Consider the following 72089-nt stretch of genomic DNA (forward strand, 5'->3'; position numbering starts at 1 on the left):
ACGGGCGTAATTATACACATTGGTGAAAATGATGTAGATAGGAAGAGCAGGGAGGTAATACGAGAGAAATTCTGGGAGATGGATGCTAGGCTAAAAAGTAAGGCCTCCAGTGTAGCAATCTCTGGATTGCTCCTGGTGTCTAGTGCAAGTGAGGCTAGGAACAGGGAGATTCTACAGTTGAACGCATGGCTAAAGGACTGGAGCAAGAGGGAGGGTTTTAAATTAATTTATAACTGGGAAGTTTTCAAGTCAGGATGGCAACTGTACAGAAAGGACGGGTTACACCATAACTGGAAGGGAGCAAATATCCTGGCTGGGAGTTTTGCTAGAGTGCTTCGGCAGGATTTAAACTAGTGCGGCAGCGGGGGTGGGGAACAAAGCAGTAGGTCAGTAAGTACTGAGGCTGGGGTTGAGCTGGGGGCCAGGGCAATGCTAGCTAAGAAGAGGAGCACTCTGGAGGAGGATGACCTGAGTGAGTCTGGAGGTCTGGAGTGCATCTGCTTCAGTGCGAGGAGCATAACGGGAAAGACAGACGAACTTAGGGCCTCAATGCTTACGCGGAATTTAGATGTGGTTGCGGTGATGGAGACTTGGTTAAAAGAAGGACAGGACTGGCAGCTGAATATTCCGCGGTATAAGTGTTTTAGGCGAGACAGAGGAGGGGCTAAAAAGGAGGGGGGGGGTAGTGATATTAGTTAGGGAGCATATTACCGCGGTGCAGAGGGTAGACAAGTTAGTGGGGTCATGCACTGAGTCACTGTGGGTGGAACTCAGAAACAGGAAGGGTGCAGTCACTATGCTGGGGGTGTACTACAGACCACTCAACAGCCCACGGAAATTGGAGGAAAGGATATGTCAGGAGATTCTGGATATGCACAGAAAAAATAGGGTTGTTGTAGTGGGGGACTTTAATTTCCCTGGTATAGACTGGAAAGTGCTTTGAGCTGGGGTTCTGGACGGGGAGGAATTTGTAAAATGCATACTGGAAAGTTCTTTGTAACAGTAAGTAGATCGCCCGACGAGAGAGGGGGCTATCCTGGACCTAGTTCTGGGAAATGAGTCCGGTCAGTTCGTCAATGTTTCGGTAGGGGAACATGTGGCAAATAGTGACCACAACTCTGTTAACTTGAGGATAGTAAAGTTAGCAGAGTTGTGGTCACTATTTGCCACATGTTAGGATAGTAATGGACAAGGATCTGTGCTGTCCGACGGGCAGGGTGCTAAATTGGGGGAAGGCTAACTATAGCCGGATTCAGCAGGAATTGGTGGATGTTGATTGGGAGAGGATGTTCGAGGGTAAGTCCGCGTCTGGCATGTGGGAGTCTTTTAAGGAACTATTGATAAGGCTGCAGGATAGGCATGTGCCTGTAAAAAGGAAAGATAGGAAAAGTAGGATTCGAGAGCCGTGGAAAACCAGGGAAATTGAGGATCTGATTAAAATGAAAAGGGAGACGTACGTTAAGTCGAGGCATCTGAAAACAGGTGGAGCTCTGGAGGAATACAGAGGGAGTAGGAAAGAACAAAAACTGTGAGTTAGAAGGGCAAAGAGAAGTCACGAGATGTTTTTGGCAGGCATGATTAAGGAGAACCCTAAGGCATTCTATTCATACGTTCGGAACAAAACATTGTCAGGGAGAAAATCCCTGACGAAGGAGGAGAATTATGCTGAGAACCCAAGGGAATAGGCGAGTACCTGAATGAATACTTTGCATCGGTATTCACGAAGGAGAGGGACATGTTAACCGGGAGTATCTCGGAGGGAGGTGATGACCCGTGAAAGAAAATCTCCATTACAAGGGAGGAAGTGTTAGTTTTTTTAGGAACATTAAAACTGACAAAGTCCCAGGGCCTGATGGCATCTATCCTCGACTGCACAGGCAGACGAGAGATGAAATTGCTGGGCCACTGATGGAAATCTTTGTTTCTTCTTTGGACACAGGTGAGGTCGCATTGGATTGGAGGATAGCGAATGTGGTCCCATTGTTTAAGAAGGGGAGCAGGGATAACCCGAGAAATTATAGGCCGGTGAGCTTGACGTCCGTGGTAGAGAAGTTGTTGGAGAGGATTCCTTGAGACAGGATGAATGTGCGTTTAGAACGGAACAATCCCATTAGTGACAGACAGCATGGTTTTGTAAGAGGGAGGTCGTGCCTTACAGATTTGCTGGAGTTTTTTGAGGAAGTGACAAAAACAGTTGACGAAGGAAGGGCCGTGGATGTCGTCTATATGGATTTCATTAAGGCATTTGACAAAGTCCCACATGGCCGGTTGGTTAAGAAGGTTAAGGCTCATGGGATACAAGGAGAAGTGGCTTGATGGGTGGACAACTGGCTTGGCCATAGGAGACAGAGGGTAGCGGTCGAAAGGTCCTTTTCCAGCTGGAGGTCTGTGACCAGTGGTGTTCCGCAGGGCTCTGTACTGGGACCTCTGCTATTTGTGATGTATATAAATGATTTGGAAGAAGGTGTAACTGGTGTTTTCAACAAGTTTGCGGATGACATGAAGATAGCTGGACTTGCGGATAGCGATGAGCATTGTCGGGCAATATAGCAGGATATAGATAGGCTGGACAATTGGGCAGAGAGGTGGCAGATGGAATTTTATCCAGATTAATGCGAAGTGATGCATTTTGGAAGAAATAATGTAGGGAGGAGTTATACAATAAATGGCAGAGCCATCAAGAATATAGAAACACAGAGGGACCTAGGTGTGCAAGTCAACAAATCCTTTAAGGTGGCAACACAGGTGGAGAAGTTGGTGAAGAAGGCATATGGTATGCTTGCCTTTCTCGGACGGGGTATAGAGTATAAAAGCTGGAGTCTGTTGATGCAGCTGTACAGAACGCTGGTTCGGCCACGTTTGGAATACTGCGTCCCGTTCTGGTCGCCGCACTACCAGAAGGACGTGGCGGCGTTCGAGAGCGTGCAGAGAAGATTTACCAGGATGTTCTCTGGTGTGGAGGGTCTTAGCTATGAGGAGAAATTGGGTAAACTGGGGTTGTTCTCCCTGGAAAGACGGAGAACGAGGGGCGATCTAATAGAGGTGTACAAGATTATGAAGGGGATAGACAGGGTGAACGGTGGGAAGCTTTTTCCCAGATCAGAAGTGACGATCACGCGGGGTCACGGGCTCAAGGTGAGAGTGGCGAAGTATAACTCAGATATTAGAGGGATTTTTTTACACAGAGGGTGGTGGGGGCTTGGAATGCGCTGCCAAGTAGGGTGGTGGAGGCAGACACGCTGACATCGATTAAGACTTACCTGGATAGTCACATGAGCAGCCTGGTAATGGAGGGATACAAACGATTGGTCTAGTTGGACCAAGGAGCGGCACAGGATTGGAGGGCCGAAGCGCCTGTTTCTTGTGCTGTACTCTTCTTTTTTCTTTGGTTAAAATGCGAAGAGTCCTCCCCGTGTGGGTTACTGAAACCATTGAACAATTACTGCGTGATAGACGGTTCAGGGTTAAAACGGGTGATGAGGCAAGTACCTGGAGGAAACACTCCAACAGCCTTCCCCAAGGATCTGTTGTCTCCCCAAATCTTTTCAATCGCCATTCCAGCGATCTTCCTCCAAATCTGTCTCGGAAGTTCATCAACGCTGACAATATCTGCTGTACCTCTCAGGCTTGGGCATTTGCTAAACTAGAAGAAAAATAAACACGAGGTTGCAAAGCTGTCCAACCTTTGAAGAACAGGATGCCTTCAGCCCAGGAGCAACACGACTGTGTCCAGTATATCCCACCTTCACAATACCGGAGAACAGCACGAAGTCAACATCTCCTTGAATGGCATGAGGCTGGATCACGAAAAAATCGTGACAGAAAACTGGCATACACAAAATATCTGGCAGGGCAGCAGCAAAGGTCAAAACGTGAAACAATCCCCCTCTGCAAACTTGTTGGCTCTGTAAAACATACAAGTGCTCTAAACAAGAAGACCTCAGTTCTTGCTATCATCTACTCGGCTCAGGTAATGTGCACAAATATGGTATAACTCCTCCCATATTGGTCTTGCAGATACCCTGCTCAACACAGCAATGAACATCATCGTTGGCACCCTTCAAACAACTTAACTTCCCGAGCTCTCAGTCCTGAGCAACATCCCACTCCCTCACAGATGGAGGGAAATTGCAACTAGAACACTCTTGCACAAGGTCTGCATCAACACAAGATTGCTGCTACACAAGAATCTTACCAATCCACTGCTGCTTGCTTCCCTTTGTGCCATGCTGCATGACTAAGAAGATCGTTTCAAGGAATAACAGCAGAGATCTTATTGCAGATGCAATGGAACCAACAAACTATAATTAAAAACTACTTTCTCTTCACAAGATACATGGCATGTCTACCCGGATTCAACATGCCATGCCTACATTGGGCATGTTTGCTCACTTGCCAAGACCCTTGGAAAATCGGCACAAGTGGGGTCTTTCAGGGAGACCAGTCTGCAGCTGTGTTGCACCTCAGTCATTGTTCTCTGACAGAATTCACCAGAGGGCTCGGAGAGCTCCTTTTCGCCGGTGTGGAAGCTATTGCCTGACCTGGTGATTACGGCACATAAGAAAAGTAAAATCAAATGTTATAATTACAATGTCATAAAGCAGCTGGCTGAGGGAATCCCTCAATGTCTCTTGACAGCATCAGGGTTTGTGAAGATTGTTGGCTTCACCCGACTGTGACACTAATTATAGGTGTGAAAGGCATTGCAGTTTACTGCAGCCCAAATTCAGTAACAGTTTTGAGAAGAGTGTGAGTGAGATATTAATTCTTTTCTGTGCCATTTGTGGCTGCACCCATTCCCACAGCTTACAATGGGTTCCTGTGTAAAGTGGTCTGCGGGGTCACTGTAAAATCAGGGAATGTATGTCGTGAATCTCCCATTTTCAATTGTTTTTTCTGAGTAGCCCTGGATAGCTTGTTTCTCCCTGTGAGGAGATGTGGGTGAATAGTTTTAGGAACATTGGAACAAGATTATCCTCACCGAGCCTGTACTACCATTCAATTAGAATACGTTCATGGTTAATTATTCACCACAATGTCATTTGCCCACGCTATCTCCATATCCCTCGATATTGTTACTCTCGAGAGATCTGTCAATTCCTGTATTGAACATGCTCAGTGATTGAACTTCTGGGGTAAAGTATTGCCAAAAATTCACTACCCTCTGAGTGCTAAATTCCTTTTCATTGCTTTCCTAAATGTCCTGCCCCTTAAGATTTATAAGCCAGGGGACTCACTTCGTCTACATCAACACTGTCACGCCTGGAAGGAAATTTATAAGTTTCAATTAGATCACCTCTCAGTCTTTGAAACGCGATACAATACAGGCGCTGTCTGCTCAATGTCCCCACATAAGACAGTTCTGCCATGCCAGGGATTAGTGTGGTGAACATTGATTGCGCTCCCTCTATGGCAAGTATATCCTTTCTTACAACAGAGACTAAAATTGTACACAACGCTCTTCGTGCAGTCTCACAAATGTTCTAGAAATTGCAACAAGATATTCTTAGTTGTATGCTCAAATTTCTTGGCAATGAAAGCCAACATATAACTACCTTTCCTAACACCTGCATGCGAACTTTCAGTGACTTATGAACAAGAGCAGCCCAATTTCTTTGGACACCAACATTTTCTAACCACTCACCATTTGATGAAATATGTATTATTTCTGTCTGTTTTTCTACCAAAGCTGATAACTGCACAATCATCGCGTTATCGTCCATCCGCCATGTTCTTGCCCATTCATGCAGCCTCTCTAAGTCCACAGGAAGCGTCTTGTACCCTTCTCACAACTGACATGCCAATCTTGTTTTGTGTTATCAGAAAAAATGAAACATTGCAATCAGGCATTGATATAGACTGTGAACACATGTGACCCTAGCTTGTAATATACTCAAATAACAGCCTAGCATCCTGAGAGTGACTCATTGATTCCACATCTCCATTTTCCTTCCATTGACCAATTCACAATCAAGAATACAATATTATCCTAACCTCATGCACTCTTAGTTCGTTTATTAATCTCCTCTATGGGAGCATATTAAAGCCTCCAGAAATTCCAAATCCACTCGGTCCTCTTCACCTGACACAAGCTGAGAAACAAGCTCAGTAACAAGCTCAGAAACTCCAACAGGTTTATCAAACAACATTTCCCTTTCATAAATCCATGTTGATTCTGCCATTAGTTTCCGAGCTTCCAGTTTTCACACTTATTACAATCGATTCACAACAGGATGGGGATCGATGCAATATGCCTTGACAAGTCTTCTCACTACTCGTCCATAAAAAGAAAGGCTTTTTGAAATGTGATTCCTTCTTTATAAACGGTTATATTTTCAGTCCTCATCCTCTTTGAATAGCTTGCTCAACAAACTCGAAATGAGATTAAATGAACGGGTTGGTTTATTCCACATAGAACACACACACACACACACACACACACACACACACACACACACACACACACACACACTATGGGAAAGTGCATTGCAATGTGTGCTCCTTTTGCTATCGTATAATAAAAGTGGGTTGAGGGAAAGAAAGTGGTACAGCGCCAGACTACCATAGAAATTTAAGTTATGGTTTTACGTGAGTGCTGAATATAGAATCAAAAGTCAAATAGGCAGCTTCATCAGAGTTTGTTCATTGCCTGCGACGGGATGATTCATCTTTTCAGAAGTGCAGACATTCACAAGGTGGTGAAAGTTGAATTAGTCTTGAAGACACCGGTTTCAGTGGTTCATATTGTAAAGAAGGGCCAAGCGGTTGTGTCTGGACAGAACTCATTTTACTATGACGATGATAAGATGACAAAGACATATACATCTTGCAGTCCTGTTCTCTATGTAGGTCAAAGAGTGGCTGAAGGTATGATACAAAAGTTTATTCATTCAATGAACTCAGACAGCTTTAGTCTCAGTCATGTAAATGTTATTCCAGGTTGACTACCGAGTTCCCTGGTGTAAACCAACGTTTTTCGAGCAGGTAATGGTGGGACCATGAACATTGCATTGGTTATTAGGAGACACAATCAATTACCCTTGGCCTTGGAGACACAGTCATTCTGATGAACATATTTTATCCTCAGAAATGCAAAGACGCTTTGTGCACCACCATGAACTGGCACAGACACAGTAAAAATAGCGAGAATCTGCTTTGTTGTCTGAAGGTTAATGATTCCTCTGGCATGAGGCATGACTCATCCTGGTAATCCTTGTCCATTTTAAAAGTAATATACATATATATATAATCTTACAGGGTCGCCTGGTTAACCAAGAAATATTTTATTTTATTCATTGTCTTAACCATGACACGATTATTTTCCCGACTACTGATGTCAAACTAACAGGACTATTGTTCTATATTCTCATTCTCCCTCCATTCGTAAATGCTCGGGGTACATTTGCTACTTCTTCGTCCGAAAAAATACTTTCTGAAACCTATAGCATTTTCAAAGAAAATCACCAATGTATCCACTTTGTCATGTCATAAATGATTATCCTGAAGGTTTGAAGCCAACTTGTTTGTTCACTGACTGTATTTAATGTCAGTCTCTCAGGTCCCGAGTTCCTTCACTGGAGGGTTTTCCTGCACTACAAATAACTACTTTATTTCAGCAAGTTACCCCATACTGCAGAAGCTTCACCTAGTAGCAGCTATTCTACTGAGAGTTAAGAAATGAATTGGGATCTAGTATTTCAGATACAACATATACTTTATGATATCCAGAAGATTTACTATCCCCTGCTCCTGGTGTTCCAACAAAGACCCTATATTTAACTGTTACTTTAGTAACTGTGCTAAACTGCATTGTTGTTCTTGCCATTAAAAATGCACTGCTGTGCTTCAAGTTGTTTCCAGAATTTGGTTATACTCAGCAATTAAGTGTTACAGCATGTTGAACGATGTTGCTGGTTACTTACTCACAATCTTGACTTCATTGACATTCAAGTTCGTGCTGAGTATCTCTACCCAGCTACTGATTTTCTAAAATATATTACACTGAATTATCAAGCTGATTATTAATACACAACTTCTCCTCACAGCGGAGTTCCTGGAAAATATTCGATGCAAAAGAACATTTACTGACCTCCAATGGATGCTATGTATGGCTGAATATAATTCATGTTTTGATATTTTCAATTTCCTGATAAAATGCCAACATGTATACATGTTCTCTTCGGATCATCTGAATATACACAAGTAGTTGATTAGATATCTCACATTGACAAAGAGATCCATATAGGATTGAACATACCAGTGATAAAGAAGTATGCAATCTGTCACTGTTAAGGAAGATTTTGCTTCAGTATTTATATAAACCTTGGAGTTTATTGCGCATTTACAAATATCCTTGGGATGGTTCCACTATTTGCATAGAATCAGTGGATTGTACCTGGGAGTTTTAGTATTTAAATTGAATATTTGGAATATGTCAGTATTGAGAAATATACCGAGGCGTGCCTCAGTATTTACCAAAAATCCTTGCAATGTCTTCTCTTTGACAACTATTCTTGGGAGTGCTTCAGTCTTTGCACCGAATCATCAAGCTGCCCATATATATATATATATATATATATATATATATATATATATATATATATATATATATATAAAATTATATATATATATATAGATGTGTGGACTGAAAGGATATTCCTGAGTCAGGATCGATATTTTTTTTTTTTGCTTGAGGATCATTTGTGTTTGCCAAATGTTCCTGAGTGATGTAAGCATTATTACAATGTCTTTGTGAGTGTCATGTCATAGAATGTTTATTTGTCAGTTTCATTTCATGAAATATTTCCCTGGGCGAGTGTCTGTATCTACTATATTCTCGCATCAGCTTCAGTACATGGAGAACATTCGCATGTTTGTCAATATTGAAGGTTGTTTCTGAGAGTGCCCTTATTTACATGCTGTTCTGAATGAGGGTCAGTACAGCAGCAGATTTCTGAGAGAATGTCAGTGCTTAGAATAGGTCTACATACCCCATGTCACCTGTGTCACTGCAACCTCACTGTCATTCAATTCTGTACACATATATTCAGACTAACAACTTTCTGACTGCGAGTGTTCGACTTCAAGAGGATGAAATATTTGAAGTTTGAATTGAAGACCGTTTTGACATTTACAACCAGGAACACATTAACAAAAATCGCATGTTACACGGGCTTCTGAATATCGACCTTATGTTTATAGGAAAAAAACAGTGAACTTACTGATGATAACAAGGAGAGGTTATCAAATTTTCAAGAGATTCAGATACCGTACGTAAACTTTTCTGGAATTGGAGATGCAAAGTTTTGATAAATTCAAGGGATTGTAGAAATTGCATGAATACTTTCATGTGCATCCACAGATGAGTGTCGAGTATGTAGTATATTTATTGATGTCTGCAAGGAATTCAGATTATTACAGATTGACACAGCCTGGTTTAAAAGCTGCTTGTATGTGTAGTTGCAAATTGTAAACTGCATCAACAATCAAAGAACACTACTGGGGAATATACCTGAAGTTACAGGAGGAATCCAATGTACTATAAGCTGTTATGCTGCAAAAGCAACGCCACGAACAGAACATTAAAATTTTGCATATGCCTCTGATGAAGCTTCGACTTTTATTCAATTTTATTAAGATAATGTGGTGTTCAGATTTCCCAGTTGATTGCCAGATAAAATGATGAAAACTAGAAGAGCCCTCACTAGATATTGGGGCATCGAACACACCATGATGCGAAATTGTGTCTACTCACAGAAGTCCAGGGGATGCAGATGCCGATGTAAATAACCTGTGTGTGTGCCTTCGTGTGTAAAACATAGAGAATGTGTTTGCTTATGTGGATGTGTGTGACAGTGGGGGTGTTCTCTCTGTGTGGGTGTCTGTGTTTTCTTCTCCTCATGAGCTGTAAGATAAACCTTCCACTTCAAGCACAATCCGTGGCTATTAAATTTTGAGTTTGACTGATTTGAATGCCACAATTGGGAGATTTCTACTTCCAGGGTGAAACAATTGGTTGTGTCAAACTTAACATCTTCAAAACTGGCTCCGAATTCTCCTTGGACAACGCAAAGTGTGTGCTCTTCCCCAGACCCCTCCCACTGGGGCGGCACGGGAGCACACTGGTTAGCACTGCTGCTTCACAGCTCGAGGGGCCTGGGTTCGATTCCCAGCTTGGGTCACTGTCTGTGTGGAGTTTGCGCATTCTCCTCCTGTCTGCGTGGGTTTCCTCCGGGTGCTCTGGTGTTCTCCCACATTCCAAAGCTGTGCGGGTGAGGTTGATTGGCCATGTAAAAAATTGGCCCGTGGTGTCCTGGAATGCGTAGATTCGAGGGATTCGTGGGGAAAATATGTAGGGATATGGGGGTAGGGCCTGGGTGGGATTGTGGTCGGTGCAGACTCGATGGGCCGAATGGCCTCTTTCGGTACTGTAGGGTTTCTATGATTTATTCTATGATTTCCCTCAGTATGATCCTTAGGACACACGTTTCTTGGGTACAGCATCTTGCAACATTCCTACCGGCCCAACTTCATAACTTCCATTGATTTGGCAGCAGGAAGCAATGAAATTGTTGCAATCAGAGAAACCAGCTCTCAAATACTGAGCTTGACTTTAAAGCTTCCTGGAGTATTGTCACCTATACTAATCTGTATTCCCATCTGTGTTCTAGGTTATAATATGTTTGCCCTATATAGCAAACATATATCACTTAACACCTTGAAACATGATTTGGCACATTTTGCATCCCCAACACACACAAACATTCCTACACACACACACGTAAGAGATTAGTGTTTCCATTATAGTCACTGCTCTGAATGAAGACAGTATTCTCCTTCTCTCTGTCCTAATCCTTCTATCGGTTCATTTATTGAAACCAGAGACTCTTGTTCCAATGGTGGCATTCCCTGTCTGCCCCGTGATTAACTCAAGATCTATAAATGCTATATGATGTAACATTTCACATAATGCTGCACCGATCTGCATTCACCAGGTAATCGATGCGATTTTTCGTAAGTCATCTGAATGTATTATTTTTTACACATTCCCTGCAAAGATGAAGAAGAGATCCATCGCATCCCACAGGATTGCTGGTTTGCACAGATGATTGCAGCTGCTGATGAAACACCGATTGCACTGAAGGCAGTAAAACATAACGCTGCTTGGTTTGTCAACTGGAATGATTCAATTTTTAAATGTCATGATCGTGTGTGATGCACAAATGATAATCATCAGTGTAAAGGACAGCAACCAGAGACAAGACCATGACTGATTCGTTCTTGAGAGTTCAATGTTATATCTGACCATGACAACATCACCTGGAATTACAGGAAGGTCACTGGGTGATAAGGGAAACCCACTCATGCAGAAGGTCACTTGCCAATGGAGATGGAGGAGCTGGATGAGAGCAATATAGAGTCTGATGGAGAAGCCCGAGCTCCAGGTGATGCAAGGTCAGTTCGAGATTGCCTGGCAGTTGCTGCTTTGGACAATGAGTTGAAATAATGTTTAATTAATATGTCTAAATTATCCCCTTCCCTCCCCTCCATCCATTCTTGTCTTCAAACACTCCACCCCCCTTACCTCCTTGTCGACAAAAAGACAGGAACTGTTAAAGTAGAAAAATATTTTATTTTTATGGTGTTAAAGTTGTAAAACATATTTTCGTGCATTATTAAGTTGAGCTAGTTATGTTAGATGAAATGTGAACATGGTTAAAGTTTTCTAATTATAAAAAATGTGTCATTTATTAAATTTTTAAAATCCATTAAACTTAGCAAAATTGTGCGAATTATTTATTCAAACGTCAAAAGGCAACATTCAAATATGAGAATAGTAATTGAATAATTTAAGTAAACAAGGCAGAAGTATTAATCCTAAACAAATTGAAACAAGCAACTAAAAATGAAACATGCATCGGAGGAGAGGGTGGATAAACTGGAGGTAGCAGTGTTGGAAGAAGAAGAGAGGAACCCAAATTCTTCCTGTGTCGTCCATGGGCCCTTCCCCATCGATATACCGCATCTCCCTTCATCCCAGATGGAGCCGGGTCTTGCCCAGCTGTCTCTGAACGGGTGGCTCCTGTTCATAGAGTTCAGCAGCAGGTGTCACAACTAAGCAATGATTTGCACTACCCCACCTCGGCCCGCTTTGTTTTCATTCTATTTTTATTTACTGTTCTCTATCTCTTATTTCTTTATTGTCTTTCTTCATTTTTATTCCCACTCTACTTGACGCCCCTTCCCTTTCCTTCCCCCCATCCCCCTTGCTTCTCCTTTTCTAAATCTTGCTTCTGTTCCATCCATTTTCCTCTCCCCCCCCCCCCCCACCGCCCCCGCCCCCCACCCCACCCCCGTGCTCCCCAAACATCTTCATTTTAGCTTCTCTGCATTTGGCCATTCACACACTGCATTCTCTCTGTGGACAGCTATCAAGCGGTTTTCCTGGTTTCTGTGTTTATGATTCCTCTTTCATTCCCTAACCCTTCAGTTCAAATCTCTCGCCCTTTCTATGCCTTTTAGCTTTGACAAAGGGTCGTCTGGTCTCGAAACGTAAACTCTTTTCTCTCCTTACAGAAGCTGCCAGGCCTGCTGAGGTTTTCCAGCATTTTCAATTCAAGTGTCACAACTTCATTTCTTGTCTGCTGAGGTAACTAATTTTGTTGTCTCAGCAACTAATTCTGCTGGACTGCATTCTGTCTCAGCAGCTCATATTACTGCACCGACTCTCGTGATGATGTCTCAGCAGTTCATTTGCTCTAAGACTTCATTCAGTGTTGCAGTTTGGCTCCTTCCAGTTTCAGCAGAACCTTCAGCTAGCACCGTTACGACCTCACACAGTTTATCAATAACCACGTGTGCACTTTAATTGACTGTAAGTAGTTGAGGATCAGGAGGTCTGGAGTCTTTCTCTGCCAGTAACGAAGGCTCCTCAACTCCGGGAAGGATCTGAGTGTTCTTCCGCCATGAAAGCAATCGTGGTATCACAGGGCTCCTCCTCCCAAACCACTTGACGACCATGAACATCTGTATCAATGTCAAATAACTCATCAGGCTGCAAGGCTTCCCCTCGTCTGCTCCAGCTTCAGTGTTGTACTGCTGTGATGTACCGGCTTCCTTTAAACCACCAGCAGGTGTTCGTGGTGCAGCCTGACTCTCAGCCATATCCCGCTGTGTTATAACCATGTCGTCTGTGAAAGTTGAAGAAAACAATTGTTTTTCCATCATGGTAATTGTCTTGTATATAAATAATCAAATGGGTTTTTGTCTTGCCGAAACGAAACCAAATATCACCTCCGCCACATACTCCGGCGTTGAGAAACGTAGCAGGTCCCAAGCATGTTCCTCCTGTGCAGTGAGCTCCTTAATGGATGCCAGTCTGCTTCTAATCAGCGAACGCTACCAGGCATTATGTGCCTTTTTGCCTGCAGAAAGTAAGTGACTTGAAAAATTCTTGCTATAAACCTGTAGGTCAGCAGCAGCAAAAATCAATTGGACCTGGGACCATGTTCACAATCTCCAAGGTTAACTGCATTTTCTGACCCTCTTCAGGTTTGGAAGGAGACTACTATTTACACAGCTTCAGAGATCCCCATTGTTTTTAAAGTGTCTGACCCTTCTACAAATCTGTGAGGAGACAGAGCTATTTGCCATACTAAATGCAGACTGAAATCGTTACTTTGGGGGAGATTTTATCTCTGGTTGAACGCATCAAGTCATTGAGTTGCTTGCGACAATACTCCATGGTCCGTGGCACTTCACAATCTGCAGACACCAAGGTTTCAATTTTCTTCCAAGACAGAGTTTGCATTTTCCTTGGTGGTTTTGATTTTCCATTACCCAAAAATTGAACTTTCCTCTGTTTCACTTCATGCATTTGAGTTTCAAAATCATGGTCAGAGAAGTTTTGAGTTCTCTTTTTCCCAGCAAACTTTTCAGTGGCCATGTTCTCAATTAAAACACACAGACACCTCGAAGCATGCCAAGGATAAAAAAAGTTACATAATAAGAATGCAATGCCGATTTTGGGCGACACGGTGGCACAGTGGTTCGCACTGCTGTCTCACAGCCTCATGGGCCTGGGTTTAATTCTGGCCTTGGGTGACTGTGTGGAGTTTCCACGTTCTCCCTGTGTCTGAGTGGGTTCCCATGAGTGCTCTGGTGTTCTCTCACATTCCAAAAATGTGCGGGTTATTTAATTTGCCATGCGAAATTGTCCCTCAGTGTCACTGGATTAGCAACATGAATTCATGGGGTTATGGGGATAGGGCCTGGGTGGGATTGTTGTCGGTGCAGGCACGATGGGTCGAATGACGTCCTTCTGCACTGTAGCGCTTCTATGGACGAAATGTTACAGTTGTGTTCGCCCTGGAAATGGCAAAAGCCACCCGAGGTCAATGGACATTTGTAAAGTCTGCCCCTCATCTGCTGGAGGGGTGGATCTGGGAAATTCGCCCTGATGCTTCTATGAGTCTAAGTAGTGCTGTTACAAAATTGAGATTGTGAAGTTGCAATTTGATGTTTGTAAAGATGGAAAAAATGCAAAAATGCTCGAGGGGAAAAAAAAGCATTGCGTGGTCACTTTGAAACCTGCTGTTTGCTGTCAGTGCTTGGAGGTTTAAAATACAAATTACATACAGAGTCCAAGCTGAAACACATGTACCGAAAGGTAAGGCAGTATTTTTGAAAGGACAAGGACTTTTTAAAAAATTCCACCCAAACAATTTACAGCAGGCATTCAGCGACCAGGAACATAAAATTTGAATTTGATTGTGTTGACGACATCAGGCTAATCCTATTGTCGGAAAATTGATAGGTCATAACAGGTATAAAAGAGAGTACAGGGGGAAAAACAAGAGAGCAACAGAACTCAACAGAACTCTCAAACCTCGAGAGGGAGAGAGCAGATCTCCACTCTGCCAGCTTCAGATATCTCTTAATAGAAGGCACCATCTAACTTGCAAAATGTACCAAATAGGAAAGAACTTACAGACAGAGGAATCAACAGAGGAACTCTAAATGATTCTACAATCCACAAACCTGATTGTATTTTGGGAGTGACTGAATTCTATTATTATATATTTTTTGGTTATGAATACGTATTGTATTTATTTGATCAGCATTCCATTAGAATCTTATTTTATTCGGTACGTTACATGTTTAGTTAAAGGTCCCTGTTAGTTAAATAAATGAATTAAGTGTTTTTTTTAAGTTAGTTTCAGATATTTCTGTTAGTTAATCACTCAAGGTTAATGAAGAACAGTTCACACCTTCCCACACACGTTTAACAGATTACGAGGTGAGGTATTCCTCTTTGGGGGATTCGGCATTAGTTCTCATAAGGGGAGTCAACCTCCACATCATTACGTTACTTTCACAAATTTGAAACAAATAAAACATTTATTTATACATGTTAAATAATACTCATGTTCAATAATTAAAATGAATTTTAAAAATACAGTTTGAATGATCCAATGAATGCTTAAAAGATACCAACTGCTTAAAATAAAGAGCAAAAACAATATAATACAAATACAAATAGATACATTTATAATAGCATGGTTCCCTTTTCAATATAAATCTGCCTTTCGAAACCTGGACCTCAAGAGGTGTTCTCAGGCTTACCGCGTCAGAAGGGGCGTGGTTATCCATCACTTGTGACGCGTGGGTCTGGTCAGATTAATTCGTTGCAGGTCCGAGGCTTCCGCACACATCCGTAGTTTCGGCGGAGCTGCTAAGGAAACGTGAATGTGCATTTTAAAGAATATTTTTGGCAGACCATATATTTCGACCGGGGATCCGAATTTACGGGTGGATACTCCCTAAAACCTCATCTCAGGTATGTCTCCTGCTCGGAATGCTGAGTCTGGAATAAAACAAAATTTGCCAATGATCAGGCGTAATTCCCAAACTAACATTGTGACAGGCAGGCAAAGTTAACGCTGTTCCTTTTATTAGCATTCAGTTGCTTTAACGCAATGGTTGCAGGAAAAGACGGGATCGGAAGTTTGAATGTGGCGCGTTTTCAACGTGCGTGTCTGTGCATCACATTGTTACTTCGGTATTGTTCCATTGCACATGTGCGGCATATAATCTCCATAGGTTAGCGTTTGGTACAAAAGTTATGGCCCAAATATCAAGTTGACCATGGCATCATTCGGACATGTAGGATCACAGAAGCATAGGACAGGAACAAGAGCAGGAAATTCAGCCCTTGGAGTCCACTTTGCCTTCCGAGAAGCTTGGCCGCTGGTAAGCTCAGGTAGTTAGCTCTGAAGTCACGACTTTCATCTCAGTGCTGGTCAACAAATCTTGAACATTTGAAATAGGTTTATTCCATCTAGTTGTCATTGGTAAATGTGCCATTTCATGAGGCTTTCGACCAGTGACTCGTGCTCCAGTTGCATATTATTTCAGTGGGGAGGTTGTGATGGAGCTGGATGAAATGTTCATTGGGCCAAACACTCGATCCCAGGTTTTCTCTCTTTCTCCTCCTCAATATTTCAGTTTTCTACCCTTTGCCAATTGCTTTGTCTCTTCAGCTCACAGCAAAGTCTCCTCATTTCCACACATTAAACCAAAGTTCTGACATTTAACGTAAGTCCTTGCCCATGTTTGAAAGATTCATTTGATTCGAGTTCTGAAAGTTGATAAAGAGAAAATGTGAACATACGATAGGAAGAGAATTTGAAACCATGTCGTGGAGAAACAGGCCGAGGTACTGCTCATGTTGTAACTTAGGATCTCTTGTTTATTAGAAAGACACTTTTAATCACGATCACACGGCGTCAGTTAACAAGCGAGCATTGGAATGCACTATTTGGAATTGTATCCCACTATTTCATGTGTTACGCACTGTGCGACAGTGCAATTGAGACGGAAGGACAGCCAGGAAGTTCTGAAATATTAGAGTAGCTGCTCCTATTTCTTATTATCTTAGAGACATTACACAGAGAAATCATCAGAATTATATTGACCTTGGAGTTTTTCACCAGTGGTATTCCTGTTTGTTTGAGGTTGTATTCGGATCTCAAGTTCCGTTATGATAGAATCGTATACTCATGTATAGGTACAACATAGAAGGAGGACTGTCTGTCCAAATTCACTGTGATGGCTTTCCCATGGAGAAACTTACCCAGTGTCAATGCGGTGCCTTCACCCTTAACCCTGTAAGGTTTTTCCTTTTCAAGGATTCTCAAGTTTTCTCTTTGCATCTGTGCAGAAGTATGCAGGTTGACCTGTTCGTGATTTAAATCTTGTTAAGTTGAATTGTTTGGTTAAAAAAATGAGAAACTGTTACGAAAGGGTGGCATCGAAACTTGATTTTGCCGCTGATCGACAGACAATGATTTCTGGCCAAAGTTAGGAAAAGCTTTATGCGTGAGCTTAAAATCGAGGAATTTGTTTTTGAAAATGCCGTTGCAATGCACTGAAGATGCTGTTTCCCTGTCGTTCGAGCACTTTCAGCCAACAGCAGCGCTCAGACATGGACTGGCACCCAAGATTCTCAGGTAAAAAATCGGGTGTTGGACTGACGAAGCGACCCAGGCCCAGGTTAGTAGCTTCCGCAGGGCTCTATGCACTGTCTGATGAAAAGCATCAGAGACTTTGATTTCCTTCTTCCATAGTTCACCCTCTCCAGAGCATTTCCCTCACAGACAGACCGGCAAACTCATTTGTGCATCATTTCACAAACCCTCTAACTTCCACCAACTACTCTCTTCATAGTAAAAGGCGTGAAATGGGACAACTGTTGTTATCCAGGTATCTGCATTGGGACTTCACAGCTTTGAAGTTGCATTAATTTCAAGGAGTATTCTTAATTTGCCGAAATTGGAATGGGAATCCACAAAAGCACAACGCTGGATTTCACAAGTGGCTAAAGAATTTCAAATAGTATTCGTTGAGGCAGAGTGTTAACGGCAGACATCGGGAGCTACATTCCTAATTTTGCCAATCACAAATTGTGGGGGGTGCATCTTCATGGAAAATCAAGTCCTTTTACCCGACCACCTCTGCCCTGCAAAAGAGCTAGCAAAACAATCCATTTTAAAAATTCAAACATGGGACATATTCGTCGCTGGCTGGCCACTATGTACTGCCTATCCCGAGTTGCCCTTGAGAAGATGGTGGTGAGCTGCCGTCTTGAAACGCCATGATGTGGAGATGCCGGCGTTGGACTTGGGTAAACACACGAAGAAGTCTCACAACACCAGGTTAAAGTCCAACAGGTTTATTTGGTAGCAAAAGCCACGAGCTTTCGGAACAGGCTGTCCCTTCGTCAGGTCGGTGGGAGTTCTGAGAAACTTCTGAGAGAACTCCCACCCACCTGACGAAGGGACAGCCTGTTCCGAAAGCTAGTGCATTTTGCTACCAAATAAACCTGTTGGACTTTAACCTGGTGTTGTCAGACTTCTTACTGTTCTTGAAACGCTGCAGTCCATGCGCTGTGGCTTGTCCCACAATGTGGTTCGCGAGGAAATTCCAGGGTTTTGACACAGCGACAGAGAAGGAACAGCGATATATTTCCAAGTCAGAATGATGATTTGTTTGGAGGGGAACTTGCAGTTCGTGATGTTCCCAAGTATCTGTTGCCCTTGTCCTTCTATATCGAAGTGGTCGTGGGCTTAGAAGGTGCTGCCTAAGGAAACTTGGAGAGATCGTGCAGTGCGCCTTGCAGATAGCACACGCTGCTCCTACTGAGCGTCTGCGGTGGACAGAGTTGATGTTTGTGGATGTGGTGCCAATCAAGCGGGCTTCTTTGTCCTGGATGGTGTCAAGCTTTCTGAGTGTTGTTTCAGTTGGACCCATCTAGTTAAGTTGAGAGTATTCCACCTCCTGACTCCTGACTTGTGCCTTGTAGATGGTGGACAGGTTTTGGGGTGACATGTGGTGAGTTGTTCACCGCAGCATTCCTCGATTCTGACCCGCTCTTGTAGCCACAGTGATTATGTGGCGATTCCAGTTGAGTTTCAGGTCAATGGTAACTCCAAGGATGATGATCGTGGGAGATTGAGTGATGATAACACCATTGAATGTTAAGGGGCAGTGGTTAGATTGTTTCTTTATTGCTGATGGTAATTGACTGGCATTTGTGTGCCGCGAATATTAATTGCCACTTGTTATCACAAGTCTGGATCTTGTCCAGATAATGTTGCATTTGAACATGGAGTGAGGAGCCGCAAATAGTGCTGAACATTGTTCAATCATCACTGAACATTCCTACTTTTGATTGTATGATGGGGGAAGGGCACTGATGAAGCAGCTGAAATGGTTGGCCCTTGGACATTACCCTGAGGTTATCCTGCAGTGATGTCCTGGAGATGAGATGACTTACCCCACAACTAAACCATCTTCCGATTTCCCAGGTGTGACACCAACCAGCTGAGTGTTACCCCGTTAAAACCCACTGATTCCAGTTTTGGTAGGGCTCCTTGATGCCACACTGGGATGAATGCGGCCTTGATGTCATGGACTGTCAATCTCACCTCATCTCTGGAAGTCAGCTGTTTTGTCCATGTTCTAACCAAGTCTGTAATGAGGTTAGGAGTGGAGTTACTATGACGAAACAGAAACTGGGCGTCACAGCAGGTTATTGCTGAGCAGGTGATGCTTGTTAGCACTGTTAATGACCCCTTCCATCACCTTGCTGATGACCGAGAGTGGACTGATGGGACGATAATTGGCCGATTGGGGTTTTTCCTGCATTTTCTGTCCAGGACAAAGCTGGGTAATTTTCCACATTGTCAGGTAAATGCCAGTGCTGTAACTGTACTAGAAGAGCATGGCTCGGGGAGTGACAAGTTCTGGAGTACGAATCTTCAGTACTAATGCGAGAATATTGTCAGGGCCCACTGACTTTGCAGTATCCAGTGCCTCAAACCGTTTATTGATGTTATGTAGAGTGAATCGAATTGGCTGGAGAGTGGTGTCTGTGATGCTGGGCCCCACTGGAGGAGGCCGAGATGGATCATACACTTGGCACTTCTGGCTGAAGAGTGCTGCGAAATTCTGCGTATCTTTTGCACTGATGTGCTGGACGCCTTCATCGATGAGGATGGGGATGTTGCTCTCAGTAATCGAAGGTCATTGTTCAAAATTGCCGGTTTGGCATGCAGCTACAAAGTTGGATGACTTGTACATAGAATCACATTCTTCCCAACGCTATTCCGAGGCCGCTGTGCTTTAAGTCCCTGCATTGTCCAAACGGGCTGAGGCACAGGTGAGCTTTGAACTCTGGATTTTTTTTTACGAGACAGGCACTATAACTATCGAAACATCATTATTCACATAATCGCAGTGCTGTATGATGGTGAGAATTTAAAACTTTCATTTGGAAGAGAGCGTTTCTGTGCAGCTTTATGAAGATAGGAACATTCAGGCATCTCTGGGGGGCAAAAACAATTCCTTACAGCTCGTTGGTAACCTGAATTTTTGATTTTGCAAATCCAATCGTTTGACCTCCCAGCTTGTGCGCTAAAGTTAGCAGAAAAGAATGCTGACTTCTTAACTCACTGAATCAACAAAAAACTTGATTACAGTCGGGAAACTTCAATTAAACAGAATATGTTGGGGATAAAGATCAGAATGTTTGGCAGCATCTGTTGAGAGAGAATCTGAGTTTACCTTCTGCATCCTCACAGATCTTCTTCAGAGCTGCTGCCAGATCTGTTGATACTTTCCAGCATTTTCTGTTTTTATTTTTTATTTCCAGCATCCACAGTATTCTGTTTGCTTTGTCCTTAATAAATCTACGTAACTGTGCACAGGATGATGAATGGCATTGATACATTAAATTAGATATTGTGACATGAGTTAGATTAAATTTGTATTTTTCAATCTGGTATTCAATCATTTGCGATGGGCTTTTTTCTGGTGAGATTGACACAGTTCCTTTGAATCATATAATTGGGATTTAGGCGCTGGTGTCAGCTGGACAGCGTTGGAGTGAGATGGAAACCCTTTGTTTCTCTGCTGCTCTGTCTGAATGTTACATTAAAAATATCTCCCTGAACCTCGGACCAGAGTGTTCCTGAATACTTTTGCTGTCTGAGCATGTGGAACTGATGAGCAGTCTATGTCTATATGAGTGATTTTGTGGCTACTGTGTGTGAGAAGGAGCTGCCTGCATTGTTCCATGTATCTCAGGTGGAGGGGGGAAAAAGAACAACATGGAAATTCTGTGGATGGGGTCGAGGGCAGGAGAGATTTAAAGTTATTTGTGATAGTATTGGCGTAAGGTCAGAGGGAGGGAATGTGAATGGTAAGGGAACAAAATTGGGGGGATGAGTGCAAGATATTGTGGGAAGATGAATATTTATTGCCGAAAACAAAGAAAAGGAAAGATGAGAGGTTACAAAAGAGAAATTCAGACAAAATTATAACAGAATCTTTTGCTTCTATTACTCTGTACTGCTGGACTGCTCTTTTGCTTCGATTACTCGGTACTGCTACAACGTTGCTGTTTACAAGATGCACGTTTCTGTGAGACTATTATTGAATTGTGGGTGTTTTGTCATTACTAATCTATTATTGCTGGTTCCTCTTTGTTTGAAAGCATACTCTTTTCGCCAACTGTCCAGGATTCGAGTTACAGATTTGACAGGTCGTCCCATTCAGCCCAGTTCAGGTGACACAGCCAGATTCTGTATTCAGGCACACAAATGAATATCGCCTGGTTGTTGGTGTGAAAGCCCCTCCGTCTCAGAGAAATTCATATCCCGGGATCTTTGAAAACCAATGCTTCTGACTCTGCCTGTCGTGGATACACAATCTTTATCAGCACGTCTCCCACATATTATCCCATTTGAAATATCAAGGTCAATTTTGTGTCCTATGTTTCAATGTAATAAAAAAGTCTCTTGCTTTGAAACTGCAGTTTCGCATCTGCCAAGCGGCGACATTAACTTCGAAATGGAGGAGGAAAGTCATAATAGAAAAAAACAAGACTAAATATATTCAGGGCTTATACCAGCGTTAGCAGCTTCGTATCACTCTGAGGGGATAACCCCAATCCTCTCAGGAATTAAGCACTAACTGTGGGACTGGAGGGCTGCGGGCTTCTCGCAGTTATCTTGGAGTGAGACTAGAAAGATGACACGGTATCTTCACTCAGTGAACTGAATGTGCTTTAATCCCATTTGGTGATATTGACTGGCCATTGACCCACATATCGACAGATTTGTTGAATCGCAGAAAGTGAATTGTCATATCACACAAACAGGCACCGATGCAAGCATTCCTCATTACTATAGTGGTTAATAACCCGCCTTAGCATAAGGAGACCAGGATTCAGTTCATCCAACGGGGTGAACTTTAAACAAAAAATTGAAGGCAGACTTCCAAATGGCAATCATTCACATATAGAAAGTGGGCAGGGCAGATGAATCTCGGAACAAGAATTATACGGACTCGAAAAGTTAACTCTGTTTCCTTTTCTGCAGATGTGGCCACAAGTGTTGAGTTTTTTGAGCATTTTTCTGTTTATGTTTTAGTGCAGATGAAGATAGTGCATCTGTCACAGGCAGAGTCATGGACAGTCATCGAATCATACCGTGCAGTAGAGTCTCATCGGCCTATTGAGTCTGCAACGAAACATGAGAAAAATCTGACCGACATGTGTAATCCCATTTACGAGCACTTGTCCAATAGATTTGAAAGTTTAGACTTGCTGGGTAATCATCTGGACACTTGTTAAAAGATTTGAGACAACTCGCCCCCATCACCCTCCCAGGCACCTCAATCCAGAACCTAGCCACCTGCTAGGCAAAAAGGTTTATCCTCGCCCACCCTCCCACGACCCCACACCGCCCCCTTATCCGCCAACCCCCGAAACGTCCTGCCCCTCATCTTGAACCTATGTCTCATCGTGATTGACCCTTCAACTAAGGGGAACAGCTGCCTCCTATCCAGTCGTTCATGTACCTCATAATTATGTACACCTCAATCAGATCGCCAGTTCATAGAAATCATAGAAACCCTACAGTGCAGAAGGAGGCCATTCGGCCCATCGAGTCTGCACCGACCACAATCCCACCCAGGCCCTACCCCCACATATTTTACCCGCTAATCCCTCTAGCCTGCACATCCCAGGACTCTAAGGGGCAATTTTTTACCTGGCCAATCAACCTAACCCGCACATCTTTGGACTGCATCCAAGTTAGTCATCTCTGCTCTAACTAAAACAACCCAGGCCGATCGAACTCTCTTCACAACTTAGAAGTTCCATGCCAGGCAGGATCGTGTGAATCTGCACGCTCTCCAGTCCAATCACATCCATCCTATAATGTGGTAATCAGAAATGCATGCAGTACTCTCACTGTGGCCTCACCAAAGTTCTACGCAATTCCAACAGGATCTTGCAGTGAGCCAAGGCGGAAATGGCAGGTCAGATGTTAAAGATCAGAATTGAAACAGTCAATGACTTTTCACTTGATTTTGTGATTTATTCGACTGAATTGAGGCAGATAAAGAGAACAACAGATTCCAGAGTGCAGAGGAACAAACTTGAGAGGCCACTCTGAGGTTAGAAATGTAATTACTGACTGGTCATGAAAGGTCCATCATTGAAGCGATACGAGACATGTAGATGCACCTCATGGTGTTGGAAGAAACATTTCCATTGCTGTTTAACACACCTTCCCATTATAACGTGTTATTGTACGTGATCAGAATTTTCCTGTCTTGCGGCTGGGGATCTGGGTCCAAGTAAATCCCAGTGCTTCATATATTCCCTGAACAGGGAATTGAAAGAACTGTCGTAACATGATTTTCTCAAAGATTCGTGGTATTGATGGCGGATGGGTGTGTGTTGAAGGGGGGGGGGGGGGGCGGGGGTGGTGGAGGTGGGGAGGGGGCGGGATAATTCAAACGATTTTGCAATCTCAACATCTTCGTGGAGATTCTGGACGGTATAAATCAATGCACAGTGAACTTCAAATCGGACAAATCGTCTGCTGCAAAAAGGGACAGGTTCATCTGAACACAAAATGCATCGACCAATTCAATGGATCAGGAAAGTATTCTACATGGTCCTTGCCATAACTGGTGTTCCTGGTAAGTGTCTAAAGCTAATGTGATTGTTTAACGTTTCGTATGAGCAAGTGTTTGCAATTAAACTGAGAAAAGTAATGTTCCATTCGTTGGTATGGTCACAGTTTTGCGGACACTTATTTAATAAGATAATTATGTTCATTACATTTGCTGAATCATCTGTGCAGTTGTATTGTATTGTCCCATCGGAATCTAGTTCTGAAGTACTCAGTATTATAAAGGTGTTGCATTCATTAGAATGCTCTGTTGTGTTGAATAAACTCTCTAAGCAAGAAACTGTCTTGAGTGGAAGGTTTTATTAGGATTATCTGTCCATTTAGAATACGATTGAACATGGTCACAAAATGAGTACGTGCTTTTATTTTTGCATCGTCAATTTGCCCCCATCAAAGGTGTTTTTTTGTGATTTGAGGACAACAGCTATACCTAAAACTTTAAGTGAGCTATAATTCAGCTTTCTATATAGGTTAATATAACATCTATTATTTCAGTGACCGTCACATAGAGATAATCCTATTTTGGTCACAATTGCACTGTCTCATTAAACTTCATTTATGCATCTGTAGCACCAGAAAACAGTTTGTCTGAGCTGGATCCAATTGTCCCATCTGAGGTAATGGCTCCTTAGCAGGAGAAGTGGACCATATCGTGAGAAGGATTCCTAACGCAGAATGTGATCCAAGCTGAAGATGAGTTCCTATCAATGGAGTGGTAGGAGGCAGGCATAGATCTCCAAATGAACATTTGGTTATGCTTTCTCGTGAAAACATTTTACATCATGATCTGTCCCTGGGGAAAGTCTGCAGCCCACTGTCATCTGACATGTGTTAAACCTGGAATTGGACGTGCGAGAGGCAGGCTCAGATCATTGTTCAGATGCTCTTGCCAGTCATCTGATTCCAACCCACACATTTGTGATGCTATTTTATTTTCTGATGAGTTCTGGAACATATTTTTTTCAGTAATTCCCTTTCTCTCTCTTACAGTTAATTTAGTGGCAATTGTGGTTCTGTCTCGTGGAAAGTGCGACCTCTCCGCCTGCACAACTCGCTACCTCGTGGCCATGGCAGTGGCGGATCTCCTGGTCATTATCACTGAAGTTATACTGAACCGAATCAATGATTATTATTTCCCACTGAATTTCCTGGAAATCACCCCTGTGTGTAGTGTTCGCTATGTTATGCTGCGTGCAGCCACAGACTGCTCTGTCTGGTTCACAGTCACTTTCACTTTTGATCGATTTGTCGCCATTTGTTGTCAGAAGTTAAAATCTAAATATTGCACCAAGAAGACTGCATCCGTGGTCCTAGGAACAACGGGCACTTTACTGTGTTTAAAAAATATTCCCATCTACTTTTGATTTAAACCGAGAAGGATTATTGACAATGTACCATGGCGTTGTAGTAATAAGCGTAGTTATTTCAGGGACCCGAGATGGATTGGATTTAGATACTTTGAGAAAGTTTTAACACCATTGCTCCCGTACATTTTAATTTCGTTACTCAATGCTCTAACAGTTAGACATATTCTAGTAGCCAATAGAATCCGTAAAGGACTGAGGGGTCAGAGCAATGGAGAGAATCACAGTGACCCAGAGATGGAGAGCAGAAGGAAGTCTATGATTTTACTCTTTACCATATCGGGCAGTTTCATACTCCTCTGGTTTGTGTATGTTTTATATTTTTTTGGTGTTCATGATAACTTCGATGATTATTCTTCTTACAACTTTGAAAAGGTCGCATACATGCTGCGGAATTTAAGTTGCTGCACAAACACACTGATTTACGTGGTGACGCAGTGCAAATTCAGAGAGCAGTTGAAGAACATAGCAAAATACCCGTTTACATTCCTGGTCAAAGAAATAAAGAACAGAGCAGAGTGCAGCTCAAATATCCCGTGCTAAGTGGCAAAAAACACAGGAGGACCAGAGGGAAAGGGCCTGGGGCAGCAGGAAACATCTCAAATATTTCAACGACGACGCAGAGGGAACAGGGAGAGATGGATCGGAACAAAATTAACGGCAGATCTTATACTGAGAAGAACAGTGAGTTAGGAGCAAGGACAGACATTCAGAGGACCAGACTGAAATGAGCAGAAGCAATTCGACACAATAATGTTCCGTGGGACAAACGTAGACAAACTTTCGGATGACCTGCAGTAACTCCGCAGTCGCAGTCAAACAAAGCAAAAGGCAGTGGGACAATGGTGAGAGCTGGCATCGGGATCCCAGGAAGTAAATTAACAGGGGGAATCAGCGGACAGGAAAGCAGTGACCAAGGGACAAGAGCTGACATTCGGAGGAGCGGAGATTAAGAAGCCAGGTGGATAGTCAGAGAAAAGGCCTGAAGGTTAGATACGGATGCAGCAGACACTAGATCTCTGCTAGGTCGATTCCCAGCGCCTCACCTCTTGTCAATAAAAAAGAGTTAATTCAAAGGAAAAACGCTGTGATGCTGGAAAACACCTGTTGACAATGTATAATTTGTCAATCTAGTTAGTAACTAATCGCACCAATTTATTGAATCGGTGGCCTTCGTGATTCTCCAGATTAATCACTAGAATCTGCCTTCCTCTCTCTCACCAGCTCCCGCCACTCCACCCCCCCCCCCCCCCCCGCCCCGCCCCACCATCTCCTCCAACAATGTAGGCTATTGATAGGTGTCTTCGTGGTCACGTCTGGACAAGTCCAGCCAGGGGCACGGGTGGGCAGCAGAGACCTGCTGCGGAGTTTGCCAGCCAGGGTGGGGTAGTTGCGGAGGAAGAGCTCAGGGAATTCGAGGGACGAAAAAGTGTGTTTATTTGGAGGAGACAATTAGCCTTAGTTGTTGAATGATCGCCAGCCCCCACCCTCTCCTGGAAAATGTTTCTGGTTTCCTCTGTTTTCCGGTGTGATGACAGCTGATAGTTGGCCTAGGGTCGTATAGTCGCAATGCCATCTTTTACATCTCAACAACACCGCCTGCCAATCTCCCTCTTTAAGTGTATTCGCTGTGGAAACCCTCGTCCATTCCATTGCTTCATCCAGACTCGACTATTCCAACACAATGCTGCCCAGTCTCCGGCTTCCTCCCTCCATAACATCGGCTGCATCAAACTCTGAGTAAAACGCCACTGAATCCCATTTCACAAACATTCTCTTCACTCACAACGCTGTATATTTTTCTTTTATTGACACATTGGATTAAATATGCTTATGTTTGCCATCAAAACCCACCAGGATCTCACTCCTCCATCTATCTTTAAACTTATCCAGCCTGCAGCCCCACCCTATCTTCGGAACAAAGGTACATTGGTGTAGGAATGGCTAATCAGCCCCTTGATACCGCTCCACCATTCAGTTAGATCGTGGTTGATCAGTGGTCTAACTCCATGTACCTGCCTTAGGCCCATACCCCTTAATGCACCTACACAGTAAACATTTTTCTATCTCATACTTAAACCTAACAATTGAACGATGTTCCACTGCCGTTTGAGGAAGAGAGTCCAAACCGCCACCATTCTCCGCGTGTAGAAATGTTTCTAACATCTCTCTCGAACGGCTTGGCCATAATTTGTAGATTATGGCCCCTGGATCTAGAGCCCTCAACAAGTGGAAACAGTTTATCCTTATGCATTATGTCCTTCCTTGTAAATATTTTGTCAACTTCACCTCTCAACTTTCTGGATTTGAGATGGTAAAGGCATAATTATCCTAATCTCTCCTCTTAGCTCCTGAAGTCCAGGTATAATTCTTGCATTGAGCACCCTCCAGAATGGCACGGTGGCACAGTGGTTAGTGCTGCTGCCGCAGAGGTCGAGGGACCCGGATTCAGTTCCCAGCCTTCGTTGACTGTATGTGTGAACTTTGCACGGTCTCCCCATGTCTGTGTTTGTTTCCTCTGGGTGCTGCGGTTTCCTCCCACAGTCCAATATACGTGCTGGTAAGGTACATTGACCATGCTAAATTCTCCTTCATTGTATCTAAACAGACGCTGGAGTGTGGTGTGACTGGAGCATTTTGACAATAACTTCATTGCAGGGTTATTGTAAGCCTACTTGTGACACTAATAAATACATTTGAAACAAATATTTCCTGAGGTGTGGTGCCGAAACCTGCTCACAATATTTTAAGTGGGGCCTAACGAGAGTTTTTTATTACAACTGCAGCATGTCATCTGCATCCCTATTCTCCAGCCCTTTAGAAAAGAAGACAAGCGTTCTTTTGGCCTGCTTTACTCCTATCTGCTCTTGTTGGTGGTACTTTATGAGCAAGGCGCCTGAGCTCCCAAATCTCGTTGGACATTCACTGAATTTAACTTTGTCCCTTCCAAAATAATACCCTCGTCTATCCTTTATCGATCCGAATTGGATAACTTCACACTTGTATGGATTAAAATCCATTTACCACAGCTTAGCCCATTGACCGAATCTATCAAAACGTTGTTGCAAAATCATGATGTCCTCATCACTGTCTACAATGCTGCCCAATTTTGTGTCGTCCACAAATTTGGATATTTGAGTTTTTATGCCATTACCTAAGCAGTTAATGCATATTGTAAATAATTGAGATCCCAAGATAGATCCGCCACTCGTCAAAAATTACAATATGCTACTGTGCAAAGGGTCCTTGTGCATGAATCACAAAAACTCAGTTTGCAGGTGCAGCAGGTAATCAAGAAGGCAAATAGAATGTTGGCCTTTATCGTGAGAGGGAAGGAGTATAGAAGCAGGGAGGTCATGCTGCAACTGTACAGGGTACTGGAGAGGCCGCACCGAGAGTACTGGGTACAGTTTTGGTCCCCTTATTTAAGAAAGGATATATTAGCTTTGGAGGGTGTACAGAGAAGGTTCACCAGGTCGTTTCCGGAGATGAGGGGGTCAGCTTATGAGGAGAGATTGAGTGGACTGGGCCTGTACTCATTGGAGTTCAGAAGGTTGAGGCGAGATCTTATAGAGACACAAAATATAATTAAGGGGCTAGAGAGGGTAGAAGAAGCGAGGTTATTTCCACTTTCAATGGAAACAAGAACTAGGGGGAATAGCCTCAAAATATGGGGGAGTCAATTTAGAACAGAGTTGAGGAGGAACTTCTTCTCCCAGAGCGTATTCTCCCACATTGAATCTTTGGAATTCTCTGCCCAATGAAGCATTCGAGGCTACCTCGTTAAATGTGTTTAAGTCACAGATAGATAGATTTTTAACCATAAGGGAATTAAGGGTTATGGGGAGCGGGCGGTTAAGTGGAACTGAACCCACTATCAGATCAGCCATCATCTTATTGAATGGCGGAGCAGGCTTGAGGGGCTAGATGGCATACTCCTGCTCCTATTTCTTATGTTCTTATGCTCTAACATTACAGTCTATTGTTGTCAGATTCTGATCCAGTATTGTAACATCCCGTTCTATTATTCCCAGATCCTGACCCAGTATTGGAACAATACAGTCAATCGTTCTCAGATTCTGATCCAGTATTGTAACATCCCGTTCAATGATTCCCAACGCCTGATCCAGTATTGGAACGTTACAGTCTATCGTTCTCAGATTCTAATACATTATGGGAACATTGCAGTCTATTGTTCTCAGATTCTGATGCTTTATTGGAACATCCCAGTCCATTGTTCTCCGATTCTGATCCAGTATTGGAACATTACGTCTATTGTTCTCCGATTCTGATCCAGTATTGGAACATTGCAGTCTATTTTTCTCAGATTCTGAGCCAGTATTGGAACATGGTCTATTGCTCTCTGATTCTGATCAATTATTAGAACATCCCAGCCCACTGTTCACAGATTCTGATCCATTACTGGACCATTACAATCTATTGTTCTCAGATTCTGATCCATTATTGGAAAATTGCAGTCTATTTTTCTCAGTTTCTGAACCTGGATTGGAACATCCCGGTCTACTGTACCCAGATTCTGATCCCGCATTGGAAATTGACAGTGTATTGATCTCAGATTCTGATCCAGTATTGGAACATTGCAGCCTATCCTCCTCTAGTTCTGAGCCAGTATTAGAACATCCAGGATCACTGTTCCCAGATTCTGCTTCATTATTGGAACATTTCAGTCCATTGTTCTCATATTCTGACCCATTATTGGAAAATTGCAGTCTGCTTTTCTCAGGTTCTGAACCATCCTTCCACATCTCTCACGCTTTCTTGCATTCCCCACCCCTTTCCTATTTCCCCTCACTGTCACTTTCTCCAAAGCTCTCATTCTCTCGGCATCGCCTACTCCGGTTACCTTCTCTCTCTCTCTTCTTGCCATTATTCCGACTCTTCCTCCCTCCTTCATTCCTTCTCCTCTCCACTTCTCTTTCACACCCCAAACCCATTCACTCTCTTTCCTGCTCCCTTTCTATCAACCCATTCCCACTCTTATGTCCCAATGGCTCAAAAATACATTTCACAGAACTGCGCTTTAAATCTAAGGATCCTTTCATCTCCGTAACATATGAATGGTTCTCTATGAATAAGTAGGTTACTCAACACATAGATCCTGTGCCATTTGAGCGTCGGATGGGACCGTGTTGCTTTACCCTGTATCCGTGATTGACTTGTTCTGGAGTGCTTGAAGAGACAATGTTCAGGAGGCTTCACTCAACCTGCTTTGCACTTGTGGTGGAAGTGTTTGATGGGGACTGTGCAACGGAGCCTTATCCCACATTTATTCCTCAGAAAACCCAACCTAATAATTCATAAAAATAATCTCAGGGGTCATTCTTTGCGCTGTGATTATATGTATTCATTACATTTCCCACGTTACATTTATGAGATCGTCTGAACTGGAACAAAACGAACATGCAGAGCTGAGAAGGAAATAACTGGTTATACTGGAGATAGGTAAAATACTTGCCAGATTACAACCTGAATACTGTGTGCAGATCTCGTCATCTCATTACAGGAGGGGTGTCATTGTATTGCAGAGGGAACGGAGGAGAGTTACGAATACGTTACCAGGAGTGGAATAATGCAATCAAGCGGAAAGAATCGATAAGCTGTAGTTGCTCTCCTTGAAACAATTGGGGATGGATTTGGAGGAGGGTGGGGTGGAGTTGATTAAGATGTTCAAGGTTATGATGGGCCAATGTAGAACTGCGATGTCGGAGCTATTTTCTGCACAAAAAGATCCGTGACTGAGTTAAGGTGGCATTAATTTAAAGTGATTGGTTGAAAGATTACAGAAGATTTGAGGACTTGTTTTCACAAATAAGGTGATAGAAGTTTACCCTCTGAAAGGGTAGTAGAGACATCAGCCCTCAATGAATTAAAAAGATTTATCGATATACAACTGAAATGCCATAACCACCAAGACCACGGAACTTGTTCTGGGAAATTCTGTTCAGTTGAATAGCTCGCTTTTTGGCTGGAGCAGACAAGGTTAGCAAAGTGACCTATTTTTGCTTCACAATGTCGCTGCATTTTATAAATTCTCTAACTATCTGAAATATTTTTGCACTGGAGGGTTGCTTTGTGTTGTATTAAAGTGCCTTTGGTGAGTGGGGTACTTTTAAGGCTTAATTTAATATAGAACATAGAACAGTACAGCACAGAACAGGCCCTTCGGCCCACGATGTTGTGCCGACCTTTATCTGAAGCCAAGATCAAGCTATCCCACTGCCGATTTAATTAATTTAATTTAATAGTTAATCTCTACATCTCGTCTTTCATTGTGAAATTAGCTGAAAGTTACTCTTCAGGTTGTGAGAAATGGAGTATACTTTAACTTTCTCCTCTCTGAGGCTGAACGTGCTGCACTCAGCAAAGCACTCAGCTTCATACCCTGACGTTCTCTACGAATTTTGGGCGTGACATGATGCTGAACTCTTCTACCACTGTCTTCGCCTCCATGCTCCCTTCTTTGAACAGGAGCCCTCCCTCGATCAGCAGCTTCTTTCACCCACCGACAGCATTCTCCCTCCACCTGGACCCCTTATTCTGGCATGTTACTTGCTCTTGAACTTTTAATTGAGAGCTGTTGGAGTGGCATCGTCTGGTTCAATTTCTCTGCTCATCACATCAACTCAAACTTGTCTCCTTCCGAACTTGCTGCACTTTGATCTTTCATGTCCAACCCTGACAGACCTTAAGGTCTGCCTTAATAACGTCTATCTAGCAAAGGCTGAGCACCAACTCTCGGACATTACTTCCTACCTCCCCTTAGACCATGACCTCCCATTGGACTATGACCCCACCTCCGAATATCAAGCCAATGTTTCCAGCGCTTTCACTGACCATATCTTCTCCGGAGATCTTTCCTCCAGTGTTTCCAAACTCATAGTCTCCCAGGCCTGGACGGACTGCATCTACCATCTTTCCAAAATCCACAAACAGGACTATGCCATTAAGCCTGTCGTGCCAGCCTGTTCCTGCCAAATTGAAATAAATTCATCCCATCTTGAATCCATTCTCTCTTTTCTTGTCCACTCCTTTCCCAACTAGATTCTTGTTTCCTCTGACAACACATCTTTTTTTTATTTATTCGTGGGACATGGGCATAGCTGGCTGGTCAGCGTTTATTGCCCATCCCTAGTTGCCCAAGGGTAATTGAGAGTCAACCACACTGCTGTATCTCTGGAGTCACATGTAGGCCAGACTGGGTAAGGATGGCAGATTTCCTTCCGTAAAGGACATCAGTGAACCAGATGAGCTTTTCCGATAATCATCAATGGTTTCATGGTCATCAATAGATTCATAATTCCAGATTTTTTTTATTGAATTCGCATTCCATGAGCTGCCGTGATGAGACTCGAACCCGGGTCCCTCGGACATTAGCTGAGTTTCTGGATTAATAAACTAGCGATAATACCACTTAGCAATACAACCCTCTATCAACCACTTTCAGTTCTCTGGCCCAAACCGACTCTTCCTTGCCATGGATGTCCAATTAATTTATACCTCAATTCCCGACCAGAATGGTCTGAGAGCTTTTTGCTTCTCCCTCGCAACGAGCCCTGAACAACCCCTACCTGCCATCTTTCTCCTCGGACGGGCCGAACTTGCTCTCTCTCTGATCAATTTCTCCTTCAACTCATCTCACTTCCTTCAAATAAAATGTGCACTGTCGGCACACACATGGGTCCCAGTTCTGCCTGTCTCTTTATGTGGTACGTAGAACATTCCATTTTCCACTCCTATTCTGGCCTCTTACATCAATGACAATTTCGGTGCCGCTTCATGCTATTTTCTGGACCTGAAAAAATGCATTAATTTCCCTTTCAATTTCCACACCTCGATCACTTTCAGATGGTTCATCTCTGACACTTCTCTCCCCTTCCGTGACATATTTGTCTCCATTTCTGTTAATATGCACCACACCAATACTCATTGCAAGCCTACAAACCCCCACAACTACCTTGGCTACAGCTCATCACAACCCACATTCTGTAAGGGCTCCTTCCCATTTTCTCAGTTCCTTCCCCACCGCAGCATCTGTTCTGATGATGCCACTTTCCAAAATGGCGCTATTGATATGTATTCCTCCTTTCTTAACAGTGGTTTCCCACCCATTCTGGTTAAGAGCATAAGAACATAAGAACTAGGAGCAGGAGTAAGCCATCTGGCCCCTCGAACCTGCTCCACTATTCAATAAGATCATGGCTGATCTTATCGTGGACTCAGCTCCACTTACCCGCTGCTCACCATAACACTTAATTCCTTTACTGTTCAAAAATGTATCTATTCTTGCCTGAAAAACATTCAATGAGGTAGCCTTCACAACCCTTTGTGTGAAGAAGTTGTTCCTCGACTCAGTCCTAATTCTGCTCCCCCTGTATTTGAGCCATGCCCCCTAGTTTCACACGCCAGTTGAAATAACTTGCCTGCTTCTATCTCACCTTTCCCCTTCATAATCTTATATGTTTCTACAAGATCTTCCCTCATTCTTCTGAATTTCCATGAGTATAACCCCAGTCTACTCAGTCTGTCCTCATAAGCCTCTCAACTCCGGCCTCAATCTCGTGGATCCCCTCCAGTGCCAGTATATCCTTTCTCACGTACGGACATCAAAACTGTACACAGTACTCCAGGTGTGGCCTCACCAGCAGCTTATACAGCTGCATCATAACCTCACTGATTTGAAACTCCATCCCTCCAGCAATGAAGGACAAAAAATCAATTTGCTTTCTTAATTACATGCTGCACCTGCAAACCAACGTTTTGCGATTCATGCACGAGGACACACAGGTTACTCTGCACAGCAGCTGTAATTGTTACCATTTAAATAATATCAATGTTGCTGTTATTCCAATCAAAATGGATGAATCACATTTACCTACATTGTTTTCCATCTGCCAGACACTTGCCCACTCACTTAGACTATCTATATCACTTTGCAGACTTTCAGCGTCTTCTGCACATTTTGCTCTGCCACTAATCTCTGTCATCTGCGAATTTTGACACACAAACCTGATCCCCAACTCCAAATCATCTATGTAAATCGTAAACAATTGCCGTCCCAACGCGGATCCCTGAGGCACACCACTAGTCACTGGTCACCAACCAGAAAAACACCCAATTTTCCGCCACTCTTCACTTTCTGTTAGTTAACTAATCCTCCAGCCATGCTAATACATTACCCATAACACCATGGAACTTTACCTTACACAGAAGCCTTTGTTGTAGCACCTTGCCAAATGCCTTCTGGAAATCCTGATACACCACATCCACAGGTTCCTGATTGTCCACTGCGCATGCAATGTTCTCAAAGAATACCACCAAATTAGTGAAACATGACCTGCCCTTCATGAACCCATGCTGCGTCTTTCCAATGGGACAATGTATATGCAGATATCTCGCTATTTATTCCTCTATGATAGATTCAAGCATTTTCCCTACTACAGAAGTTAAGCTAACCGGCCTGCAGTTATCCGCCTTTTGTCTACCTCCTTTTTTAAACAATGGAGTCATGAATGCTATTTTCCAACCTGCAGGAACTACCCCAGAATCCTGCGAATATTGGTAAATTACCACTCGTGCAATTGCTATTTCCCTTGCCATCTACTTTAGTGCTCTGGGATGCATTCCATCAGGACCAGGAGACTTGTCTACCTTTAGCCCCATTAACTTGCCAACACTCCCTCTTTCGTGATAATGGTAGTTTCCAGGACCTCACCTGCCATTGCCTTCCTGCCATCAAATTCTGGCATGTTATTTGTGTCTTCCTCTGTGACATTGACACAAAATACCTAGTAAGAAGTTTAACAACACCAGGTTAAAGTCCAACAGGTTTATTTGGTAGCAAAAGCCACACAAGCTTTCGAAGCTCTAAGCCCCTTCTTCAGGTGAGTGGGAATTCTGTTCACAAACAGAGTTTATAAAGACACAGACTCAATTTACATGAATAATGGTTGGAATGCGAATACTTACAACTAATAAACCACAGTAGAAAACAGTACCACTGCAGGGAAGTCCATTGTCAACTTATCCGACTACACACTTCAGCCAGATGAAATCGAAGTTCTCAGCCGAGGGCTTAATTTTTGCCCCAACACCAAAATAGACCCCATCAGTCTCGCAGCAGACACAGAGGAATTCATCAGGCGAATGAGGCTGAGGGAGTTCTTCCACAAACCCCAAGAGGCCAACAACGAACACAATGAGACAGCCAATGAACCGGAACAGCCGACAGAGAGATCCGCAGTGCATCCGAAGAGGAAATAGTCGAATTGGACTCCTCCGGAAGGCCGCTGCCCTCGACTTGACATGTATGGCCAAGCCGTCAGGAGGTGCGTCAACACCAAATTCATCAGCCGCACTCACAAGACAGCCCCGAACATCACCCAAGCACAACGTAACGCCATCCACGCTCTCAAGACCAACCGCAACATTGTCATCAAACCAGCAGACAAAGGAGGGGCCATCGTCATACTGAACAGAACAGATTACTGCAAATAAGTGTACCGACAACTCAACAACGAGGAACACTACGGACAGTTAGCTGCAGATCCGACCAAAGAACACACCCGTCAACTCAACACTCTGATCAAGACCTTTGATCTGGACCTTCAGAACACCCTCCATGCTCTCATCCCACGTACTCCCCGCGTTGGACATCTCTACTGCCTCCCGAAGATACACAAGGCAAACACACCCGGCCGTCCCATCGTATCGGGCAATGGGACCCTGTGCGAGAACCTCTCCGGCTCTGTCGAGGGCATCCTGAAACCCATTGTACAAAGAACCCCCAGCTTTTGTCGCGACACGACGGACTTCCTACAGAAACTCGGCACACATGGAGCAGTTGAACCAGGAGCACTCCTCGTCACAATGGATGTCTCGGCACTCTACACCAGCATCCCCCATGACGATGGCATTGCTGCAACGGCCCCAGTGCTCAGCGCCAACAACTGCCAGTTTCCAGATGCAACTTTACATCTCATCCGCTTCATCCTGGACCACAATATCTTCACCTTCAACAACCAGTTCTTCATCCAGACACACGGAGCAGCCATGGGGACCAGATTTGCACCTCAATATGCCAACATCTTCATGCACAGGTTCGAACAAGACTTCTTCACCGCACGGGACCTTCAACCGATGCTATACACTAGATACATCGATGACATTTTCTTCCATTGGACTCATGGTGAACAATCACTGAAACAACTCTATGATGACATCAACAAGTTCCATCCCACCATCAGGCTCACCATAGACTACTCTCCGGAATCGGTTGCATTCTTGGACACACGCATCTCCATTAAGGACGGTCACCTCAGCACCTCACTGTACCGCAAGCCCACGGATAACCTCACGATGCTCCACTTCTCCAGCTTCCACCCTAAACACGTTAAAGAAGCCATCCCCTACGGACAAGCCCTCCGTAGACACAGGATCTGCTCGGATGAGGAGGATCGCAACAGACACCTCCAGACGCTGAAAGGTGCCCTCATAAGAACAGAATATGGCGCTAGACTCATTGATCAACAGTTCCAACGCGCCACAGCGAAAAACCGCACAGACCTCCTCAGAAGACAAACACGGGACACAGTGGACAGAGTACCCTTCGTTGTCCAGTACTTCCCCGGAGCGGAGAAGCTACGGCATCTCCTCCGGAGCCTTCAACATGTCATTGATGAAGACGAACATCTCGCCAAGGCCATCCCCATACCCCCACTTCTTGCCTTCAAACAACCGCACAACTTCAAACGGACCATTGTCCGCAGCAAACTACCCAGCCTTCAGGAGAACAGTGACCAAGACACCACACAACCCTGCCACAGTAACCTCTGCAAGACGTGCCGGATCATCGACACAGATGCCATCATCTCACGTGAGAACACCATCCACCAGGTACACGGTACATACTCTTGCAACTCGGCCAACGTTGTCTACCTGATACGCTGCAAGAAAGGATGTCCCGAGGCATGGTACATTGGGGAAACAATGCAGACGCTGCGACAACGGATGAATGAACACCGCTCGACAATCACCAGGCAAGACTGTTCTCTTCCTGTTGGGGAGCACTTCAGCAGTCACGGGCATTCGGCCTCTGATATTCGGGTAAGCGTTCTCCAAGGCGGCCTTCGCGACACACGACAGCGCAGAGTCGCTGAGCAGAAACTGATAGCCAAGTTCCGCACACACGCGGACGGCCTCAACCGGGATATTGGGTTCATGTCACACTATTTGTAACGCCCACAGTTGCGTGGACCTGCAGAGTTTCACTGGCTGTCTTGTCTGGAGACAATACACATCTTTTTAGCCTGTCTTGATGCTCTCTCCACTCCCATTGTTTTGTTTCTTAAAGACTTGATTAGTTGTAAGTATTTGCATTCCAACCATTATTCATGTAAATTGAGTCTCTGTCTTTATAAACTCTTTTTATGAACAGAATTCCCACTCACCTGAAGAAGGGGCTTAGAGCTTCGAAAGCTTGTGTGGCTTTTGCTACCAAATAAACCTGTTGGACTTTAACCTGGTGTTGTTAAACTTCTTACTGTGTTTACCCCAGTCCAACGGCGGCATCTCCACATCACAAAGTACCTATTCAGTGCCTCAGCAATTTTCTCATTTCCGGTTATTACAACCCCCTTCTCATCCTGTAAAGGACCAATGTTTACATTAGCCACTCTTTTTCGTTTTATTTCTTTGCAGAAACATTTGCTATCTGTTTTTATATTCTGAGCTAGTTTACTCTCACAATCCACCTTACTTTTCTTTATAGCTTTTTTCGTGGTTTTATGTCAACCTTTAAAGATTTCCCAATCCTCTACTTCCCCACTAATCTTTGCCACTTTGTATGCATTTTCTTTCAATTTGATACCCTCCTTTATTTCCTTAGATATCCATGGCTGGTTATCTCTTTTTCGACAGTTCTTCCTCATCACTGGCATACTCTTTTGTTGAGCACTGTGAACGATCGCTTTGAAAGTCCTCCACTGTTCATCAATGGTCACACCATAAAGTTTTTGCTCCCAGTCTACCTTCGCCAACACTTCCCTCAAACTTTCGTAGTCTCCTTTGTTTAAGTACAAGACACTGGTATTGGACTTTACCTTCAAACGTTCCATCTGTATTTTAAATTCATGTTATTATTCATTTTGTGGGACACGGCATCGCTGTCTGGCCAGCATTTATTGCCTTTATTCTTTTTTTATTTATTCTTGTCATCAATTTTTGGCATGTTGTTTCTGTCTTCCACTGTGAAGACCGACACAAAGAACCTGTTCAATTCCTCAGCCATTTCCTAATTTTCAGTTATTACTTCCCCCTTCTCGTCCTTTAAGGACCAATGTTTAGTTTCGCTACTCTTTTTTGTTTTATGTATTTTTAGAAACGATTGCTATCTCTTATTATATTCTGAACTTTTGCTCTCATAATCCATCTTACTTTTCTTGATAGCTTTTTTCGTGGCTTTCTGTTGACCTTTAAATATTTCCCAATCCTCTGGTTTCCCACTAATCTTTGACACTTTTGGGCCCTATTTTCCATTTTGATTCAAAGTGCTGAACCTGGGCATGATTCAGATCCGACTTGTAAACGCTATTCAGAGGCACCCCCATACACACACAGCCTGAAAAAAAGTCGGAAATCCAAATCACATTTTGGGTGGGGCCTACCGCGCCTGAAGCCCTGCTGCTCCGATCAGAGCCTTTAACAGCGCTTGTGCAGTAAAAAAACAAGAAGACGGGCCCCTGCCACATCGCTCCTGGGCCGCAAAAAGCGGCCCGGGAGCGATGGTCCCCACAGATATTGCCCCACCCCCACAACATAACTGTCCCCCTTACCTAACCACCCACCCCAGTTTCCAGACCGATCACGGCCCCCTGCCTCACTTACCCCCCCCCGCCACACCAATCATCCGCAGAGTGGCAGCAGACCGCCTGCCCCTGCCGCCCCACCCGCCCTCCCGCACCAGAGATCCACCTGACCCACCTCCTCCCCCCACCACCAGAGAACGATCTGGCCTCCCTCCTCCACCCTCCCACCAGAGAAAGATCTGGCGTTCTTCCGCAGGACCCCCCCCCCCCCCCCCACCGCACCAGAGATACACCTGAACCGCTTGCTTCTCCCTCCAGAGAAACTCCAGGCCCACCACCCTCATCCTCCCTCCTCCAGAGAGCGATCTGACTCGCCTCCCTCCCCGACCCTACCACCGATCTGAGTTAGAGAGCCGCTGAAAGCTCTGAACTTACCTCTTCAGAAGCTAGGGTGACCGAAAAAGACTTTTACCGAGCATATCACGTTCGCACCGAATCTGGATGGGCGAACGCGACAGTAAAGGGGGAAATGCACGTAGGTTTGTGTGTCCAGCTCGTTTCGAGCGCCATTCCATTCGCATCCATTTTTGGGCCTTGGTCAAGGGGGAATTGGTGCAGACGCAAGTGGGGATCGCGCTATTCGCCTCACGCCCGACTTTGGGACATTTCGTGCCCGAAAACCGGCGCAACACAATGGTAAAATCCGGCCCTTTGTATACATGTGCTTTCTATTTGATACCCTCCTTTATTTCGTTAATTATCCATGGATGATTATCTCTTTTTCTAAAGTCCTTCCTTTTCACTGATATCCACTTCTGCTGAGCACTGTGAAAAGTCCTCCACTTTACCTCAATTTTCTCATCATAATGTTTTTGCCCCCAAGTCCACCGTCGCCTTCTCCTCCCTTATCCCATTGTAGTCTCCGTTGTTTAAGCACAAAACACTGGTATTGGATTGTACATTCTCACGCTGCATCTTTATTTTAACTTCAACAATACTGTGATCTCTTCTTCTGAGAGGATCCCTATATGTAAGATCATTAATTATTTCTGCCTCATTACACAGGACCAGATCTAGGATAGCTTGCTGCCTTGTAGTTTCCATTACATACTGTTCACTGAAGCTATCGTGGATACATGCTATGAACTCCTCCTCAAGGCTGCTTTGACCGACCTGGTTTGACCAATTGACATTTAGATTAAGATTCCCCCATAATAATTACTGTACCAGTTTTACATGCTTCAGTTATGTCTTTGTTTATTTCCCATCCATCGTAATGTTACTATTTTGGTGGCTTAAAGACTACGCCTATCAGTGATCTTTTCTCCTTCCTGTTTCTAATTGCCACGCAAATGGATTGAACCTTTTTTTCCATAGAATCTATATCATCTCTCACTACCACTCCGGTGTCATCCTTAAATATCAGAGCTACACCACCTCCCTTACTATCCTGTTTGTCCCTCCAAACAGTCTGATACCCCTGGATATTTAACTCCCAGTTGTACCCACCCTGCAACCATGCCTCTGAAATGGCCACCAAATCATACTCATTCACAATGATTTGTGCTGTCAATTCATTTTCCTTGTTTCAAATGCTACAAACATTCAGATAAAGTGCCCTTGTACTAGTTTTTGTACCTTCTTTTTGAATTCTAATAATTGCATTCATAACATCTCCTGACTTCTCCTTCCTTTTAGCTTTTCTCCTGCTTTTTGACGTAATTGGATCATTCTACCGACATACTAACCTGCTGCTTTGCTTTGTATTAACCGTTATATTTCCGTTAGTTTTGCGCTTGCCTTCCCCCAAACGTGTTAATTTAAAGTCCCTGTGACCAACCTGTTTATATTTTTCGCTATAACAACGGTCCCAGATCGGTACAGTTGGGACTGTCCCAATGGTTTAGATGCCTCCCGTTCCAATACTGATGCCAATGCCCCGTGAAATGGAACCCCTCTTTCCAACACCATTCTTTTATCCACGTGTTAATTTCCCTAATTCTCTGAACCCTATGCCAATTTGCATGTGGCTCGGGTAGTAATCCTGAGGTTAGAATCCTTGAGAACCTGTTCGTTAGTTTAATTACTCGTGCGTGATAGACCTCAAACGAGTCCACTTTCCGAGTCTTGCCTAAGTTGTTTGTCCCAACGTGGACCACAACAACTGGATGCTCCCCATCCCACTCCAATATTCTTTCAAGCCGTTTGTTAGGGCTTTCAAACGTTTAAGACCCATCCCTCACGCCACTGCTCTCACTCCCTCTCCTCCATGCCAGAGCCATGTTGAATTACCGCTGGTCTTGACATGCTACCCCACCAGCCTCCGCATTCAAAGGATCATCCTCCCCCATTTTCAGCAACTCCGGTAAGATGCTGGAAACTGGGACAACACCACCACGATGCCACCACTCATCACATCGTCTCCTCACTTCCCCCTCAGCATGCTGCCCGTTCTATCCTGGTCCACCCCTCATTGCATCCAACATCTCATCCACAGCCAATGACACCTTTCCATGCAACTGTAGAAGGTGCAAGTGCTCCCGCTTTTCCTCCTGCCTTTTCACCATCCCAGGGCCCAAACACGTTTTTCAGGTGAAGCAGCACTTCTGATGCACCTCCTTCAATTTGGTCTGTTGCATTCCCTGCCCATAATATCGTCTACCCTCCATCGGCGGGACCGAACGCAGACTGGGTGACCACTTTGCAGGACACCATCAGTCCGTCCACAGGAAGGACCCTGACCTTCCTGTCACTTGCCATTTGATCACACCACCCTGCTCTCCAGTCCATATGCGCATGCTCGGTCTTTTGCAATGTCCCAGGGGGAAGCGCAATGTAAACTGGAGGAACAGCGACTCATCTTCCCATTGGAAGATTGAACTTTGTGTTCAGCAACTCCAGAACATGGACTCTCCCCTCCACCTCCACTGCATCTCCATTTATTTCGCTTAACTTCTACTTTTCATCGGATTCATCCATTTTTATTATATAATGTTCATATTTAGATTTTTCTATTTCTGAAATCTCGCTTTCCATCTTCCTTCACGCCCCTGCCCACTGGGGCTCTTCTGCTGCATTTCGACACTCTGTACCTCTATTCTGCCATTTGTATATTGTGATCTCTTATTGTACGGTCTCAGCGCCATTCCTACAATTATCATCACCATGCAAGGCTTCACGAAAAAGTGAGAGGGCAAGGGATCCAAGGGGCTGCTGCCCTATGAATCCAGAACTGGCTTGCCCAAAGGAGGCAGAGAGTGGGTATAGTTGGGTCTTTTTCTAATTGGAGGTCGGTCACCAGTGCTGTGCCCCAGGGATCTGTTCTGGGACCCTTGCTGTTTGTCATTTTCATAAATGACCTGGATGAGGAAATGGAGGGATGAGTTGGTAAGTTTGCCGACGACACAAAGGTTGGTGGGGTTGTGGATAGTCTGGAGGGATGTCAGAAGTTACAGAGGGACAGATAGAGGATGCAAGAATGTGCAGAGAGGTGGCAGATGGACTTCAACCCAAATAAATGCGTAGTGGTCCATTTTGGCAGTTCGAAGGGGATGAAGGAGTACAATATAAAGGGAAAGATTCTTAGTACAGCAGAGGATCAGAAGGACCTTGGGGTCCGGGCCCATAGGACTCTAAAATCTGCCCCGCAGGTGGAGGAGTTGGGTAAGAAGGCGTATGGTTTGCTGGCCTTTATCAATCGAGGGATTGTGTTTCGGAGTCCGGGTATAATGATGCAGCTATATAAGACCCTCGTCAGACCCCACTTGGAGTACTGTGCTCAGTTCTGGTCGCCACATTACAGGAAGGATATGGAAAAGATTGATAGGGTGCAGAGGAGATTTACACGGATGTTGCCTGAATTGAGTGGCATGCCTTATGAGGATAGGCTGAGGGAGCTCGGTCTTTTCTCCTTGGAGAGACGTAGGATTAGAGGAGACCTAATAGAGGTATATAAGATCTTGAGAGGCATAGTTCGGGTGGACTCTCAGAGGCTTTTTCCCAGGGTGGAAATGGCTGCTACGAGAGGACACAGGTTTAAGGTTCTGGGGTGTAGGTACGCGGGAAACGTTAGGGGGATGTTTTTCACACAGAGGGTGGTGGGCGAGTGGAATCGGCTGCAGTCAGTGGTGGTGGAGGCAAACTCAATAGGGTCTTTTAAGAGACTCCTGGATGAGTACATGGGACTTAAGAGGATGGAGGGTTATAGGCAGGCCGAAAAGGTAGGGATTTGTTCGGCACAACGTGTGGGGCCGAAGAGCCTGCTTTGTGCTGTAGTTTTCTATGTTTCTATGTTTTTATTTACATTCTTTTTGTCTTTTTGTTGAATCTATTCCCATCAATTATACCCCCCACATCCCCACCCCCTCCCCTCACCCCCATAGTGTAAATCTTTCCCGACTTTCTTTGTCTTCAGCTCTGACAAAGGATCATCTTGACACGAAACGTTGGCCCTATTATTCGCCCACAGATGGTGTCAGAGCTGCTGAAAGTTTTCAGCAATTCCTTTTTCGTTTCAGATTTCAGCATTGGCAGTATTTTTTAACATATTATTGTATGATACATACTCTGTTTAGAGCATCAGATAGTTAATCAGACAATTGAACTGATTTCCCGAAGTATGAATCGGGTGGGGCCGGGAAACATGGAGGCCATTTTCAGTTCTGTTGTCTGCACTGGTGTGTCACACTGATTTCGAGAAAGAGCTCGTTTTCTTTTATGTTTTCGACCTTTCATCAGCATCCAGTATCTGGCTCCTAATTTGCTATAGGACGAGTCCATGCAGCAGCAGTAACTCGACAAAAGAGAGAGAGAGAGACGGAATACATTCGAGAAAGAGAGTACCTGGAGATTAAAGGTAAAATCTGAAAGTGACGCCATGGGACAGCTCATTAGTTGCTAAGGATAGACCTTTTAATAGAGTAGAGAGCGGATTATTAAACCTCAGGTGGGTATTTATTTTCTCCCATGCTGTAGTAAGCACGTTATATTAAGCTTAAGCTGTGTCAGTGACACTCAGACATGTGTAATGCATTATGCAGAATGTGGAATGTCATGTGGAGTCGGTCGAGGAGTGCGAGTACATCGCTTGCTCATTTGGTCGCAAGCAATGGCCAAATGAGCTGTAACGACTCTATAAATCGATTTGTTAATTTACTTTTATAATTCCAGATTGATTCTCATGAACTATATTATGGCTTTCCAGCTGTCCTATTAACACAACGCTAACAAAAGCTGTTATCATTGTTCCGAGCAGTGATGTTAAATGAACTGGGCCCTAGTTTCACTTTTAATTTCTTCTTCCCTGCTTAAATAACGGGCAATAGTTGTTATTGTCCTTTCCTGGTTTACTGTGCAACAATCAAATTAATTCTGAAAGATCAAGTCGAATTCATCCATGATTTTGCAGCAAACTCAAAAAGAAATCCTACTATCTAGGTTGCCATGTCTGGAGTTTTGCTCTTCTTTAGTTTTGTGAACGTTTGTCACACTGTTTCCACTATTTCCAACATCCAAAGCTGATTTCTGCATGTTTCCTATTTCCACCAAACACCTGGTTTCATGTTGCTCTCGATGTTTGAGGCACATTTCCTCGTTGCAATTCAGACTTCCCTGTGTTCCGGGTGAACCTTCAGACTTAGTTTTTTAAAAATTTACAGGTCTTATACAAACCTTTACACACTGTTTATGTCACTAGCTTGTGGTGACATAAACTATATTATCTTTCCTCTGTCCTTATTAGCTTTAGGTCCTCTTTTTCCGAACTCTAAAATTCTGGAAGTTTCATTCTATTCAGTTTCGCATCATTTTCGCATGTTAAACGATTCTTGTTATTCATAGTTGCGCTATTCTCTTCAGTGTGGCTGTTGTGAGTTTTTTTCTATCACGAAAATTATTCCCCAAGTGATGCCGCTGTTGGCTCAGAGTTTGTCCCTCCATTTAAAAAACGTTTCAATCCAGACCTTGATACAGTGTTTGTACACGGTTTAGACCAGAATGAACTGAGCATTTGTGCACACTCTCAGTCGCTCACTCACTTGACGATCTTCCACACAAACGCTTCAAACGCTCCCTCACACACATAACCCTCTCAATCCCTCTCTCTCTCACTCACTCACTCACATACATACTCTGACACGCTCACACAGACTCCTCAACTTCATGCTCACTATTCCCTTCATCTCCCTTACGCACGCACTCGTCTCAGTCTCTGCCGCTCACTCACAACCAGGGCCCTGTATAATTGCATCAAGACATTACTGCTCGGCTACTTGAATCCTCTTCATATGAAGTTCAAAATTCCATTTGCGTTCTTTACATCCTGCTGCACTTGCGTAATTATGTATCACGATTCGTGTACAAGGACACACAGTTCTTGCTGCACGTTTCCCTGTCTTAATTTATAGTCAATAAGCTAATAATCTGACTTCCTCTTTTTGGTACGAAATTGGAGAAACTCACAATTATCCACATTATATTGCATATTCCATGCACTTGCCCACTCACTCAGCTTACCCAAACCACAGCGAAGCTTCCCTGCATCCTCCTCACAGCTCATCCTCCCACCCAGCTTTGCAATCTGCAAATTGTGAGATAATACATTTCGTTCCCTCATCTAATTTATTTATATTGTGAATACCTGGAATCAGTCAGACACAGAGGCCAATTCGAACCAAAAACGAAACATTTTACCCAAAGAGCAAAGAGCCCCTTGTTATCAATATTCAGGGATGGTGCCAAGACTTTAAGTCGTATTTGGTGAAATTTTAGTTTTGTATCTTTTTACATTGAATATTTGTTCTGAAGTTAGATCAGTAATATTAGAACAGAAAGGGACAGATGGTAATGGATCCACCTCCTTCCAGGGATGGAGTGAAACATCCAAAATAAGAATGGATAGGTTATTCAACTACCGATCACAACTGGGATTCAGGGGGAATTATTTATTCCCAAGAAATGGAGAATGAATAATATGGGTAAGAACATGCTTGTATTTCAAAGAGACTCCAATCTATTCCACTTCGGTGTTTGAATTCCTGGATTCAGCGTTTCATCGAATTTTGGAGGTGGTTATGTCGTGATATTTTCATTGGACGAGTAATCCAGACACCCAGGGGTAATGCTCTGGGGACCCAGGTTCAAATCCCACCAGGGAGGATGGTGAAATTTGAATTCAATAGCAATCTGCAATTCAAAGTCTGACGATTACCAGTAAACCATTGTGATTGTTGTAAAACCAATCTGTTTCAATCACGTCCATTAAGAAATATGCCATTCTTCCTCGTCTGGCCGATAACACTCGTGCTTCACTGCAATGGATGACTCTGAACTGCCGTATGAAATAACACAACAAACACTCAATTCATGCACTGTCAGGAATGGACAATAAAGGCTCAGCTAGTGTGAAACATATTTCTGAACAAATTTTGAAATATATGAAAATTGTGAGACCTCACTTTACAAACACATTGCTGCCAGTCCCACTGAGAATCTGATGAAGATTTACTGGCCTGTTCTTCATGCACACGTAGGTTGGGCAATGTCAGTATTTCTCAAGTCTCCTTTATTGATCCATGATTAAAATGTCTGTGCAGGTAACATATGTTTCTCTCTACTTCGTGAGGGGCAGCCCTGGGAATCAAGAGATGGAGGTACAGCATCACGAGGCCCCATACCTTTCTCCTCCGAATTAAACTCTGGAAGTAAGTATGCTGCAAATATTGGAAAATAATATAATGGATCACCTTCACGTTTAACGATTCCTCTGCATGCTGATATGCGATACAAACCCCAGTTCCTGCCCACAGGACCTGGGTCGGGCGTATTCAAAGGTTAGGGGTGATACTTTAGAGTGGACTAAATATTCTCATTAAGGAGTAAACGAACAAAGAATTTGACCACAGAGACAATGGAACGTCTGGCTGATGTCATCACGGGTAAACCTATAAGATTAGACATAGCACAGTGAACAGGACAGCCATTGGAGACATTAGAGTTGGGTGCGTGGACTCGAGGATGAAACATTGCAGGATATTCTCTCTCTCTAACTGCAAAGGTAAAACTCCAGGTGATGGAATTGAAACCCATCTGTAAAATAGATCTTTGACTTTTGAGGATAATGGAGTCAATCGTTGAATCAGGTCATCACCTTTTTCACTGTCATGTTAATAGTAGCTGCAGAGATTGAAACTAGGGCTATGGAGGGATGGCTACAATTCGGGAAGACAAGACAAAACATTTAAGGATTTTGGAGAGGGATAGGAGGATGTAGTCGGGGTGGTAGTTCACAGACAGGGACAGTGGATGGAGTCGGGGTGGTAGCTTACAGAGAGGGATGGAAGGTTAGAGCTGGGCTATTAATGTGCAGAGAAGGATAGGAGATGGAGCTTTGGCGACATTTTACAAAGAGAGGGGAGAAGCTGAATTTGCTCGGAGATGGATAGTGACGGCAACATTGAAAGTGAGGGGTGATAGAATATACCTCTAACATGGGGAATCGGAACAGTCAGTGAGGAGATAGCGTTGTGAGAAAGCGAGCTGCGTATCGTAGACAATGTGAACTCGGAGAATAAACACAGAAAATATAGAATATGGGCGTATAAAGTAATGAAAATAGAGGTAAAGTGAATTTAGGGAAGATGATAATTGTTTAATTACAACGAAACAAAGGTAGTTATGGGGAAATACAATAAATGTAAAACAATAACTAGCCGTCCATTACATTTTGAGGAATACGGCAATATTTTGTTGGTAGTGATACAGGAACCTTTTAATTGAAATGTGGAAGGGGAAATTAAGTGAACGCATAAGTTGTTTATTTCCTCCTCCAATTTTTTAATAACCCGCAGCAAACACCAATTAGAATTAATTACAGAATGTTTGTTGATTTTACACGTTCTCCAGCCTTAAGAGTAAATTTTGGTGCCTTGCTCGACAGAATTGCAGCGATGCTGCCACCTTGCTACCATTTAAATTACCCCAGTGCAGAAAAACATTCCTGTCACCGGCAACACGGGGTGAATTACTGAGATGAGGTCGCTTTGCAGATGGGCATGCTGGTGGGCTACAGACATGTATCCTCCACCCAATCGTCTGATTAGTGCTTTGGCTTTCAGCGGGGACTGGGGGAGGGGCGGGGGGGAAGGATTATAATTCCTTCCAACATTAAACACTGAGTCACCCCTGTGTTCCAGTGCAGTAACGAATCTACTGGACTTTTATGAAGATGTCACTAGTGCGGTTGACAGAGGGGAACCGGTGGATGTGGAGCTTTTAGATTTCCAGAAGGCGTTCGATAAGTTGCCTCACAAAAGGTTGCTGCAGAAGATTGGGGTACACGGAGTTAGGGATAAGTTGTTGGCGTGGATTGGGGATTGGCTATCTAACAGGAAGCAGAGAGTTGGGATAAATGGGTGCTTTTCTGGTTGGCAGTTGGTGACCAGTGGGGTGCCGCAGGGATCGGTGCTGGGGCCTCAATCGTTTAACATATACATAGATGGTCTGGAGGAAGGGACTGAATGTAGGGTATTCAAGTTTGCTGATGACACGAAGGTGAGTAGGAAAGGGAATTGCTTGGAGGCCGCGGAAAGTCTGCAGAGAGATTGGGATAGGCTGAGCGAGTGGGCGAGGATCTGGCAGATGGAATATAACGTCAGCAAATGTGAGGTTATCCACTTTGGAAGAAATAATAGTAAATTGGAATATTATTTAAATGGAGAAAAATTACATCGTGCGACTGTGCAGAGGGACCTGGGAGTCCTTGTGCACGAATCGCAAAAACTCAGTCTGCAGGTGCAGCAGGTGATCAAGAAGGCGAATGGAATGTTTGCCTTTATTGCGAGGGGGATAGAATATAAAAGCAGGGAGGTCTTGCTGCAACTGTACAAGGCACTGGTGAGGCCGCAACTGGAGTACTGTGTGCAGTTTTGGTCCCCTTATTTGCGAAAGGATATATTGGCCTGGGGGGGAGTGCAGAGAAGGTTCAGCAGGTTGATACCGGAGATGAGGGGTGTGACTTATGAGGAGAGATTAAACAGATTGGGTCTGTACTCGTTGGAGTTTAGAAGGATGAGGGGTGATCTTATAGAGACATAAAAGATAATGAAGGGGCTGGATAGGGGAGAGGTGGAGAGATTCTTTCCACTTAGAAGGGAAACCAGAACTAGAGGGCACAGCCTCAAAATAAGGGGGGGGGGGGCAATTCAGAACAGAGTTGAGGGGGAACTTCTTCTCTCAGAGCGTAGTGAATCTCTGGAATTCTCTTACCATTGAAGTGGTGGAGGCTTCCTCGTTGAATATGGTTAAATCACTTTTAGATAGTTTTCTGATCAATAAGGGAATTAGGGGTTATGGGGAGCAGGCGGGGAAGTGGAACTGATTCGCTTCAGATCAGCCATGATCTTGTTGAATGGCGGGGCAGGCTCGAAGGGCAAGATGGCCTACTCCTGCTCCTATTTCTTATGTTCTTATGTAAAATTTACTTCTTCAGAAAATTCGGACGAGCATCCAGATAAAATACTGGAAGTTCAAACATATGAAAGTTAGCGCTGATTTTTTTCTGTCGCTGGGCCACTTGTGGAAAACCACACTCGGTGAGTGTGCGTGTGTGTGGTGGGGGTGCCGGGGTTGGAGGGGGCGGTGGTGGTCGTTAGATTTCCTGTAATGAGTGTCCCTGCCTGCTCTGTTGCACGACCTACTGAAGTTTCCACCTGGGGATTTCTCTTGTGGAATTCGAAATAAAAGTAGAGCTTCCCTCGAAATCTCCAGCTTTCTTATCTTGAATGTTCCATTTATTACAGGGTTAACACACCAAAATTCGAGAGTTATTCTTTCCGGATTGTGGTGGACTTCTCTCACCCTCATTTCAAGTGTCCTTTCTGGGTGCGACCCTCTTGCTATACATTTCGCCCTACTGATCTTTTCAGTGGTTTTGGGGTGCGGTTTCTAAATTGTCGTTCTGAGCTGCAAAGCCTATAGATAAATAGAAACACAGAAAATAGAAGTAGGTGTAGGCCATTCGGTCCTTCGAGCCTGCTCCGCCATTCATTGTGATCATAGCTGACAATCCAACACAACAGTCTGTTCCTGCTTTCCCCCCATATACGTTGATCCCTTTAGCCCTAAGAACCAAACCAAACTCCTTCCTGTGAGTTGTTTGGCTCCTGCTTTCTGTGATAGCGAATCGCACAGGATTGGGTGACGTTTCTCTTCATTTCAATCTTAAAAGATTCACCACGTATCGTTAGGATAGGAGACCCGGTTCTGGACACTCCCACCATCGGGGACAACCTTCAGGTATCGAACTTGTTTCGTCATGTCAGAATTTTAGAGGTTTCTTTGAAATTCTTCCTCATTCTTGTAAATTTCAGCGCGTATAATCCGTCTGAATCTCTCCTCATTAACCATGAATCAGTCGAGTAAATATTTGCTGCAGTTCATCTTTGGCAAGAAGCTCCTTCCTCATATAAAAAGAACAAACCTGCACATAATATTCCTAGTGTGGTCTCACCAAGGGTAAATTGAGCAAGGCATTTCTGATCCTGTATTCGAATCCATCTGCTATGAAGGTCAATATACCAGTTGTTTCTTTACTGCCTGCTGCATTTGCATGGTTACTTTCAGTGATCGAAAATAAGGTCTCGTTGCACATTCAATTTATAGTCATTCATGTAACCATGTGCTCTCCAAATTTTATTAGCACAGTGGATAACCTCACAATTATGCACACTAAACTGCATCTTCCACACCTCTGCCCACTCACTCACCTTGTCCAAATCGCATTGAAACATCTCTGCATCCTCCTCGAGCTGTGAGCCACCTGCAAATTGGAGATATTGCATTTAATTCCCGAAATCATTCACACATATTGTGAATAGCTGGAGTCCGAGCACTGATCCTTGTGGTACCCCACTAGTCAATGCCTCACATTCAGAAAAAATACCCATCCATTCCTACTCTTTGTTTCCTGTCTGCCAATCTGTTTTCTATCCATCTCAATGCATTACCCCAATCCAATGTGCTTTAAATTTACACGCTACTCCCTTACATGGAACTTTGTCGAAAGGCTTCTGAAAGATCATATCAACTATATCTTCTGGCTCCGCCGAAAACAATACAACTCTGATAGACTCGACAAATTCCAGTAGATTTATCATGCATGATTTCCCTTGCATGAATCTGTGTTGACTGTCAAAGCCTGTCACACTTCTCAGAGTGTTCTGCTATTAAATCTTTTGCAATGGACTCCATCATTGTCCCCATACCAACACAACAGGTTGACTCGTCTATTATTCCTTGTGTTCCCTTTTCCACCTTGTTTAAATAGTGCTATCCTACTTTTACTATCCTTCAATTTGCAGGAAGGTTTCCAGAATCTGTAGAATTTTGTAAGATGACCACCAGTGCTTCCATTATTTCTTGGGCCAATTCCTCAGGTCGTCTAAGATACTGATTGTCAGGCACTGGAGATTTATCAGCCTTATATCACCTCAATTTCCACAACACCATTTCTGCACGTGTCCTGACTTCCTTCAGTCCCCCACTATCCACCCCGCCCCCCCCCCCCCGCCCTCCCTCCACACTCACTAAACGCTGTGTTCCACAACATTTATGGTATATGATTTGTGACCTCCTTTATGGAGAAAGAAACAAAGTATGTATTCAGTTGGTCAGGCATTTCTATGTTCCCCATTATTCCTTGCCTTGTTCCTGACTGTAAACGGATTTATATTTGCCTTCATCAAACTTCTTCTGTCCACATACATGCAGAAACTTTTACAGTCAGGTGTCATGTTCCCTACCATCTTACTTTCGTGCTTTATTTTCCCAATCTTAATTGATTATTTTGTAACCCTTTGCTGAGTTCAACACTACTCCCAATCCTCAGATCTGCGTTATTTCTTCCCAAATGTTGTGCTTCTTTCTTGGATCTAATACTACCTCTAATTTTCTTGTCAGTTACTTTTTGGCCAACTTTCTGAACTTATCTTTGCGCCAGATAGCAATGAACAATTGTTGCAGTTCACTTATGCGTTTTTTGAATGTTTGCCATTACCTATCCAGCGTCAGCCCTGACGTAACGTGGCCCAATCCATCAGTACATAATGTGGCCGATAACATGGTCGTTTCTCGTTCTAAATTCAGCACCCTGGTCTCAAAATGAACGATTTCACTCCATATTTATGAAGAATTCTGTCGTATTATGGTCGCTCATCCCCAAGGAGCCTCGCATAATTAGATTGCCATTCATTCGTTCACATTACATGACATCCAGCATCGGATGATCTGTTCTCTGGTTAGTTCCTCAACTTATACGTCCGGAAAACTATCCGCATGCATTCCAGGAATTCTTAGTTTGAAGGATAAGCAGTTTTTAACTACTTCCAGTAAGATCAATTCACACAATCCCTCGCAGATGCGTTACATTTTTACAACGCAAACCGCGCAGAACATCATTTTCTTCAGACGTGCGAACTCTATGTCGGCCTGCACTCGTTTCTGATACGTGTTTCATAATTTCTGGTGATGTGCCTGCGGGACAATTTCATCAGCAGCACGGATGGCCTTGGTCTGTTTATAATTAGTGTACATGTCATGAGTTAACATTGAATATACCTCTTGCGGCCTTCCCCACAGCTGTGGAGAATTATCTATATTTAATGGTCATTTTATCTGTCCTATCAGGTTTTAAAATGTATTGTAAAACATTCCTTATTATTCTCTTCAAGGTTCAGAAAGGACCATCTGTATTTAAGGACTTGAGCCCTTGGTTCTGGGATAGAGAGCTTCGGGAAGTTACCATGTAGAGATAAATTTCCACCAGCAGCTTCCACTTGTCTAATCTCTATGCCTCTGAGCTGATAAATAAATTCCTCATTTTCGGACATCCAATTCTTAACTCTGTATTTCTATCTCTATTCTCCCTCGCGGTCTTCCGTGTCCCTCTCCTGAAACTTTAGCTGCGTTGATCTTTTACACCTTGAAGTTGGCTGGAGGAAGTGATCCAATATCATGATATCCTCCTCGTCTACATGTTCTGGTTGATAAGTGGAATCAAAATGCTTTCCCTGCAGCTGAAGTGACTCACTTCTATTCACCATCTACGTGCTTTAATTGTACTTCCACGGCTATAGCATTCAATTCTTCAGTGCTTAGCGACTCTGCCGTTCCGCGATTTAGTTCTTCTTGCTTAATCCATAATTCTGCACCAAAATTTGCCGTTTAGTCGTGCTTTGGAAAGAAAATGTGCTGTGAAATTTATTTCTGATGTAATAATTACCGCAGCCATTGACATTTCCATTTGGTTTCCAGTTAATTCGTTTTGCATTCGGATTTTCCATCTTCTTAAATTTGGACTTGCCAATGTTTCGGTCAGATTTTGGCTTATTTGGAACGTATCGATCCCTATCCAGCCTACAATTTGTCTAACGGACTCGAGAGATACAAACTGAAATTCTTCGCCGTTTCAATGACAGTCGGCAAGCAGACGTGGTTTAATTGTTAAATGCTGTGAGCCACGAAAACCTCAGTTTGCCAGATTCAAGTAACTCGCAGGAAACGCTCGCTCTGATTAAATCAGAATATTATGGTCTCTGACGAAGGGTCATCGAGACTCGAAACTTTAACTCTATTCCCTCTCCACAGAAAGTGTCAGAACTGCTGAGATTTTCCAGCATTTTCTGTTTTTGAAATCATCCTATTTGTTTATTCAGCCACTCGAACCGAGAAGACATGCTTGTGACTTTACAGACCAGCAGAAAGAGATATAAAATAAATTGGGATTCACCAAATAAATTACGAGTTTACTTTTCTTTCATTGTCACAAGTGGGCTTACAAACAGACTGCAGTAATGTTACCATGACGTTTCCCTCGCCGGGGATCGAACCCCGTCGCTGGCGCTGTGAGGCAAAAATAACCCCACGGAAATTAACATTATTCAACATGAGATCCACAGTTCGGAAAGTCAAAATTTAGATGGAGTTTGCTTCATGGAAGCGTTCAGCTTGCATCCTTCCCGAGTTGTGGAAAACAGCACAATAGTCCATTAAAGTGTATGAGGATGCCGCATGATGATGTGCCTGTAAAGAGACTTCCTGGTATTAGATGGTCGGAGACTTTAGAAGTTGCCTGTTAGGAGTTGAGAGATGATGGCTGGTAGCTTGTTCAGTCAGAGCTCTTTCCATGTGGTGTTGGATCATCAAAATTATTTTTCTCACTTCGCAACTGAATTTCAAGATTTCAAAATGGTCCCTCACTTCATTTGACTTCATTCCTCCCTAAGAACTTCAAAAGGGGGCTTTACCTGGTGTATAGGTTTGGCCTTTCTATTATGGCTTATGATGTCCCAGTCATCTGCTATTGAAAGAGTCACCGTTCGTATTGATGATTTTCTTTCAGGGAGTCTTTGTCAGGTTCGATCCAATCATTCTGCTGGAGGGATAAGCTTATAAAGATACAAATACAGTCCATTTTTCCCTCAATGATCCACTTTTGAAATGGAGCGGGGTAGTCCCAGGTATAAGATGCAGATATTAAGGCGTCTTCAGCAACAAGTTTGAAACTATGGAATTTCTCTTTTTCGGTGATTATACTGTCCTTTAAAAGGGGTATGAGATTTCTCAAAGCTCTGAGGCAGTTTCGAAGGATGGCCTCTAAAATCGACTTGTTGGGAGTATGGTAACATCGTTGAGAGTGGTCGTCAGGTCAGCAAAGAATAAAATTGTGAATGGAGAGTAGTCCAGGAGATGAGAGGAGTAATCATGTCTGTTCAGGTGAGTCGACAAGCATTTTTCAGGATGTCATAATGTGAGGAGTAATCGGTTTAGATGGGGTGGGCAGTAGGATAGATGAGCGAATTATGCAGAGGGGATGGCCAGAAGATCCGGTTTCAGAGGGTATTTAGATAACTTGAGATGGGTAGTTAGGTCAGGGACTAGGGGCGACCAGTCGAATGTTTAGCCAAGCTGCGGTATATACTCAGAATGGTGATCGTCAGGTCGGAATTGTAGTCAGGTCGAAGGAACTGATCAGAAGGGTAGTCTGGTAATTGGGAAGCAGTGCAATGTAGGGTCAGTGAGTTAATGCCGAGGGCATAATCAGGTTGTCTGGAGCATCGCTGAGAAATTGGGCGAGGAAATCAACGGGACCATTGTCAGGTCGCGAGGGCAGTCAGGTCCGCTTGCAGTTGGTCGGGTGCAGACGATCGGCGATTGCTTAGCGGGATTTTTGAAGTCTCAATGCCCCAGTTGAAACTCAGTTCCAGGGCATTACTGCTGTACCTCCTGAAGGCAGTGTTCATCGCCCATCCAACTTCAGCTGCTTCATCAATGACCATCCCTCCACCATAATGTCCGAGGTATGGATCTTCGCTGAAGATTCCAGCCACTTTCTCCCTCACCCAATTTCTATCCCTCGCTCAGTCTCTCTCTCACTCCCACTTTGTCTCTCGTCAGTCTCTCTCCTCAGTCTCTCAATCTCTCTCTCTCAAGCAGATTATAATCTTAGCTTCTGTCTCTCCTACATTCTCCCTCTTTCCTCCCATGGGAGATCGATGATTGGCTGAGGCAGCAGCGCCTTAAGGGGTGAAACTTCATGATTGTCTGATGGCAATGTAAGTGTTAGGATAATGCATTCCTGTTTGAATCAGTTGTCGGATGGAGCTTCCTGATTGGCTGGGAATGGAATCATTGGAGACGGCGGCTGTATCCGCTCCTGCAGCCATCATATCATGCCCAATGATGCCTTGAACTCTGTCGTCTATTCATTTGGAATTTGTGAATAAATATTCCATCTATGTGCTGGAAAAACTGGGATCTGATTCTGGGTTTATCGCAGTAGTTCTTTTTTTATTCATTAATTTAGTAATTGATGTGACTGGATATTTCAGCACCTTCGTGATGTTTTCTCTGAACTTGGACTGAGTCACACCATAGATAAAGGTGTTTGTGCTGCAGTTTAAATTCTGCAGCATAAATCCGACTTGTTGAAATGTATATTCGGAATCCTTGTAGGAAACCAATGCTCTGATGATATGATATAAGAAATTTATAATATAAACCGACCACAGGAGGATAAAGCTGCCAGTTATGGTGTAGAATAAAATCATAGACGTCCTTGTGTTCTCCATCTCTGGGTCACTGTGATTTTCTCCATTACTCCGAGACCTCAGTCACTTACAGACTCGACTGGTCACTAAAATGTGGCTAACTCTGAGAGCATTGAGCAAAAGAATCAATGCAAATGGAAGCCATGGAGTGAAAACCTTATTAAACCAATTAAAAACCACCCATCTACCATCAGTTAAAGAGATTGACTTTTGAATACAGAACTTTGTTACATCATAGATAAGCACTACAGGTTCATATAGAAAGTAGTAAGGGATGTTTTTTTAAACAGAGGAGAATGTCAGTTGCTGCAAGAACCAAAGCCGCAGTTCTCCTGGTGCAATAATTTGTTTTCAACTTCTGGCAACAAATGGTTACAAATCGATCAACGGAGAAAGTGATGGTGAACCAGGCAGAACAATCTGTGGCGGCAACAGCAAAGGCAGTGCGAACACTACACAGAGGGGTGATCTCCAGGAAACTCACTGGGAAATAATAAGGATTGACGTAGTTTAGTACCATCTGAATGACAATGACAAGTAGATCCGCTGTTGCCATGGCAATATTAGCAACAGAAGCGAATGAAGTGGATAAGAGTCAGAGATTCAAGTTTTGAAAAAAGAAATCCCATCCCCGATTCCAATCCAGTTCCAATTCTTCCACTGTAAGGCTAGTGGAGTCAGACGAAGGATCTGTCTGACAAACAATCCAGAAGATTGGTTGGTAAATTTAATGAGATTTAATTTGATTTTCTGACTTAAGGTATTAAACAGATTGCATTTTGACCAGCTGAGCTTCCCAGTCAGACCCACACCCCGCACACTAAGGATTGGAATCGCAACCGTCATTCTCCCCACTCCACGCAAACATGGACCCCCACCATGGATTCGACTCTTCCATGGACTGAACCCTTGATGTGCTTGAATCCCAATTCACAATTCTTGGAATCTCCAGGATCAATATCCAAATCCCGGAACCAGATCGCTCTCCATGATAGGAAAAGTAATGGGTTTTGATCCTCCCAATGGCAAAGTATCCCCAGAAGAGTGAACAGAGTAGGGTGGTGAGTAAGACAGGTGAGTAATTGTAACATCATTCCACATAACCACCGGACGGTATTCAAATCACATTGTGGCAGCCGGTGAAATAATGCCTCTGGAATGGGGCAGTTAGTTTTATTAACGCCACCATGAAACACACAAATATTGGTGAGAAAAAAACATTTCGTTCACCAATGTCCTTTAAGGAAGAATGCCTTCCATTGCAACCAATCACGGATTATAGACACCACTTCCCGGAGCATCAGAAAATCTTCAACTTCAGATTACCTCAGTTTCAGACACCCAACAGCATCACGCCCATTTCAGGACCAGACCACTCTCAGGACCATACATCCTGTCTGGAAACATGTCACTCTCAGCATCTGACAAGCAGCTACATGAGGATCAGACACTCCTTAGAGTTAGATCTGCTTCGGACTAGATTCCATCAGGATAAGTCACCCTACGAATTAGGTGTACACATGATGATATCTCATCGAATTCAAAACCTCTCCGAATCAAACCCCTACTCTTAACATATCAGACACCTTTCACTGACAGAGATCGCTAACAATAAGTTTCTGCTCAGGATTAGATCCTCACCATTACAGTGTGAGACAGTCTTCAGTGACCGGAATCTCGAAAAATAAGATTCCCAGAGGATATGATCCTCACACTTTAACTTCACCCGCCTCCACCCCAGACTACTCTTCCCCGGAACATGAAACTCCTCGGATGCAGATCAGTTCCCTCACAAAGGATCACCACACCCGCCGACAAACCTGAGCAGTTTCACGCATTCAGCATCAGACACTGCCCGCTGATCAGGAGCCCCATTGCTTTTTAATCATACACTCACTTGTCCCCTTCCTCAGTATTTCGAGCTTACTCAGGTAGAGGAGACCTCTCTTTGTAGGTCTGAGAAACAGACACTTGTCCAAAAGGATATATCATAGAAACCCCACAGAGGGCATTCGGCCCATCGAGTCTGCACCGACTACAAGATATGTAAATGCTTTCAGCAGAATAACAGAGCAGGAGTAAAGCGGGAATTGCAGAAAATGGGAGACGGCTCCAGTAGCCTTAACAAGTGATTGAGAATGGTATTAGTGCCCAGGAATGTTGACTAACCGGCAATCCTTGTATCAAGAGGGAACCATCCACTCAAAACACCCAGTCATGACATTTCCCCCCTCCTCTCCCCAATTGACGTTCGTGTAATCATTGCCCATTTCCAGCAGAGCCCGTCCCACAAATTTGGACCAGTACTAAAATATGGAGCCCACTGCTGAATAAAAAAGACAATAAAACGTTTCATTGAAAAATAAGGGCTCTACCTGTTTAAGACGCAATGTTAAAGTGTGGGTGGTCCAGGGTAGAGTAATCAAAATGTTATATTTATAATTCAAGTGACAAGTGATTGGAAGCTCGGTGTCACGCTTGCAGACTGAGCAGACTAATTCAATATAACGGGCCTCAAATCTATTAGTGTTCCTCTCGTAATATACAGGAGACTCCATCATAAGCAGATAACAGAATTAATTAGTGAATTGTGAGAAGTTAAAGCAAGTCTCTTTCATCTGCAAGGAGTGGTTGTGATCTTGGAAAGTGTAATGGTGGGAGGTAAAGGGAACGTTGTTCCAGGTTCTGGAGTGGATAGGAATATAAACAGCAGCAGATGTTGGGTGAGATTTATGAGTACAATTCGAGACTGACAAATACGCCCAATAATGCATGGTTACTGTGCTGATATCATCCACTCTGTTTATTTATCCCAACTCAGTAAAATTCTACACTGACACCTGTTCCTTGCAGTGCTGTTCACCGGGGTCAGATATTCTAATCTGGCTATTGAGTCACAATTAGCAAAACGCTACACAGATTGATTCTCCAGTAATACAAGGACACAGAGATTTGGTAATCCTGGCTAGTTACCCACAGTCAATATATGGCATTCAGCTTTGTAGCACTTATTTCTGTGAAGTGATGCTACAGACTTTCAATGGATATAATATTTTTAATTGACATAAGACTTCAACAGAAATATTTATTCACACCAGCACATTATAGAACCACATGGATTATTGGATCTGCTAATTCATGAAATAATCTCAGTGAAAGTGCGTTTGAATTTTGGTGACCACTAGGTCAGCATGTAGCACAATCTCTCGGAGAACAAAGTCTCTCACACACTGATTTTCACAACTCCAATGCGTAAAATTGCTTACCAGGAATACCAATGAAAGCAAGGATCATGTAGAATATTTTCTCAGCCATATCAATTGGAAACATTTTCACTTTGCAGTGATGTGTTCCTTCGCGCTGCAGGAGGTCGCTCTGTGTAAAATTCTGAGCTGACATATTCCGAAAGCCTGTCATTTCTACCCTGTGAAATCATCTCGGGGATATTGAAGTTGTAGCATCATTCATTAAGAAAGTGAATAGGTTTTTCGACTATATTCTCGATGTATCTGCCCTCTTTACATTTGGACGTTCAGCTAAACAAATAAAGTGGGTTACTGTTGATGTAGGGGGGCTAAATTAGGCTAAATTATAACACATAATCATGATTTGATAACACAATACTGACGTAAGAGTGAATTATCTTAGACTATAGAGAGCGCTGACAGGCTATCATTTACAATCAGCTCTAACTGAATAACAAATATTTCTCATTTAAAACGTGTGCATTCCGAATTTATAAAATGGGTGCAGTTTGTTTTTAGAATGCATGTTGTGAACCTTCAGCGAACAGCAAGATACAGAAGGATGAGCGATGAGGCAGAAGACAGGGCCTGCATTCCGTTGGACAATTGATTTACTGAATGCGGCCAATTTATCATCAGCTTTAGGGAACAAGATGAGTACGAATACCAGTTTGGTGAATAGAACCATACAGCCCAAAACTGATAACAGAGGTGCAAGGCATTTTCTCAGGGTCGGTCGAGTGTCACATGGATTTGAGTCTGTGGGAATCATTCTCCCATTTCACTTCCCAGCGTCCTGTGTTGCTGGGCAACTGAGAGACGTAACATCCAAAATTAAGGACAAAATTTATCCCATGAGATCAGGATGTAAATTGTTATTGGCTTGAGTTGGTCACAGGGATGATTATTGACTGATTTGTATTCATGTTTATTGGACAATATCGACCGGAAACGTGAGAAATATGTTTTGAAAATGAATAATTGCCCTCACGGAGACATTGCTTTACATGTGATTTTGGGGTACCTGCATTCTCGACATGACGTGCTGGGCTTCTTTATATCACTCTCCCATTCGATCGTTCGGTAAATAAAGACACGTCTTAAAATCAATACACTAAATTTCATGTGTCCCTTTGTTAGCTTAAGTTAAGCAAAACATAGCCTCAAAAGAAAACCCATGTAAACATTTGACAATGTTCATTGCAGTTGAAACCTATTAAACACCACAAACCTGTTCCAGATTTCAATAAAATAAAGCAGCTCAAGCTAATAAAACACTTCAAATTAATGCACCACTTGAAACCAATTTTCAATAATCAACACATTCCAACGAATAGAATAACACCAAGAAACGTAGCTCCTCGAACACATACAGGCTGTCCATCTGATACAATGATCCAAGCCCTCCAAACGATACTGACGCTGCAGCCAATACATGCCTTCAAGCAGTGTCATCGTAGTATTGTCGCTTGACTGATAATCCATAAACACTGGGCAATGCTCTCGTGTTACAATTGAACCATGGCAGAAAATGAAATTTGAATTCCATAAAAATCTGGAATTAACTGTCCATTGATGAAACAATTGTCATTTGTTGTAATTTCGCTTTCTTTCAGTCTATCTTAGACCTGATTCCATCAACCTGCCCGATGGTAAAGCAAAACGATGTTCGGATGTTATTCCTTTACAATAGGACCGGACAGAATTGGAACTCGACTTTTCAGTGTGTTGATATGTAAGAGGCAGCGAGTGCAGATGGAGATTGTGTGTCAGTGATTGGGGAATCCAGAAGAATGAGCACTTTGGTGGACAGCAATAATCAGTGTGCTCGTTTCAAACTTCCTAACGCACACTGAGTTAGAAACCAGAAACGGGATTGCAATACAAAATCAGGGAAGGTATGCTGAATCTTTCTGAATGACTGACCAGAGCACTGCTGAAGGATTAGCACCCTATCCGGACACCATACTTTAGGAAAGGTGACAAGTTGCATGAGTAGTGCAGAAGAGATTTAGTGGAATAGTATCAGAGATGGGGAACTACAGTTCTGTGGAAAGTGTAGGAAGTTGGAGTGTTCTCGCTCCTTCTGTGTTGCACCATAACCATGAAGTGACGCATTGATCTCGCTGTTTGAAGTGCGAAACAGTTACTAAACTCAACTCCATGGTTAATCATTGTTGAATCCTTCCATCTTGGTCACAATCCAGTTGCGAACTCACCAGGAACCCGACGTTGCAGTTTGGATCATCAGCCGCCAGTTCACCCAACGTCAAAATTCGGGAATCGGGCGGAATTGGGGAGAAACCATTTCCTAGGAGACCGAGTCGTCAGTAGCAGACCGGGAGCAGAAGAGTCAGGAACAGAACAATTGTGACAATTCCCATCTGTTCTCTGATACTTCAGTCCCCTCAGTGAAACCAGAGACATGAATGATTGATATTAATGCCCTGTTATGCTGCAAAAATTCAGCCAAGATTGTTTCCAATCGAGGTTCTTAAACGGACAAATCTCAGATTTAAAAGGATTCTGTCCTTTGCCCCAATGTGGGTCTATTTGTTTAGCTTCTCATTACAGTAATCTATGAAAGATCCCGTGTTGATGTATTTTCCAGAGAGACAGATAACGTAACAATCCTAAATTAAACAATTATTATTTACACTGTATTTAATAGAGAACTTCTGACTAAAATATTTGATATCAGATAGACAGATATAACGTTATCACATGAATGCACTGTACTTCCCCATTCTAAACACCGTCCAACTCGAGGCTTGCCTCAGCTCATCTGCCGTCGATATGATTATCCATGTCGTTCTTCACTCGATATTTGACTATTCCAGTGTTCTCCAGCGGCCTCCCATCTTTCACCCAACACCTGTGCTCATCCAAAATTCTGCTGGCTTCAACTTCAGCTGAACCAAGGCCAGTTTGCAAAACACCCTCTTGTTTGATTAGCGACACTTGCTCCTCGCACGGCAATTGATCCATTTTAAAATCCTCATCCTTCCTTTCAAATCTTTCTATGAATTCTCCTTCCTTGCCTCTCTAACCTCCTTCAGCCTAACAAATCTTCCAGATATCTGCTGTTCTGCCATTTTGTAAATTCCCAATTTTTACCTCTTCAGCATTGACAGCCGTGCTTTCAACCTGGTCAATCATTCTTGACTCCTCCCTAAACCTCTCCCCTTTTCTCGCTCCCTTTCCTCTTTAAGGGGCTGCTTCCATTCTATTTTTGCAGCCACGCTTTTGTCACCTTACCTAATATACTCAGTGGCTCAGCATCAACACTGTTTTATTTTCAAACGTCAACTGACTTGAAACGATTCAATATTTTAATATCTATTTTTACGTCGTCATTGCGATAGAGTGGTAAACATAACTTCAGTGCTATGCACAGCTGTCTTTCAAATTGTTGACACAAGTTCAATTCCTGGTCATCGCATTTTATATAGTCATAGATTTGTGCAACACAGGAAAAGTCCCTTCGCTATCACGTGTGTGCCACTCAAAGGGAAACCACCCACCTATCTAATCCTATTTTCAAGCAGATGGCTCCTGCATCAGTTGGCATTAGAAGCGTGCATCTAAATACTTCTTAAATATTATGAGGGTCCGTATCTGCACCATCCACGGAGGCAGTGAGTTTCAGTCTTCTAACTCCCTCTGAATGAATAGGTTTTTCCTCAAATTAACTCCAAACGTCCTGCTTCTCAACATAAACCCTTGTCTTTTGTTAATTGATCCCTCCATCAAGGGGAAACCTTTCATCCTGTCAACTCGATTTTCACCTCTCATAAATTGATATATGTCAATTATGCCCCCCCCCCCTTAGACCCCTCTGACCTACGAAAAAAAAACCCAGTCTATCCATTCCTTCCTCGTTGCTAAAGGCAAATATACTGTATGCCTTCTTTCCCACTTTAGCTATCTCTCCTGCGACTTAACGGATCGGTGTACGTGCACAGCATGATCCTCTGACCTTTGCATAGTTCTGCCGTTCATCATGTATTCCCTTGTTTTGTTTCTCATGAAAAATTGCATCACTTTCCGCTTATACTCATTGAATTCCATTTGCCACGGATCAGCCCAGCTGACCCGCAGATATATATCCTCCTGTAATCTAAGGCGAACGTCCTCATTATTCCGATCCTCCCAATTTTCCTATCGTCTGCAAACTTACTGATTAACCATCCTACTTTAAAATTTAAACTGTTTCTATAAATCACAAACAGCAAATGCCCCAACACTGATGCCTGCTGTACGCCACTGGTCACAGTCTTCCTGTCAGAAAAAAAACAGCCTCAGCCATCACCCTCTGCTTCCTGCCACCCAGTCAAATTTGGATTCAATTTGCCAACATTCCTTGGATACATTGTGCTCTTAGCTTCGGTATCCGTCTCCCATGTAGTATTGTGTATAAAGCCGTGCTGAAATCCAAGAAGACACGGTGAAATGCATTGCCCTCTTCTAAATATCTCGTCACCTCTTCAACGAAAACCATTCAACTTTGCTGGATTCTGGTTGATTGTGTTTTTTAGTATAAAAGTCAGTGAACTGGGGGGTCTGGCCTCATTTCTTCGAAGTGATGCAGGGCAGAGGGAGAGATTCTCAGCAGGGATACTGAGGGTGAGTAAAGTGCTGTGATTTATTTATTTATTTAATCCGTTTTTTAGCGGGCTTTTTTCAAGGGTTTAAACTAAATGAAGTGGGAGCAGGCTGCAGGGGATTCTGGGAGATTGTATTTTTTCGCATAAAAGTCATTCCACCCAGCGGGCAGCGTCGGGAGCGGGCTGCGGAATGGGTGGGAAGCTGAGTGAAAGCTGGAAGGGCTTTGGTCACAGGGCTTAGGCAGAAAGGGCGAGCAGGGGTGAGTTTAATTCATTTTTGCTGTTTCTCCCTGGTACTGGCAAGGTATCACGAGGGGATGGGTGTGCAGGCAGTGCAATGTTCCTCTTACACTATATTTGAGGTGAGGGACGACGTCAGTGTCCCTGCTGATTACACCTGTGGGAAGTGCACCCATCTGCAGCTCCTCCAAAACCGTGTTTCGGAACTGGAGCTGGGGTTGGATGAACGTAGGATCATTAGGGAGTCAGAGGTGGCCATAGACAGAAGCTTTAGGGATACAGTTCGTCCGAGGAATGAAAATAGATGGGTGACGGTGAGAGGGGCTGGGAGGAAATAGTCTGTGCAGGGATCCCCTGTGGTCGTGCCCCTTAGCAACAATATTCCGCTTTGGATACGGTTCAGGGGGCCGCAGTGAGGGGATCTCCAGCACTGTGTCCATCTCTGTGGCTCGGGACGGTAAGGGGGAGAGCGGGAGGGCAATAGTTATTAGGGACTCGTCAGTTAGAGGGATAGATAGGAGGTACTGTGGCAGAAAAAGAGACTCGAGGATGCTATGTTGCCTACCGGATGCCAGGGTCCGTGACGTCTAGGACTGTGTCTTCCAGATTCTTAAGGGGGAGGGGGAACAGTCACAAGTCGTGGTACACATTGTTAACAACGACATAGGTAAGAGAAGGGACGGGGATATAAAACAGGAATTTCGGGAGCTGGGCTGGAAGCTGAGAGCCAAGACAAAACATTTGGTCATCTCTGGTACGTTACCGGTGCCACGTAACAGCGAGTTGAGGAACAGGGAGAGAGTGCAGTTAAACATGTGGTTGCAGGGATGGTGTCGGAGGGAGGATTTCAGATACGTGGATAACTGGAACACATTCTGGGAAAGGTGGGACCTGTGCAAACAGGACGGGGTTCACCTGAACCAGAGGGGCACAAATATCCTGGGAGGGAAATTTGATACGGCACTTCAGGGGGGTTTAAACAAATTTGTCAGGGGAGTGGGAAAAGGAGTTGTAGTCCAGATGTCAGTGTTGAGGGTGGTGAGGTATTGGGTAGACAGTAAGGTAGGTTGAAGTGTGTCTACTTCAATGCAAGGAGCATCCGGAACAAGGTAGATGAACTTGGGGCGTGGATTGCTACTTGGGACTACGATGCTGTGGCCATTACGGAGACGTGGGTAGAACAAGGACAGGAATGTTTGTTGGATGTTCCGGGGTATAGATGTTTCACTAAGTGTAGGGAAGCTCGTAAAAGAGGTGGAGGAGTAGCATTGTTAATCAAGGATAGTTTAACATCTGCGGAAAGGCACTTCGACGGGGATCTGCACACTGAGGTAATATGGGCTGAGGTTAGAAATAGGAAAGGTGCCTTCACGTTGTTAGGAGTTTACTATAGGCCCCCAAATAGTAATAGAGATGTGGAGCATGAAATTGCTAAGCAGATGATGGATATGTGTGGGGGTCACAAGGGTGTTGTCATGGGCACTTTAAGTTTCCAAATATTGATTGGAATCTTTGTAGGTCAAATAGGTCGGATGGGGCAGTTTTATGCAGTGCGTGCAGGAGTGTTTCCTGACACAATATGTGGATAGGCCGACAAGAGGTGAGGCCACATTGGATTTGGAACAGGGAAATGAACCGGGCCAAGTCTTAGATTTGGTTGTGGGAGAGCACTTTGGAGATAGTGACCACAATTCGGTGTCTTTTATTATTGCAATGGAGAGGGATAGGGCCGTACGGCAGGGCAAGGTTTACAATTGGGAGAGAGGTAATTATGATGCGATTAGGCAAGAATTAGGGGGCATAAGATCGGAACAGAAACTGTCAGAGAGAGGCACTCATGAAAAGTGGAACTTTTTCAAGGAATAAATACTGGGTGTCCTTGATAGGTATGTCCCTGTCAGGCAAGGAGGAAATGGCAGAATGAGGGAACCAAGGTTCACGACAGAGGTGGAATGTCATGTGTAAAGGAAAAGGGAAGCTTATGTAGGGATGAGGAAACAAGGTTCAGATGGCTCGACTGAGTTTTACAATTTCGCAAGGAATGAGCGGAGAAAGGGGCTTAGGAGAGCGAGGAGGGGACATGAGAATTCCTTGGCGGGTCGGATCAAGGAAAACACCAAGGCTTTTTACTCTTCATAGAAATCATAGAAATCATAGAAACCCTACAGTGCAGAAGGAGGCCATTCGGCCGATCGAGTCCGCACCGACCACAATCCCACCCAGGCCCTACCCCCACATATTTTACCTGCTAATCCCTCTAACCTACGCATCTCAGGACTCTAAGGGGCAATTTTTAACCTGGCCAATCAACCTAACCCGCACATCTTTGGACTGTGGGAGGAAACCGGAGCACCCGGAGGAAACCCACGCAGACACGAGGAGAATGTGCAAACTCCACACAGACAGTGACCCGAGCTGGGAATCGAACCCGGGACCCTGGAGCTGTGAGCAGCAGTGCTAACCACTGTGCTACCGTGCCGTCCCCCTGCAAGCGCTGAACAGTGACAATATCTGGCATGCCCGTCGTGTTCGAAGAAAACTAAGGTCTTCATTTGACCCAACCAAAGTATTACCTGCAGAACAACAAGGCAGTGAAAGATGTATCTCGGCACTGCGCACTCGAAATACTTTTGGACTAATTCTAATCCAAACAGGTTTTAATTGTTTTAGTGAAGAGAACTTCAATGATCATGTAGATCTAACCTTTTTTAAATAGGTAATTTTATTATTCTGGATTAGAATGGTTCGATTAAGCAGACGCAGCATGGATTCATGAGGGGAAAGTCGTGCTTGACGAACCTGTTGTATTTTTATGAAGATGTGACTCGTGCGGTTGATGGAGGGGAACCGTTGGATGCAGTGTTTTTGGATTTCCAAAAGGCGTTTGATATGGTGCCTCACAAAAGGTTGCTGAAGAAGATTGGGTCACATGGAGTTGGGGGTAGGGTGTTAGCGTGGATTGCGGATTGGCTATCCGACAGGAACCAGTGAGTCGGAATAAATGGGTGCTTTTCTGATTGGCGGATGGTCACAAGTGGCGTGCGGCAGGGATCGATACTGGGGCCTCAAATATTTACCATTTATATAGACGATCTGGAGGAGGGGACTGAGCGTAGGGTAACAAAGTTTGCAGACGGCACAAGGATAAGTGGAAAAGTGAATCACGTGGAGAGCGTAGGAGGTCTGCAGAGAGATTTGGACAGGCTGAGTGAGTGGGCGAGAATCTGGCAGATGGAGTATAACGTTGATAAATGTGAGGTTATTCACTTTGGAAGATATAACAGCAAATTGGATTATTATCTAGATGGAAAAAAATACAACATGTTACCGTGCAAACGGACCTGGGGGTCCTTGTGCATGAGAACCAAAAACCCAGTTTGCAGGTGCAACAGGTGATCAAGAAGGCAAATGGGATTTTGGCCTCTATCGGAAGGGGGATAGAATATAAAAGCAGAGATGTCTTGCTGCATCTGTGCAGGGCATTGGTGAGGCCGCAGCTGGAATACTGTGTGCAGCATTGGTCCGCTTATTTGCGGAAGGATATATTGGCCTTGGAGGGAGTGCAGAGAAGGTTCACCAGATTGATACCAGAGATGAGGGGTGTTGATTATGAGGAGAGACTGAGCAGATTGGGTTTGTAGTCGTTGGAATTTTGAAGGCTATGGGGGGATCTTATAGAGAACTATAAGATAATGAAGGGGCTGGATAGGGTAGAGGTGGAGAGATTCTTTCCACTTAGAATGGAAGCGAAGACCAGAGGGGACAGCCTCAAAATAAAGGGGGGTCAGTTTAGGACAGAGTTGAGGAGGAAGTTCTTCTCTCGGAGGGTAGTGGATCTCTGGAATTCTCTGCCCACTGAAGTGGTGGAGGCTACCTCGTTGAAGATGTTTAAATCACGGATAGGTGGATTCCTGATCGGTACGGGAATTAGGGGTTATGGGGATCAGGTGGGTAAGTGGAACTGATCCACTTCAGATCAGCCACGATTTAATTGAATGGCGGGGCAGGCTCGAGGGGCGAGACGGCCTTCTCCAGCTCCCATTTCTTATGTTCTTCTGTTCTTGTTATTGATCCTGATTGGCAGATTATTATATTATTCCCGAAAACATCAGTTCATTTTCGGATATATTTAATCCCTGTTAACATTATTCAATATTCACACTGCAGTAACTCGTTCCCAGATGCAGACATTATCTGAACTTGTCTGAGGTTCACAAAAAGAAGCACCTGCAGTAGCTGTGAGCCGCCAGCAGATGGTAGCACTGTGTGACTTCAATCTCAAGATTGTGTCAGAGTTTTTTTCTGGTTTAAAAGGCTGAACCTCCTTCAATTTTTCTGAGTGACAATATTTTGGTGTAACAAATGCAAATTTTTTAATGAGCCACTTAAGTCTCGAAATTCAAAAATCACAACCACTGCAGGCACTAACTCTATGAGCACCTCACCAGTAATTCTTCTGTTATAATGTAACTCCTGATTACATTTTTTGGGAACATATTTGTTCCACAATGAGGCCAAACAGGGATTTGTTTGCAGTCCCTACATGCAAAAATAATTCATTGCACCTGGAGCACCCTGAAATACTTCTGCAGCAATGTCATCAAGTGCTGCGCAAAGGCAAGTCCCTTTTTAACTGCTTGGTTGGAGTTGAATTTGGGGAGCGGTCGGAGCGCTCGGTTACCTTTTCCAATCCTCCTTCTCCTGTTGTTCATCCGTCTCGGTATTTTGGAACAGCATTGGCATGCCAGATGTGTCAGGAGGTACCTCCGGTTTTTTAATCTTTCCTTTGTTCGGCTTGCTGTTCTAATCCTTGTTCTCTGTTTCGTCTCTCCCTTTCCAGCTTTTCTTGTTTCACCCTTTCCCTTTCATTCATTTCATGATCCTCACATTGCAACTTCAAAACCTCCCAATTTTTGAATTTCCCCTCATTATCACACTCACTGATCGCTCTCGCACGTGTATTATCCCCCCCCCTCCCCCACTCCCCGCAGGCGGGCCAGCTTTGATTTCTCGGTTAATTCAGCGGCTCTCTAATAGCCTCTTCTGTTTCAATGCACTTATCCAAATTCCAAGTTCCCCCTAGTGGCCAATTTTCATTTCCCACTTTATTTTATTTAAACACCCTGACAAGCTTCTGAGTAGCTCCTCATCTTTCGGGTTTTCACGACCCACTTTATATAAAGGGGTGCCATCCACTGGCTTATCCAACGTTTGACCCATTGTTAAGAGACTAGAAACTTTGACCACTTGTGCTTCACGATCCGCAGGGCCTTGTTGACTCGACGCCCACCTCAGTGTCCTGACCTTCGCATGAGGGATTTCCCCTCCCAACAAGCTGTCCAAGTTTTCAAAAGCACAAGGCTGCGCCTTTGAGGCAGGCACCTCCCTTCGACCAGCACAAGTCGTCATGTCTCCAAATTCGCCTAATTCCCACCCTTTACTTTTTTTTTTCTGGAAACAAATTAATAAATATTCCACAGGAACAAACAGGTTTCACCAATTCCTGCTTTCAATCTAATGCAACAACAACCACCTACATTCGACAAGCAACCATACCAGATATACACACAAATACAAAAACTACACAAATTATTAGGTCAACTTTAGCTTTTCTCGAGTCAATTTTCCATTTTGCCAATTAATTTATAATATTTCCCTAGTAATTTGAGAGAACATAAAAAAAATCTGTAACACACACTGCAGACTCCCTCCCTTGAAAAAAACCAAGGCAATTGCTACCGACCTAGGGACTCCAAACGCTATATCACATAGAACTACGTTTATCTGTCAGAAACGAGGACACTTTAGCCGAGACCGGTCTGTCCGAGCAGGAGTTTATCGACAACGTCAGGAGTAGTTCAGAATAGGGAATATGTGGCTGACTTTGAACAAATTGTGAACAACAACAAAATGCAGTTACGTTTTTCAAATGGCCAAGGTCAGAGCAAAATCATGGGATGTTAACCCCTTAACATCTCAAGTTGACGGCCCAAATCATTGCGGATGAGTAGGATTTGATGGCCATTACAGAGACATGGTTGCAGGATGGTCGACATTGGGAGTTAAATGTCCAGGGGTATCAGAATGTTTGGAGAGTAAAGAGGAAGGTGTAGGTCTGATATTTATGGATGACATCAGGGTGGTAATGAGAGATGATATAGGTTCTATGGTAAAAAACGTTGAATCCATTTGGTTGGAAATTAGAAATAGTAAGAAGAAAAAGTAACTGATAAGCATAGTCTATAGGCCACCAAATAATAACATCATAGTGGGGCGAGAAATAAGAAAATAAATAACTGATGCATGTAAAAATGATGCAGCAATTATCATGGAGGATTTTAATCTACATATCAGTTGGTCAAACCAAGTTGGCCAAGGCAGCCTTGAGGAGGAGTTCATAGATTGTATCCGCGATAGCTTCCTTGAACAGTTTGTAATGGAACTTACGAGGGAGTAAGCTGTCTTCCATCTAGTCCTGTGTAATGAGAGAGGAATAATTAATGATCTTGCAGTGAGGGATCCTCTCGGAAACAGCGATCACAGTGTGGTTGAATTTAAAATACAGGTGGAGCGCGAGAAGGTAAAATCCAATGCCAGTGTCTTGTGCTGAAACAAAGGAAACTAAAAATGGATGAGAGAGGCGTTGGCTGAGGTAGACTGGGAGCAAAAATTCATGCTTGGACAATTGAGGAACGGTGGAGGACTTTCAAAGCAATCTTTCATCGTGCTCAGTAAAATTATATCCTCGTGATAAGGAAGGACTGCAGAAAAAGAGATAATGGGCCATGGGTATCTCAGGAAATGAAGGAGGGTATCAAATTGAAAGAAAATGCACACAAAGTCGCAAAGATTATTGGGAAATTAGTGGATTGGGAAATCTTTAAAGGTTAACAGAAAGCCATGAAAAAAGCTATAAAGAAAAGTAAGATGGATTATGAGAGCATACCAGCTCAGAATATAAAAACAGATCGGAAAAGTTTCCACAAAAGTATAAAACGAAAAAGAGTAGTTGAAGTAAACATTGTTTCTTTACAGGGTGAGAAGTGGGATGTAAGAACTGGATATGAGAAAATGGCTGTGGCATTGGACAGGTATTTTGTATCGGACTTCACAGTGGAAGACACAAATAACATGCCAAAAATTGATGACAGGGAGTCTATGGCAGGTGAGGACCTAGAAACCATTATTATCACGAAAGAGGTAGTGTTGGGCAGGTTAATGGGGCTAAACGTAGACAAGTCTCCTGGGCCTGATGGAACGCATGCCAGGGCAAAAAGGAAATGGCGTGAGAAATAGCAAATGCACTAATGGAAATTTACCAAAATTCGCTGGATTCTGGGGATGTTCCCGCAGATTGGCAAACAGCATATGTGACGCCACTGTTTAAAGAAGAGATTAGACAAAAGGCATGTAATTATCGGCCGGTTAGCTTAACGTCTGTAGGAGGGCAAATGCTTGAATCTATCATCAAGGAAGAATTAGCGGGACATCTGGTTATAAATTGTCCCGTTGGTAAGACGCAGCATGGGTTCATGAAGGGAAGGTCATGTTTGACTAATTTGGTGGAATTATTTGAGAACATTACATGTGCAGTGGACAATGGGGAACCTGTGGATGTGGTGTGCCTGGCTTTCAAGAAGGCATTTGACAAGGTGCTGCAC

The 72089-nt window shown here is 43.7% G+C and overlaps 1 pseudogene; it reads left to right on the forward strand.

Annotated features, from left to right (window-relative positions):
- The first annotated feature begins 17412 nt into the window (after positions 1 to 17412).
- Positions 17413 to 25954, forward strand: LOC144483463 (putative G-protein coupled receptor 139; annotated as a pseudogene).
- The last annotated feature ends 46135 nt before the right edge of the window (positions 25955 to 72089 follow it).

Source organism: Mustelus asterias, unplaced genomic scaffold (assembly GCF_964213995.1).
Source record: "Mustelus asterias unplaced genomic scaffold, sMusAst1.hap1.1 HAP1_SCAFFOLD_73, whole genome shotgun sequence".
In the NCBI taxonomy this organism is placed as follows: domain Eukaryota; kingdom Metazoa; phylum Chordata; class Chondrichthyes; order Carcharhiniformes; family Triakidae; genus Mustelus; species Mustelus asterias.